This window comes from Cetorhinus maximus, chromosome 9 (assembly GCF_964194155.1).
Source record: "Cetorhinus maximus chromosome 9, sCetMax3.hap1.1, whole genome shotgun sequence".
Classification (NCBI taxonomy): domain Eukaryota; kingdom Metazoa; phylum Chordata; class Chondrichthyes; order Lamniformes; family Cetorhinidae; genus Cetorhinus; species Cetorhinus maximus.
In genome coordinates this window covers 141,310,326-141,382,414 of record NC_135887.1, presented here as the reverse complement: position 1 = coordinate 141,382,414, position 72,089 = coordinate 141,310,326, and positions in this window count along the sequence as shown.

Here is a 72,089-nt window from a genome sequence, read left to right as displayed (position 1 = left end):
GAGATGTCCTGGGACCAGCTCTGAGCTGAGAAAAATTGTGATTTTGAAGCAACCAGCCAGTTTCAAGCCAGAAAAGTCTCTGTTTTCCGAAAGTACCCTGTTTCTAAACTTCCTTTGGATTTCCCCAGCAGTGTGGAAGAAAATGAGAACTTATGTTATTAAAATAGCAGCAGTTTTTACCTTGGGTATTATTACTGGATTTTTATGGTTAAAAATCTATAAGGTATTGCCAAGTAGTTCACTTATGTATTCTGACCAAGTTTGTTTTTTGGGGGGAGGAGGGTGGTGGAATGTTTTGTAAGACTGTTTCAACTGTGCAATTTTAATTTTGCGTGTTTAAGATTTTTTTTTCCTTGTGTTAATAAATCTTTTAATTTTAAAATCCTAGAAGTATTACCGGGATTCTATGCTTCTGGGATCAGTAGTTTTCCCCTCATTTTCAAAATAGAAAAAAACGGTTATGATCAGTCAGACAAGTTTCCCTCTGGGATTTGGCTTGCTCAGCGAATAACATCAGCTGCGGTCATAACACTTATTGTTATTATATATTGTGCATGAATTATAGGTCGGAGAATTTGAAAACATCACTCCTTTCTGTTTGCCATGCCTCAGTAATTCCTTTTGAAGATTTCACGAGCTGTAGCAACACAGATTCAAAACAATGAAAAACGTCATAATTGTATTTTCTTTGGAATGATGATAAACTGCTCCAATCACATGCAACTTAGGAGTGGGCAATAAAAATGGTGGCCTAGTCAGTGATGCCCATGACCTGTGAAAGAATAAAAAAATACATTTACTGCATTCTCACTGAAGAGCATGTTAGTTGAAATGAATGCAAGAAAATCCTAATAAAATAAAGATAATCTCCGGGAAAATAAATACACAGAGCTCGGGAAAGCCTGAAAATGATCTGGGGGTAGTTGTTGCCCATTTCAATTCTCGCTTTGTTGTCTCTCTCAGGAGCATTCGAATCATCATTGACTGAAACCTGAACATTTTTCTTCCAAATATCATCTTTTAAAAAAAGACAGCAGAGGTTAATTATTATTCAAATTATAGACAATGATCAGCAATTGACTAGGTATTTTTGCAAGCTTGTGTGAGTACTCACACGTCATTTTCTCCATTTTCTGTTCTTCAAGAATCTTTCATATATGCTAGCTAAAATATTGAGCTGTTCAGCAAAGCAGTCAGTACACATTGTCAAAATCTGCATTATCCTTTGATATTCTCCAGCTTATATTTGCCAGCTGTAGAGGTTCTTATTTCCTGATGTGCACAAAGTCCCTCTGAAAAGCATTTTCCTCAGCTTCAAAAGACCAGTTTACATAAGAACCCAGCAGAGTAGCTTATGTAACCCAGTGGAGGAACAAGGAGAATCATAATAACTTTTGCTGTTGTTGCCTTTGCTGCACCTTTGACCTGGTGCGAAACAAAAGCAGAGAATGCCAGAAGCACTTAGAGAATCACACAGCATCTGGAGGCTTTGACCCTTTGTCAAGCAGTGCAATCACCCTTAAAACTCAGGATGATGCACAGTTGAAGGGATCAAGTGAAAAATAGGATGAAAAAATTTAGAAGCATGCTTGCCAATAAATTGTGTCGTGTAAATTTAATTGATGGTCCAAAATCACTAGTAACCAATCATTTAAATGCCCACTTTTGTGCGCTACCCTGGCTTCTAATATCCCAAGATAGTTCACTATTCAGGTGCAGAGAATGCATCCAATATTTCAACTCTGAAATAATAACCTTCTTTTAATATTGATGTGTATTCAGTGCGGGAAATCTAGATAAAAAATACACAAACCTTTAATACTCAAAAGTCAATTTCAATTTCAATTTTCTATCCATTCCAAAATCTAATTCCCTTGATGCTCAAAGTTATTGTGTCCAAGATGGTACAACATTTGAGTTAGACTGACAATTCTCTGACAGTTAAAGCCTTAATGTGAAGACTACTGCTGTCTATCAAAGTTATGGGAATGAAGCAGACACTGCCCCATGTGAAACAATGACTGACAGGAGGTTCCCACTACAAAGCATTCTGACTATAAGATGAGTAATAGTTGACCTATGCTTTTAATTAAAGATAATGTTTGGGAGAAAAATGTGCACATTTCAGACAAAGACGATTAGAATGATCCTGAGAGAGATGGCAACAAAGCGAGAACTGGAAACAGGCAACAATTGCTCTCAAATCATTTTCAGGCTTTCCCGAACTCTGTGTATTTATTTTTCTATATATTGTCTTTATTTTATTAAGCTTTCCTTGCATTTATTTCAGTTAGCATGCTGTTGAGTCGGACGGGTTGTACCTGAACTGGAACATGACCAACGTCCTTGTGGGGAGGTTTGCTAGTGCTGTTGCGAGGGTTGGGGGAGTGGGGGGGGAGGGGGTGGGGGGGAGGGGGGGGCGGGGGGGCTGGGGTTGAAGGGGTGTTTAATTAATGTAGTAGGGGGATGGTATACAGAGTGGAGGTAGGGTAGGGGGTGATGCACAGCCAAATAGAGAAGAAAAACCAAGTCAGTCTGAAAGGCAGAGCAAATAGAGACCTGTTAAGGCACAAGGGAATAATGCAAGGCTGTACTGCATCTATTTTAACACAAGGAGACTTACAAGTGAGGCAGATGAATTGAGGGCATTGATTAACAATGGGAATCTGATATTATTGTTACCACAGAGACATGGTTGAGGGAAGGGCAGGACAGGCAGCTCAGTATTCCAGGCTATAGAATCTTCAGGTGTAAATGAGGGAGTGGCATTGCACTATTGATTAAGGAGTCAATTGCTGCATTAAGGAGGGATGGTATCTTAGAACGTTCCTCAAATGAGGCCATATGGATAGAACTTAGAAACAAAAAGGGGGAAATCACTTTACCAGGAGTGTACAACAGGCCTCCAAACAGTCAGGGGAAAATAGAGGAGCAGATATGTAGGCAAATCTCAGAGAAGTATAAAAATAATAGGGTAATAATCATGGGGAATTTCAACTTCCCCAATGTTAACTGGGATAGTCTTAGTGTGAAAGGCTTAGAGGGGACAACAATCTTGAAGTGCACCCAGGAGAGCTTTTTGAGCCAGCACATAGAAATTCCAACAAGAGCAGGGGCGGTACTGGACCTAATCTTAGGGCATGAAGCCAGGCAAATGGCTGAAGTGTCAATGGGGGAGCATTTTGGGGATAGTGACCTCAACTCTGTAAGATTTAAGATAGTTATAGAAAAAGGACAAAAATGGACTGGAAATAAAGCTCCTGAATTGCGGGAAGGCCGATTTCAATGTGATAAGGCAGGATCTGGCCAAAATGCACTGGGAGCAGCTATTTGTAGGAAAGTCTGCATCAGACCAATGGGAGTCATTTAAAAAGGAAATAGTGAGAGTTCAGGGCCAATATGTTCCCGAAAAGATGAAGGGTAGGGCCAACAAGTCCAGGGATCCCTGGATGTCAAGTGATATAGAGGATTGGATAAGGGAAAAAAGAAAGAGGCTTATGGCAGATACAGGGGGTTGAAAACAACTGAATCTACAGAGGAGCATTGAAAGTGTAGGGGGTACTTAAAAAAGTAATTAGGAAAGCAAAGAGGGGGCATGTAAAAACACTGGTGGGCAAGATAAAGGAAAATCCCAAGGCATTTTATAAATATATTAAGGGCAAGAGGATAACCAGGGAAAGAATAGGGCCCATTAGGGACCAAAGTGGCAAAATGTGCATGGAGCTGAAGGTTGTAGGTGAGGTTTTAAATTATTACTTTTCACTGCGTTCACTATGGAGAAGAACAATATAGGTATATAAATCAGGGAGGGCAGTGTGATACACTTGAACAAATTAGTTTGAAAAGGAGGAAGTATTAGCGGTTTTAGTAGGCTTAAAAGTAGATAAATCCCCAGGCCCAGATGAGATGTATCCCAGGCTGCTGTGTGAGGCAACAGAGGAGATTACAGGGGCTCTGAAACTAACTTTCAAATCCTTTCTAGCCACAGGAGAGGTGGCAGAGGACTTAAGGACAGCAAATGTGGTACCATTATTCAAGAAGGTTAGTCGGGATTATTATGACTGACACAGTTGGTAAAGTGGAGTTATTTAAAAACCCCAGAGAGAAACTTTAAACAATTGTTGTTACCTATAATTTTAAGTGTTATGTTTGAGATGCGACACTAAATTCAGGAATCAGACCATCAGTTCTTGAGGTTTTACATTAAACTAATCGAAACATTTTATTAATTTACACAGGTTAAAAATATATATATACACAAGGCTACAAATTACCACTATCATAACTTTTAACAAATTCCCAAACTAATCTCCATTAAGGCAACAGCAACCCATAGACTTAACCAAGCACCAGGCAAAGTGTTTTCACCTTACAAATTCAAAATGAGGTTCTTTTCACTTTGGTTCCCGTGGAGCCAGTTGGAGGCTTACAGCTGCCTTTTGATCTCACATTGCCTCTGCTCTGCACACCCAAAAACTACTGAAGTTATACCGACCACCACTGATTGAATTCAAATTCTCATTGTCTCACCAGCCTCTTTGAACTTCACCTTTAAACAATGAAACCCCTTTCATAGTACCAATTTTATTAGTAATGTAAACATATTGCTTGGTAGCTGCTAGATAGGCGTCAGTTTTCAGCCCCTTCATGAATGCTCTATTCAAAAAATGCAAATGCACGCTATCTCTCTGTTTACATTTCAAAACTAGTACATATCAAAGCACCCAGACTAGCTGGCTTTAATCCAATTAAGACATGCCTACAGACTAAACCTCTAGTTTAAAAGGAAAACATTTTCCAAAATATTATATACATTAATCGCTCCATGACAGGGATAAACCAGGTAATTACAGGCCAGTAAGTCTAACATTAGTGGTAAGGAAACTATTGAAAAAAATTCTGAGTGACAGGGTTAATGTCCACTTGGAGAGGCAGGGATTAATCAGGGATAGTCAGTGTGACTTTGTCAGGGGGAGATCATGTCTAAGAGATTTGATCGAATTATTCGAGGAGGTGCCTAGTTGCGTAGATGAGGGTAGTGCAGTTGAATCTACATGGACTTCAGTAAGGCTTTTGACAAGGTCCCACATGGGAGAATGGTCAAGAAGATAAGATCCCATGGGACCTAGGGCACCTTGGCAAATTAGATCCAAAATTGGCTTCGTGGCAGGGTGCAGAGGGTGATAGTCAAAGGTTGCTTTTGCGAATAGAGGCCTGTGATGAGTGGTGTACTGCAGGGGTCGGTGCTGGGACCATTGCTGTTTGTAGTGTACATCAATGATTTAGACGTGAATATAGGAGGTTTGATCAGTAAGTTTGCAGATGGCATGAAAGTTGCTGATGTTGTAAATAGTGAGAAGGAAAGCCTTAGATTACAGGATGATATGGATGGGCTGGTAACATGGACAGAGCAGTGGCAAATGGAATTTAATCCTGAGAAGTGTGAGGTGATGCATTTTGGGAGGACTACCACAGCAAGGGAATACACAATGAATGGTAGGACCCAAGGAAGCACAGAGGATCAGAGGATGGTGTACATGTCCATGGATCCCTGAAGGCAGCAGCACAGGTAGATAAGGTGGTTAAGAAGACATATGGGACACTGGCCTTTATTAGCCGAGGCATAGAGTATAAGAGCAGGAAGGTTATGTTGGAACAAAAACAAAAATAGCTGGAAAAATTCAGCAGGTCTGACAGCATCTGCGGAGAGGAACACAGTTAACGTTTTGAGTCCATATGACTCTTCATCAGAACTAAGGAAAAATAGAAATGAGATGAAATATAAGCTGGTTGAAGGGGGTGGGACAGGTAGAGCTGGATAGTGGGCCAGTGATAGGTAGAGGCAAAGAAGAGATTGCCAAAGATGTCATAGGCAAAAGGACAAAGGGGTGTTGACGGTGGTGATATTAGCTATGGAATGTGCTGTTTCTGTGCGAAATACATGGAGCTTATAATGTGCTGTAAGCAGCAACTTTAAAATTGACTTTAATGTACATGGGTAAAGATTAGCATTTTTTGTGTGATTTAAGTGATTATCTGATTTAAACATGAGGCAGAATTTTACACTGATCGGGTGGGCGCCCGCCTGACTCGATCTGACATGAAATCGTGTGAGATGTCGTCATGCGCGTGTCCCATCGTCGCCCCCGCGTTCACGCAACACGTCGGTTGGTGGGCACATGCAAAATTTGGAAGTGCGACGGGTGACAATTAAGAGGCCAAGTAAGAGCTTATTAACACTGCAGTTGTCTTTAATTCTACGTTACTTGTCCAACCTTACAATTGGCGGACGGGCAAATCGGCCAGACAGCCTTTACATTTTTCATGAAACCTCATCCAAGGGCAGGGTGAGGTTTCCGTGATGAAATAAAATAAAAATAAAAGTTGGTGGGTGGCATTTTCATCATGCACACGTTCCAGTGCCTGACTGGGATGCTTGGACATTTTTTTTTCTACTTTTCAAAACTTAATTTTTGATTTTCCAGGTCTTCAGCTCCCTGAGGCAGCTCTCTGTCTTCATAAGAAATAGGAACAGGAGTAGACCATTCGGCCCCTCGAGCCTGCTCCGCCATTCAATAAGATCATGGCTGATCTTCTTGTGTTTCGGTTTCCACATTCCCATCTACCCCTGATAACCTTTGATTTCCTTGCCTAACGAGAATCTATCTCCCTCTGCTTTAAAAATATTCAATGACCCCAACTCCAGCACCTTCTGAGGCAGAGAGTTCCAAAGTTGCACAACCCTCTGAGTGAAGCTTTAGGGAGCTTTCTGTCAGTGCTTGCCCACGCCCACGTTGACATCAGCGCCCGCCCTCTTCCCGTCCCCAACCCGGCAGCTGGCTGTTAATTGGCCACCCAGCGTGATATCGCGGTCGAGGGCTGATCACGGTCGGTGGTTTGCTCCCCGGCCAATCCCGGGCCCAATTGTGCCCACCCGCTGACCTATTTTTTCTGCCTATGGGCAGTGGTGGGGGCTGTACCAGCTGTGTGCAAGGCCCACCAGCAGCATGGCATCTTCAACAATCCAAAATCTTCAGGAGTGGAGCGTAGGGTGTAAATTGCAACAGAACATTTGAGGTAAAGAAAGCATGATTACTTCCTGAGTACATTCTAATTAACCTTGTCATCAAATCATGTAGTTCTGTTCAAAAGAATTTTAAAAAAACTTAGTCCCAATTTTTACCATAACTTGCTAATAGAAATTACTCAAATTCGACCTTCCTTAAGCAATAAGTTTGCTCTAAGGAATGATACTTCAATCCCTTTCTGGCCCATTAGAAGTGGTTCACAGAGAATTCAGGTGCTTTAATCACCAGAACTGCAGTACCAGGAAAGGTAAGTAACAGAGTTTGCAACCTTCTGTGCATAAAATTATGGAGGAAACATATTTCCCCATTGAAAATGGATTGTGACATGCAATGGAACAATGAGTTTCCCCCAAAAGCCATCGCTGAGGGTTATCTATGATCCTTGCAGTTACACTATTCACTCATAATTACACAGTTTTTTGCTGCCTTCCAAAAGTCTATTATTTAGATAATATACTGCACTAATCAACAATACAATATATATAAGGTATGTATAATATATATAAGATAATATACTGCATTAATCCACAGTATAATATATTTAAGATATATACGATATCTATAAAATATACTGTGCTAATTGACAATATAAGATATATAAGATCCCTAGGTATGTCCACAACACAGTGTTATACAGTCAGGAGGGAATTGCCCTGGGAGCCCTCAACATCGACTTCAGACACCACGAGGCCACATGGCATCAGGTCAAACATGGGCAAGGAAACCTCCTGCTGATTACCCTGTACCGCCCTCCCTCAGCTGATGAATCAGTGCTCCTCTATATTGAACATCACTTGGAGGAAGCCCTGAGGGTGGCAAGGGTGCAGAATGTTCTCTGGGTAGGGGACTTCAACATCCAATCATGAATGGAATTGCCATTTTTTTAGGATTTTGAAAAATGCTTTTGAATCATTTTGGATAGAGGGCATTTTATATATAGAAAAAAATATATATGCATGTAGAAATAAACCATTTTTAAATAAAACTTTAGACAATAGACTAACTGTATTTAAAAATAATTAAAAGTCAGAAGTTAGAAATCTGAAGGAGAAACAGAAAATGCTGCAAGGTACACACTGCTCAGCCAACATGTGTGAAGATAAAAGACAACAAAATCTTTCAGGTTGAAACCTTTGTCCAAACTCTAACAAAACCTGTTCAGATTTGCTTATTCGTTCTTGGCACGCAAGCGCCGCTGGCTGGGCCAGCATTTATTGCCCATCCCTAGTTGCCCTTGAGTAGGTGGTGGTGAGCTGCCTTCTTGAACCTTGTAGGTACACCCACAGTGCTGTTAGGGAGAGAGTTCCAGGAGTTTGACACAAGGGAGGAAGGGTAATGTATTTCCAAGTCACGATGGAGTGTGACTTGGAGAGGAATATGCAGGCAGTGATGTTCCCAAACGAATGCTCTTCTAGGTAGTAGAGGTTATAGATTTGGAAGGTGCTGTCAGAAGTGTCTTGGTAAGTTGCTGCAATGCATCATGTACATAGTATACATTGCTGCCACTGTGCGTCAGTGACGAAGGTGCTGACTGTTTAAGCTGGTGGATGGGGTGTTGATCAACTTTGTCCTGGATGGTGTTGAGCTTCTTCAGTGTTGTTGCAGCTGCACTAATCCGGGAAAGTGTAGAGAATTCCATCACACTCCTGACTTGTTACTCGCTGCAGGGACTGCCTGTACCCTTTATTTCCCTTGTTACATTTAATCATCTGCTGAACTACTTTATTCCTGCTTGTATTACACACTGGATAAAAGCAGTTGAGAGATGGCTTGATGGGAAACTGCGGTTTGGGTCTCCACTGACCCACTGTAAAAGGGGTCAGTTGGGGAAAGAGCAAACTCCAACGTTAGTCCAGCAAATTGTGAAAACAGACAGCTTGCTGTGTGGGACCTCCCAGAAGCTCAGATGCAGCTGTGTAATGACAAATGAATTTGGGTGCTGAAGCTACCATTTGGCCAGGCACTGTAGCACTCGAATGTTTATGTGCCACACTGACTGGTGCAACCAGAGGGTGATTATGTGGGCATCACGTTTTCACCTAGAGCGTAATGGTCAATGCTGCTGCACTTTAAAATTGCTTTTCAGAAGTCATCATGCATCAAGACTTACTTATACTGAATAAAATATAACTACTATCACCAATAAGGTTTATCACTTCAAATCATTTCAGAGTTTGGAAAAAGGGGATAAAGGGTTTATTGATTCCCTGTAACCCAAATCCCAACATCCAGCCAACATGTTTAAATGGATGATTCAGTTCAGTTTCTGGCCAATGGTAACCCCCCAGGATATCGATGGAGGGGGGATTCAGTGATGGTAATACCAATGCTTGTTAAGGTAAGATGATAGATTCTCTTATGTTGAAGATGGTCATTGCCTGGCACTTTTGGGTCATGAATGTTGCTTCAGATGAAGGATCATACACAAAATAATAAAAATTCATAGGGAATTCAGAAGAAAACTATTTTCTCAAAGAAGCGGGGAGGATGTGGAACTTCCTACCACAAGGGGTGATTGAGCTCGGTGCATTTAAGGGGAAACTGGATAAGCACATGAGCGAGGAAGGAATAAAAGGATATGTCGATGGCATTAGATGATGAGGAATGGGAGGAGACATAGGGCAGCATTTTTTGTTTGGCGGGTGCCCGCAATCGGCTGGCCCAGGAGCGGCGAGGAACGGACCCCCGACTAACCTAGAGGAGGGTTAGAGAACTGAGAAATGAAACTGATGCCTAGTAGTGATCTAACAAATGATGTTACTGCCATGAAAGCAGAAAGTGCAGGGGTAAACCGCAGGTCAGTCAAAATCATTAAAGAGGTGAAAAAAAGACTAACCTTTTACAAAGTACTAAAAGTGTTTGCAGTCCAGATGCAGGCCAATTGGGCCCAACAGGTCTTTGGGCAGAACATTTTGTTCTCCAGCCGCGATTTCACACTGGCTGGCCAATTAACAGCCATCCAGCGTGAGAGGCGTGTTCAAAGGCTCAACGCTGACAGGGTGGGGATGGGAGGAGGGCGAACCCTGAAGTCAGCCCGGGTGCTGGGGAACACTCACTGAAAGGCCCCTGAAGGCAGAGGCCTCAGGGAGCTGAAGAATTTAAATGCCAAAAATAAAGATTGTAAAAACCGGGAAAAAGTGCCCATGCCTCAGAATCAGTTACTGGAGCATATACCAGATGAAAATTCTGTGCAAACATTTTAATTTTTTAAAATTAATATTGGAAACCTCATCCTGCCCTTGGATGAGTTTTCCTCAAAAATGCAAAGGCCATTTGGCCGATTCACCCACCTGCCAACCTGTAACGTTGGACGAGCAACGAGGAATCACCGTTGGTTTATATGTTAATAGCCTTAACAGGCCCCTTAATTGTCAGCGGGCACGGTGCCAACTCTCTCACGTGCCTGCTGACCGAGTGCATGAGGACGTTGGCACGCTCATCCGACGTCACCATGCGCTATTTCACGCTCGAGCGTGTCAGGCGTGTGCCCACTCGCCGGAACAAAAAGTTCTGCCCAAAGACCTGTTGGTCCCAATTGGCCTGCATCTGGACTACAAACACTTTTAGTACTTTGTAAAAGGTTAGTCTTTTTTTCACCTCTTTAATGATTTTGACTGACCTGCGGTTTACCCCTGCACTTTCTGCTTTCATTTGTTAGATCACTACTAGGCATCAGTTTCATTTCTCAGTTCTCTAACCCTCCTCTAGGTTAGTAAAAATGTCAAATTATTTTCAACGTATTCCGCTGCTTGCTTAATTATATTATGCTTAATTAAATAAAGTTCCAAGTGTCTATATGATTGTACAAGCTTTTCAAAGAAATCCAATTTAGTTGAGTGAACACTCTTGTTTAATCATAGAGCCTTTTAAAGTGATAACACAAAGAGAAAGGGCAGAGGTTGGAAATTCGCATAGAGGGCCATTTTGACTTGTATCACACGACAAAAATCGGGTGCTGGAAAATAAGCAGCCCAGAATTGGACGAGATGTAGTGTGGCTTGCTTATACATTATCCCCCTTTTTCAAATCCAGTGATAAATGTTAAAATTACCTCATAGCGTGATGGTAATACAATTGCGTCCCATAAATAATGATAGACAGTACACAGCCACTACATTTACTCTTGCCACAATGACAAAGTATAGGAGAAACAGTAATTCAGCGTCCAGAGAATAGTTGTCAACAAGAATGCTAAACAATTGGTGTGCGTACATGCACAGCACTTTTCGAAAATTAAAATCGAGTTTCCCTAAAACTTAATTTCTTGCCGTGTTGTAGGATAATATATCAGCAGGTAGCAGCAAAGGGGATCTTTTTTCATTAGGTTCAGTTAAGAATATGCAGGTGAAGGTAGTTTTGGTGATGATAGTTGCAATGTAGGGATGGCTGTTGATGCTTTGTGCAAATGGGGTATATGAGAGAATGTTTCAACGATGAATCTAGCAATCCGATCCAATGATGCTTCTAGCTGCAGGTGATGGTCCTCTCCCTCCATCTATTGATTCTTATGTCTGGCTGCATTGAAAAATTGTTCAGTGTTTAATAATGATCCAGGAGAGGTCAATTAATATACAGTATCCTGGGCTTTATTAATAGGGGCATAGTGTGCAAGAGCAGGGAGGTTATGCTGAACTTACATAAGACACTAGTTAGAACTCAGCTGGAATATTGTCTGCAGTTCTGGGCGCCACACTGTAGGAAGGATGTGAATACATTGGAGAGAGTGCAGAAGAGGCTTATCAGAATGGGTCCAGGGATGAGACACTTCAGTTCTGAAGATAGATTGGAGAGGTTGAAACTGTTCTCTTGGGAGGAGAAGGCTAAGAGGAGCTTTGATAGAGATGTTCAAAATTATGAGGGGGCTGGATAGAGCAGATAGGGAGAAACTGTTCTCGCTTGTAAAAGAATCGAGAATGACAGGGCATGGATTTAAAGCGATTTGCAAAAGAAGCAACTGTGATGTGAGAATAAACTTTTTCACGCAGCGAGTGGTTCGAATCTGGAATGTGCTGCCTGGAAGTGTGGTGGAGGTAGGATCAATCAAGGCATTCAGGAGGACATTAGATGATTATTTGAATAGAAATAATGTGCAAGGGTATGAGGAAAAGGTAGGAGAATGGCACTAAGTCATAATGTTCATTTGGAGAGCCAGTGCAGGAACGATGGGCCGAACGGCCTCCTCCTGCATTGTAACAATTCTGTGATTCTGTGATTTTTTAAAAAAAATATTTTTATTAATTTTTATTTTGGGAACCGAGGCCTGCCATCAATGGGCGGAGCAGATGATCGCAAACTTGTTTCACAACGTTGTGAAAGCCATTTTTGGCTTTCTTGCCATGTTGTCTGCTGACATGGCTGAGTATGCCTGAAGCAATGTTGGCATTTATTTCGAGAGGACTAGAATATAAAAGCAGGGATGTGCTGCTGAGGCTTTATAAGGCTCTGGTCAGACCACATTTAGAATATTGCGAGCAATTTTGGGCCCCGTATCTCAGGAAGGATGTGCTGGCCCTGGAGAGGGTCCAGAGGAGCTTGACGAGAACGATCCCAGGAATGAAAGGCTTAACATATGAGGAACGTTTGAGGACTCTGGGTCTATACTCGATGGAGTTTAGAAGGATGAGGGGGGATCTGATTGAAACTTACAGGATACTGAAAGGCCTGGGTAGAGTGGACATGGGGAAGATGTTTCCATTAGTAGGAGAGACTAGGACCCGAGGGCACAGCCTCAGAGTAAAGGGAAGACCTTTTAGAACAGAGATGAGGAGAAACTTCTTTAGCCAGAAAGTGGTGAATCTATGGAATTCATTGCCACAGAAGGCTGTGGAGGCCAGGTCATTGAGTGTATTTAAGACCGAGATAGATAGGTTCTTGATTGGTAAGGGGATCAAAGGTTACGGGGAGAAGGCAGGAGATTAGGGTTGAGAAACCTATCAGCCATGATTGAATGGCAGAGCAGACTCGATGGGCCGATTGGCCTAATTTCTGCTCCTATGTCTTATGGTCTTATGGTCTAAGCCAGTGGGACAGGGACGCTTCCACTGATAGTTTCCATTTTAATCATTAATCCTGAGATGAATGCCACAGCCTCACAACTCCCTGAGGAAAGATGCTTCTCTTGCCCTCTGGCCTAAAACACGTACTTTTAACTTTGTATCTATGGCCCCCTCACCCTACACCTCTCAAATACTGGAAACAGTCTGCTTCTATCCACTCTACCCCCTCCCATCAAAATTATAAATACTTCTCACACATTACCTTGTGGTCCATGCTGTCCTAATCAAAAATGTGCCAATTTTTCATGCCTTTCTTTGTATTTACATTCCTTCAATCTCTCTAAAGTTTCAAGCTGCTCTTTATAACATGAAACCCAATGTTGCACACAGTACTCTGGTTGAAGTCTTAACGTTTCATTCACCCTGACCTCTTGGTTATTACATTCTATACCCTTTGTGATTGGTCCTAAATTAGATTTCTACAGTCATATCAATCTGAGGTGCTGCTTTTTAGATGGTCTGTGCTGTTGCCCATTACTTTGATCTCAGTGTTGAACTATTCTCTGGCCTATATATGTCCTCAAAAATGGATATGTAGAGAAATCTCTTTTACTTCTCTCCACAATTCAAGGGAACAGTGTGTGGAAGGAAGGACGAAGAAGTGGAACATTTTCATAACGGTTAGGCACTAAAACTTATATCATTTTGATTTCTTAGCACAATCGACATTTTGACATGAAAATGCCTGTGTGGGCTGATCCCAACTCTATAAAAACAACAGTTTATTGCAACAATTAATTGCAATTCAAATATAATTTAGATCTGTACTTGGGAAGGCCACCTACATTAGAGATAACAAATAATCTACAGCTTCTTTGAATAAAGTAGTATTTAAAAGCTTTGCTAGCAACCTCTATTGTGCCTTATGTTAACTACATCCCCGTTAGTGATGAAACTGCAATATAGGGCTGGATTTTTAACTACTTAAAGGGAAGGGTTAGGATTGGATGATGTTAAGATTTTAAAAAATTCAAACCCAACCCCCCGACCTGCCCACTTCCAGGCCTAATGGAGATGTGACAAGGGGCAGGCAACCAACCTGCTCTCAGGAAGCGGGTTCACAGTTTAATGGAAGAATTTTTACCTCTACGGGCGGGCAGGAGCCCAACCCGCTCGAGTGTAAAACGACGCACATTGACGTTGGGCGAGTGTCCCGATACCAACGCGAAGTCGCGCGATATTTCGGTCGGCGGGCGCGTGCAGGATTTGGCAGTGTGCCCGTGGACAATTAAAAAGACTGCTAAGGTCATTAACAAAGTCATTGAAATAAATTTTTTGCTGCCTGCCCAACCCCACCGGACAGGCGAAAAGGCCAAGCGGCCTTTGCACTTTTTTGGAAACCTCATCCACGGGCGGGATGAGGTTTCCAACACCAAATAACAATGAAATAAATTTCATTTATAACAGAGTCACATGAGGGGGACATGTTTTATTACTCGGGTTTCACGCTGGGAGGGCCCTAATTGGCCCACAAGCATGAAAATCACGGTCCGGCCCTGATTGCAGGCGGTGGTCAGCTTCCTGACCGACCCCGCCCACCCCTACCGAACCCACCCGACATGGGCAAAATTCTGCCCCATGTGTCTCAATGAATGTGTCAATTTATTATATAGTTCTAGAAATGGCAGTTGCTGGGGTGAAGTGCTTCACCTGTGGGATGTGGGAAATCTGTGACGCTTCAAGTGTCCCGGACAACTACATCTGCAGGAAGTGTCCCCAATTGCAGCTCCTCACAGACCCGCATGGATCGGCTGGAGCAGCAGCTGGATGCACTTAGGAGCATTCAGGTGGCGGAAAGCGTCATTGACAGCAGTTTGGCAGACGTGGTCACACCCAAGGTACAGACAGATAGCTGGGTGACCGCTAGAAGGGACAGGCAGTCAGTGCAGAAATCCCCTGAGGCTGTCCCCCTCTCTAACAGGTATACCGTTTTGGATACTGTTGGGGGGATGGCCTATCAGGGGAAAACAACAGCAGTAGCCAGAGCAGTGGCACCACGGCTGTCTCTGTTGTTCAGCAGGGGTGGTCAAAGCACAGAAGAGCAATTGTCATAGGGGACTCTATAGTCAGGGGCTCAGATAGGCACTTCTGTGGTCATGAAAGAGACACCAGGATGGTATGTTGCCTCCCTGGTGCCAGGGTCCAGGATGTCTCTGATCGGGTACGGGACATTCTGAAGGGGGAGGGAGAACAGCCAGAGGTCGTGGTACACATTGATACTAACAACATAGGCAGGAAGAGTGATGAGGTCCTGCAGCGGGAGTTCAGGGAGTTAGGCAGAAAGTTAAAAAACAGGACCTCTAGGGTTGTAATCTCAGGATTACTCCCTGTGCCATGTGCCAGTGAGGCTAGAAATAGGAAGATTGTGCAGCTAAACACGTGGCTGAACAGATGGTGTAGAAGGGAGGGTTTCCGATATCTGGATCATTGGGATTTCTTCCGGGGCAGGTGGGACCTGTACAAGAAGGACAGGTTGCATCTAAACTGGAGGGGCACCAATATCCTGGCTGCAAGGTTTGCTAGTGTCATTCGGGAGGGTTTAAACTAGTATGGCAGGGGGTGGGAACCAGAGCAATAGATCAGCAGGTGAAATAAATGACTGGGAACCAGTGAATATGGCCAGTAGGACTAAGAGGAAGAGCAGGCAGGGAGAAATTACTGAACACAGTGGAACTGGTGGTCTGAAATGTATTTGTTTCAATGCGAGAAGTATAACAGGCAAGGCAGATGAGCTTAGAGCTTGGATTAGTACGTGAGACTATGATGTTATTACTATTACAGAGACTTAGTTGAAGGATGGACAGGATTGGCAGATAAACGTTCCAGGATTTAGATGTTTCAGGCAGGATAGAGAGGGATGTAGAAGAGGCGGGGGAGTTGCACTGCTGGTTAAGGAGAATATCACAGCTGTACGACAGGAGGACGCCTCGGAGGGCTCATGCAGCGAGGCAATATGGGTAGAGCTCCGGAATAGGAAGGGTGCAGTCACAATGTTGGGGGTTTACTATAGGCCTCCCAATTGCCGGCGGGAGATTGGGGAACAGTTATGTAGGCAGATTTCTAAAAGATGTAAAAGCAATAGGGTTGTTGTGGTGGGTGATTTTAACTTTCCCTGTATTGACTGGGAATCGCTTAGTGCTAGGGGTTTGGATGGTGCAGAATTTGAAAGGTACATCCAGGAGGGCTTCCTGAGACAATATGTAGATAGTCCAACTAGGGAAGGGGCAATACTGGACCTGGTATTAGGGAATGCACCCGGCCAGGTGGTCGAAGTTTCAGTAGGGAAGCATTTCGGGAAAAGTAGCCATAATTCAGTAAGTTTCAAGGTACTGGTGGATAAGGATAACAGGAGTCCTCGGGTTAAGGTGCTTAATTGGGGGAAGGCTAATTATATCAATATTGGGCAGGAACTGAGGAATCTAGACTGCAGGCGGATGTTTGAGGGCAAATCAACAACTGACATGTGGGGGGCTTTCAAACGTCAGTTGATAAGAATTCAGGACCGGCATGTTCCTGCTAGGATGAAGGATAAGCATGGCAAGTTTCAGGAACCTTGGATAATGAAGGATATTGTGAGATTAGTCAAAAAGGAAAGGGAAGCATTCATAAGGGCTAGAAGGCTGGGAACAGATGAAGCCCGTGGAGAATATAAAGAAAGTAGGAAGAAACTTAAGCAAGGAGTAAGGAGGGCTAAAAAGGGTCATGAAAAGTTATTGGCAACTAGGATTAAGGAAAATCCCAAGGCCTTTTATACATATGTAAAAAGCAAGAGGGTAGCCAGGGAAAGGTTAGGTCCACTCAGGGACAGAGGTGGGAATCTGTGTGTGGAGCCAGAAGAAATGGCAGAGATACTAAATGAATACTTCTCATCAGTATTCGCCAAAGAGAAGGACTTAGCGGTTGATTTGTCTAGGGAAGAGTGTGTAGACAGCCTGGATCATGTTGAGGTCAAAAAAGAGGTGTTATGCGTCTTGAAGAATATTAAGGTAGATAAGTCCCCAGGGCCAGATGGGATCTACCCCAGAGTACTGAGGGAGGCAAGGGAGGAGATTGCTGGGGCCTTGACAGAAATCTTTGTATCCTCACTGGCTACGGGTGAAGTCCCAGAAGACTGGAGAATGGCCAATGTTGTTCCATTGTTTAAGAAGGGTAGCAGGGATAATCCAGGAAATTACAGGCCGGTGAGCCTTACGTCAGTGGTAGGGAAATTATTGGAGAAGATTCTTTGTGACAGGATTTACTACCATTTGGAAGCAAATAGGCATATTAGTGAGAGGTAGCATGGTTTTGTGAAGGGGAGGTCGTGTCTCACTAACTTGATCGAGTTTTTCGAGGAAGCGACAAAGATGATCGACGATAGAAGGTCAGTGGTTGTTATCTAGATGGATTTCAGTAAGGCCTTTGACAAGGTCCCTCATGGCAGACTGGTACAGAAGATAAAGTCGCACGGGATCAGAGGTGAGCTGTCAAGGTGGATACAGAATTGGCTTGGTCATAGAAGACAGAGGGTAGCAGTGGAAGGGTGCTTTTCTGAATGGAGAGCTGTGACTAGTGGAGCTCCGCAGGGATCAGTGCTGGGACCTTTGCTGTTTGTAGTATACGTCAATGATTTGGAGGAAAATGTAACCGGGCTAATTAGTAAGTTTGCAGACAACACTAAGGTTGGAGGAGTTGCAGATAGTGAAGAGGATTGTCAAAGGATACAACGGGATATAGATCGGTTGGAGAAATGGCAGATGGAGTTTAATCCGGACAAATACGAGGTAATGCAATTTGGAAGGTCTAATACAGGTCGGAATTATACAGCAAATGACAGAACCCTTAAGTGCATCGACAGGCAGAGGGATCTGGGTGTACAGGTCCTCAGGTCACTGAAAGTGGCAATGCAGGTGGATAAGGTAGTCAGGAAGACATATGGCATGCTTGCCTTCATTGGCAGGGTACTGAGTATAAAAGCTGGGAAGTCATGCTGCAGCTGTATAGAATCTTGGTTAGGCCACACTTGGAATATTGCGTGCAATTCTGGTCACCACATTACCAGAAGGATATGAAGGCATTGGAGATGGTGCAGAGGAGGTTTACCAGGATGCTGCCTGGTCTGGAGGTTATTAGCTATGAGGAGAGGTTGGAGAAACTCGGATTGTTCTCACTAGAGCAACGGAGATTGAGGGGCGACTTGATAGAAGTTTACAAAATTATGAGTGGCATGGACAGAGTAGATAGTCAGAAGATTTTTTCCCAGGGTGGAAGAGTCAATTACTAGGGGACATAGATTTAAGGGGAGAGGAGAAAACTTAAGAGGAAATGTACGGGGCAAGTTTTTTATGCAGAGGGTAGTGAGTGTCTGGAATTCGCTGCCAGAGGAGGTGGTGGAAGCAGGTACGATAGTGGTGTTTAAGAGGCAGCTTGACAAATACATGAATAGGATGGGAATAGAGGGATACGGACCCCGGAAGTGCAAAATATTTTAGTTTGACAGGCAATATGATCGGCGCAGGCTTGGACGGCCGAAGGGCCTGTTCCTGTGCTGTACTTTTCTTTGTTCTTTCTTCTTTGTTCTTTGAAGCTGATAGCTTCTGATGTACACCGTTTAACTGTGGTCTGCTGGGCTCCCCAAAGCTTGGGAAACCTGGGATCTGAGAGGAGGTGAGGACAACTTCTGGGGAAAGCATATTTAGAGCACCCTTGGTAGACCATAATGTGTGGGAGTGCTTCCTCCCAGTCACCCCAAGCTACCTCCTCCATCAGATTCACTCCCTGTACAAAGGCCCCTGGGGTCCTTTCACAGGGCACTCCCCTGGGGTTGAGGGTTGGACCATCAACAGTTTTGGATAGCCCCTGCCCTGACTGGACTGGCCCTGGGTTTGGACACCCCACCCCATCAAGACTGAGATCAGGACAATTTCTTCACTCAGAGGGTGGTGAACCATTGGAACTCTCTACCTCAGAGGGCTGTGGAAGCTCAATCATTGAGCATGTTCAAGACAGAACTCGATAGATTTCAGGAGGCTAATGACATCAGGAGGTGTCATATGGAGATAGTGGAGAAAAGTGGTGTGGAGATAGATGATCAGCCATAATCTGATGAATAGCAGAGTAGGCTTGATTGGCCAAATGGCCTACTTCTGCTTCTATGTTCCTATCCCCCGGGATCGGGGAATGGACCACAGCACCCCACCCCCAGCATGGGATACACCTCTCCTAGGGTTGGGGATTAGACCTAAATGATCTTGCAGCCTCTTTCCAGGCCCTACCTGCCCAACTTGAAGACAAGGCTGGAAGTCAGGCTGTAGTAATTATAGCCTTAAGGAATGTAGTGACTGTAGCTTCAAGATTTATTGTGTTATATAGTATCATGTGACAATACGAATGAATCAGCTCTTAGCACGGGGAACCTTAGAGTGTGAGTTCTTCTTCTAGCTATGGAGCTTGATGGAAGCATGTAACTGCTGCTGGAGCCTGTAAATAAAGTTTGATGTTTCCATTGAGAAACCTGTCTGGAAAATCAAGTCCATAAGAAACTGGTGACAAGGATAAATTGGGTCTGATGTTGTCCCTCACCCAGCGACTGTGAGTATATTGTTTAAACAGAAGACAGGGAAGATATATTTACTGGATATGCCACATTTTGGCAAGACTGGCCCCCTTGAGCCATCCACAGAGGATTGGTGTCGGTATGTAGAATATCTCGGTTTCTATTTCTAGGCAAACAAAATAATGGGGCAGGAAAATAGGAGAGCAATTCTCCTAAATTAACCTACACGGGTTAAACCTACGATTTAATCTGAAGTTTGACAGCCCCAAATGCCCCTGATTCCAAAACCTTCAGTGAATTGGTGGACCTCATTAAGAGACACTTTTAACCCAAGCCCTCAGTCACCATGCAGAGGTTCAAGTTTAATTCGAGGGTTAGAGCCCTGGGAGAGGCGATTGTTACCTGCGTGGTGAAATTGAAGCAACTGACTGAACACTGTGATTTCAGCGAGACCCTAAGCGACATACTCAGAGATCATTTGGTCTGCAGTGTGCAAGATGATGCCATTCAACAACAATTATTAGTTGAAGTAAGCCTCGATTTTAAAAAAGCATTGGAAAAAGCGCTCATGATGGAATGCGCAGGCTGTACAAGGCGCACAAAATGGCACCATTTTCCAATTGGGGCAGGAATGGACAGCCGGATGTGATGTGAAAAGCCGACACTCCACCGCAAAGCAGGAGACAGTCCCCACTACCCAAGAATTTAAAATAACTGCAGGAAACAACTGCAAACCTGAAAATGAATTGCTACCGATGTGGAAGCAATCGTTTTCCTGAAACTTGCTGTTTTAGAGAGGCGGAGAGCTATTTTTTCCATAAAAGAGGCCACATGCTGAAGTATTGTAAAACAAGAATGAGACAGGCTCCCAGGCCACAAACTGTATAATCGATGTACATAATGTGGAAGAACCAGAAACCACCAATTCTGACACAAACACAAAAATAGCTGGAAATACTCAGCAGGTCTGACAGCATCTGCGGAGAGGAACACAGTTAACGTTTCGAGTCCGTATGACTCTTCAACAGAACTAAGGAAAAGTAGAAATGAGGTGAAATATAAGCTGGTTGAGGGGGGTGGGACCAATTCTGATATTTACACACTATTTACTGTAAAAGTGGGGAAGACAGAGCCGATCACTGTTACTCCGCAGGTAAATGGAAAACATTTAATGATGGAGGTGGACACTGGCGTCTGAACCACTGTAATGGGAGAGCACACCTTCAAATATTTAAACAAGGGTATTCAACAACTGAATCTGGAACAGACTTCAGCCAAATTGATAACTTATACTGGCAAAGTATCCAAACGAAGGGTATTACCACTGTACCTGTTTATTATAAGCACCAAACAGCACAGACCCCAGTGATGGTAGTAGAAGGCGAAGGATCAGCCTTCTAGGTCATGATTGGTTGAAATAAATTAAACTAAACTGGTCTGAAAATTCCCAGCTATGAGTAGGAGGACTTCCAGGGCTGCTAAGGAAATATGACCGGGATTTTCGAGACAAACTGGGGAGAATCAAAGGCCTGCAGGTTAAGATCTACATTGACTCAGAAGCAACTTCTCGTTTCTTTAAAGCCAGGCCGGTGCCATGTGCTCTGAGAGAGAGAAGGTTGACACTGAATTGAAACACTTAGAGAGGCTGGGGGTAATACAGCTGGTTTAATTCTCAGATTGGGCAGCACCAATAGTCCCTGTCTTAAAACCGGGTCAGACCATCCGGATCTGTGGGGTCTATAAGCTAACAGTAAACAAAGCTGCCAAGTTGGACAAGTAACCCATCCCCAAGATTGAGGATCTCTATGCTAAATTAGCAGGAGGAACAACTTATGCTAAACTAGATATAAGTCACGTGTATCAGCAGCTGGAACTGGATGACACCTCCATAGAGTTTGTGACCATAAACACCCACAAAGGACTATATCAATGCATGCCTCTGCCCATCAGTGTTTCTTCGGCCTCCATGATTTTCCTAAGGACGATGGACAATTGGCTACAAGGACTATCTCTCAAGTTGCGGTCTAGCCGGATGACGTCCTAATAACAGGGTTCATGGGAGCGGAACACTTGGCTAATTTGGAGGAAGTGTTGAAACGATTTTTGGAAGCAGGGGTGTGCTTAAAAAAAGAAAAGTGTACCTTTCAGGCGAGCAAAGTCGTCTATCTGGGCCACCGGGTGGATGCCCAAGGGTTACACGCAGGAGAAGAAAAATTTGAAGCTATTAAGGAGACACCTTTTCCGAAAAATGTCTCAGAACTTAAGACATTCTTAGGCGTGGTTAATTATTATGGTCAATCCCTGCCCAATTTATCAATGGTACTAGCCCCTCCACACAAATTATTAAGTAAAAGCCAGCGTTGGGTTTGGAAGTCACCCCACAAAGAAGACTTTATGGAAGTTAAAACAGTTCTTGCATTCTTCAAACTTGTTAGTACGACCTGACAAAGGAGCTGGTACTAACCTGCGGCGTGTCCCCCTATGGCGTGGGAGCGGATCTTTCACACAAGATGAACGATGGTTCAGAAAGGCCAATAAACTAGACATCCAAGGCCCTTTCCACAGTCGAGAAAGGGTATTTGCAAATCGGGAAAGAAGGATTATTGATTATTTTCGGAGTTAAAAATTTCCATCAATACATACATGGCCAACACTTTACAAGTGTCTGACCACAAACCGCTCTTGGGTTTGTTCAGTGAGGAAAAAGCTATCCCTCCCATAGATTCTGCATGGATTCAAAGATGGGCTCTATCTTTTTCCACATATGAGTGCATTTTTGTGCACAGACCTGGGATACAGCCAATGCTGATGTCCTAAGTCACCTTCCTTTGCTGGAGAGCAATGAACATGCCTCAATTCACCAAGAGATCATATTAGCGATGAATTTCCTGGATTCCTCGGCAGTCTGCACAAGGCAGATAAGAAACTAGACAAACCGTGATCCAGCCCTGTCTAGAGTGAGAGACCGAGTGTTGAAAGGATGGTCCCACTAACCAGTCCCTGTCAAATTGAAACCATTCTTCACCCGGTTATGGGGAGCGCGAGTAGTTGTTCCTTCACAAGGAAAGAAACCACTCTTAGTAGAGTTGCACAGCGCACATCCGGGAATCTCAAGATTAAAGTTGATTGTGCAAAGTTACATTTGGTGACCGGTGATATCGAGAAGGTGGTTAAACGCTGTATACAATGCCACCAACTACAGAAGTTACCTGTTGTGGTCTCACTACACCTGTGGGGATGGCCTGGTAGGCCTTGGGTGAGACTGCACAAACATTACATTGGTCCTTTTATAGGCATCGTGGCCAGAATTTTGATGTCGGTGGCAGGGGCGGGTCTGACACGACAACTCGTAAAATGATGCACGGTGACGTCAGGTGTGCATCCCAATGTGACCACGTGCCATCGCAATATTTCGGTGGGCAGGCACGCTATGAGCATTAATTAATGGGCCACTTAAGGCCCTTGAAGCATTAATTGACCGAGATTTTTTGGAGCCCATGCGATCCTCAGAGCGTCTCATGGGCTCAACAGGCAGGTGGGGAGGCCACATTTTTAAAAACCTTATCCACAGGCAGGATAAGAGGGGTGAGTGGGCTCACGAGGGCTATTTGTTAGTTATTTACTTTTTAAACTTACTGCTACTTGCTTGTATGAACAGTAGAACTTCAAATCTCTTCAGAGCTGCTTGTACAGGAATAACAGGCTTCAGGTCAGGACTCTGGAGTAAACATCATTCTTGGGGCATTGCAGGTTTCAGGCAGCATTCCCTTAGCCTGGGAATGGGAGTTGTGCTCTCCACTGGAGGAACATCCCCTGAGGAGGAAGAGGGGTCCAGAATGGGGGGGAGGCCAGGAATCCATATTCAGCCTCCAGGGGAGCCACGTTTGGGAGGAGGGGCGCAGGCACAAGGGGCGCAGGGCCAAGAGGAAGTGCAAGGCGGAAGGGGCTGCAGAAGACGCCACTATCCTGCTGCCAGGGTTTACAGACGGCGATGCAGCTACCTCAATATGCCTGAGGTGCAGTGCCGAAGGAGGCTCCGACTATCAAGGGAGACAGTCAGCTATATCTGTCAGATGACTGGGCCTGAGATCTCCCCTAACTGTGTGGGTGGACACCCTATGCCAGTGGGTTTGAAGGTCACAGCTGCCCTCCACTTCTTGCCTCCAGCTCTTTCCATGGATCGGTGGGTGAGCTTTGCGGAGTCTCCCAGTCAGCTGTCCACACTTGTGTCAAACTGGTGACAGACGCTCTGTTCTGGGACGAGGCCAGCCAGACACAGCGAGCCAGAGGCTTCGCGGCCATTGCTGGCTTCTCCCGTGTCCAGGGTGCTATAGACTGTACACATGTGGCCATCAAGGCGCCAGCAGGTGAGCCCGGTGCCTTCATCAACAGGAAGGGCTTCCACTCCATGAACGTGCAGATAGTGTGTGACCACAGGATGCTGATTCTACAAGTCTGTGCAAGGTACCCTGGCAGCTCCCACGACACTTACCATTGGTGGATGGGCACCTAGCTGAGATACTGGGTGCCCAATCCATCTCCCACACTGGCACTGACCAGCTGAGGTCATTGCCGCTGTGAGGGCTTGCAGGTCCGAGCGCAACCCCTGGAAGCCCTGATTGTTCTCTGGAGAAGCCTCTCCATGAGAGTCGCCGCTCTCTCCATGGAGGGGGCATTGCACTCGGCCATGAGGGTCAATGCATTGCCGATGCTCCACATGGACTCCTCCATCACAGACACCATGGCACGCATTCCCTCATGTATCTCCGCCAGTTCCTCCCGCATACCCTGCTGTACATCCAGGGACTCAGGGACGACTCCAGACGCTCATCATCAGCCACCGACTGAGCATGTTCATGGTCCCCTGCAGTCCTCTGACTACTGGTGCCATGGGCACTCTCTGTCTCCGCCTGTACCTCAAGCGAGTGTGAAGTGCCCTCACCACAGTGCCTCGGGACACCAACCAACGTTCTTATCCCCACCAAGGTGCTGGTATCTGTGCTGGTACCTGCCTGGCTGAGAGGGTGTGACGCTGGTGCTTGTATCTCTTCAGGGCCCTCAGGTGTCAGGGGTGGGCCCTCTGCCTCCTCGGTCTGGGTGTGCTCCAGTGAGGCTGAAAGGAAGAACGAGGACATTTGATTAGTTGAAGATGTGACACTGTTAATGTTCATGCCTGGACCCCAGATCAGGATACGCTCCTCCTTCCATAATCAATGGAAAACCCATGTTGGATGCTGAATTCACTAAAGTGGAATGGTTGCAATGACAGACATTGTGACCTCAGGGCACGGCACCCTTACCTCCCACTGGCACCCCAGCCTCACTGCTGCTGGTAGACCTGGGCGCATGGCACCTCTCCAGCTCTAGAGCCTCCTGCTCATATCTGGTGAGAATGAGCAATTGTGACTGGCCTCTGCCAGTCTGCATCCGTTCAGAGTTATTGTGTCTGGTCTTCTCCTGAAAGGAGAGAGGAGCATTGATTAATCCACCCTGTACCTGGATTCCCATCGCATCCCTGCCACCCCCACCTGAGTGAGACATTGCAGGGCTCATGTGAATCATGACCCTGGAGCTGCCGTACACTCACTCCAAGCAGCCAGAGCTGACCCCCAGGCCCAGATGCTGCCTCCATCACATTTACCACCCACACTGTATCACCTTCCTAAGCAAGGAGCACTGCCACCTACAATGCCAAGGGCAGCAGATGGATGGCTGCCCCACCACCTGGAAGTTCCCCTCCCAGTCAGTCAGCATCCTGACTTTGAAATGTTTCTGGGTACAGATCCTTGAGGTCACCCCCCAAAACAGTCCTGTGGGTGTAAGTGCACCACATGCAGTGGATACAGAAGCCAGCTCAGCATCACCCTCTCAGGGTCAACTAGGCATGGGCAATATCTGCTGGCCCACCCGGCGAAGGCCACATGCCATGAATGATTCAATGTAGCCACGACACTCAGGCTTGTGGGGGGTGGGGGTGGGGAGGGGTCAGCCTAACTGCTGTGCTCAGTGACCAATGCCAACACCGTGTTCACCCTTCCCGATCGCAACTGATCATTCAAGCGCTTGCGGCACTGAACCCGGGTGCGTTGCACCACATCGTGTGCGCTGACCCTTTCTGTCACCTCCTCCCAGGCACGTTTCATCATGTTGGAGGGGTGGCCTCCTCCTCCCATCCCTCGGCACAAGGACTTCACTTCGTGCTGCCCCCTCCTCGAGGAGGGCAGCGAGACACTCATCCGAGAATCGAGGGGCACAGGGCCCCGCCGACCTGCCCTCCTGCCTGGCCCGATCTCAGAGAGCGCTCTCGGGAACCCGTCTGTTCGCCACCGGTGGCAGCGTTTGGAAGGCTGTCTGAGTGGTCGTTGGAGTTCCGCCGCTACCCGTGCCCTCCCGCTGCTCTTAGGAGCCGCAATTCACGCTGCGTGGGCCTTAACTGGCCCGCCTGCATAAAATGGCGATACGGAGCTAATCGCTGGTGGCAATCGGCTCTGCGCCCGCCCGCGCCCTCTCCCGCCCTACATGCTGAAAATTCTCCCCCGTGTCCCTACTAATAATTGACGTACATTCCAAATGGTCAGGCGTGTACAAGATTAGGCCGCCAATGGCAGGTGCGACTATAGAAAAGTTACGCCAAAGCTTTTCTATACATGAGTTGCCAGAAATAATTGTTTCAGACAATGGCACTGCATTTACTAGCGCTAAATTTCAAAGATTTGCAAGCCTAACTGGTATCAAACAAGTAAAGACATATCATCTGTTGCCTAACGGGTTAGTCCAGAGAGCAATCCAGACTTTTAAAGCTGAGATGAAAAATTTACCAGGAGGATCATAGGAGACTAAACTTTCATGTTTCCCGTTTCACTATAGAACAATCCCCCCCACACTCCTACAGGTTTAACACCATTAGAGTTACTTATGAAGTGACACCTTCGAACGAGATTAAGCCTGGTACTTCCCAATTTGGAGGGGAAGCTGGAGAAAAGCCAAGGGCATCAAAAAGTGACTCATGGTTTGCACAGTCGTGAGAGAGAATTTACTGTTGGTGAAGCAGTATATGTATGAAATTTCTGTGGTGGATGAAGTTGGTTAACCCTGGTATGATAGTTTCGGTGACCGGACCCTTGCCGTACCACATAGGAGTGGAAAGCCGGATCACCCGCAAACACGTGGATCATTTGAGAAGAAGGGAGATACCCCAACAAAATGGTGTTCCACCTGTACCCATTGTACAGCCTGTGGTCCCTGTTGAAAGTGTTCAACAAAGGATAGGCATACTATATGTCTCTGTCGGAGTGGATAACAATGAACTGCCTGGGCCTAAAGACATATCTGATGTTGCTGCGGGTCCAGATAATATGGATCCTGTAAGAGATTCGAAAGTCATGGAGCTTTGACATTCCACCTGGATTGGGAAACCACCTGAGAGACTGAGCTTATAATTCCATGACACGTGTATATATTTGTAATGTCATGCAGGTAGATGTTCTTGTAAATACAAACGATACAAAAAATTTAAAGGGAGGAATGTTGTAATTGTAGATTTAAGGAATGTAGTGACTGTAGTTTAAGACTTATTGTATTGTATTGTATCATGTGATAGTGTGAACAAATCAGCTCTAAGTGCGGGGAACCTTTGAGTGAAAGTTCTTCTTCTAGTTGTGGAGCTTAATGGAAGCATGTAACTGCTGCTATAGTCTGTAAATAAAGTTTGCTGTTTCTAATGAGAAACCTGTCTGGAAAATCAAGTCCAGAACAATGGCTGACTTCCAGGCAAGGACAAAAGATACACACAAGTGAATCCAGCCCTCGTCTACGTAACCCACACTTGCTAATATCCAAGTCCTGACCTCATCCCCTTTGTCAGTTTATAGCTACATTAGAAATAAGAGTAGGATTTTTTTTTGGAAGCAAGTAACAGGATGTTAATTTTGTTCCATATTTTTGGCACAAGTTGCATTTATGCCATTATAGTATGGTGAATGAATGAACTGGTGTGTAACACATTTCCACTTTAGTCGTTCATTTGTAGCCACTGATGGTTAATTGCTTCTGAGCTTATTTAAGTTACATTTTTCATGGCATTAAGCACAAGAACAGAATATATAATACAGCTGCACTGAGGCACACAAATACAATGCAGAGCAGCTAATGTGTTGTTGCTTGCACAATGCACATGCACAGCACACACTCATTCTTATCATGAATTCAGATTCAACGAACAGTTGAAGTATGATTTGTACAACCTAAATTTGGAGTGTCATAGCCTGAGTTATTTTTCTTTGCCTGTGCCATTGAAGGTGACTGCAGCATTCACCTTCTATTCCACTGGCATTCGTTGAGACCCCTGCTGATGCCATTGCAGGTATCAGTCAATCATCGATGTCAAAAGTATATATCTCAGGTCATTGCAGCATTGCTCAGGAGAGTTGCTTAATTCATCTGCTTCATGTCAACCCCACAACACCAACTTGGAGAAAGGAAGAGCATATTTTGCTATTGTAGAGGTTTCCCACAGTCTGTAAAGTATTCACTGCATCCATGGCCCTCTCTGCGCACACACATCTAAACTGGCTGTTTAAAAAAGCAAGAGAGCTTTCTCTTCACCTGAGATTCACAATATCATTACTGACACAGTTGTTGGTTTTCTCAAGAGTTCTTGATATGCACCGATATCATGTATAAGTATAATAACTAGTTTTTGCTGGCCTGTGCCAGCATTTGCTTTTTACAGATATTCATAGCTTCTCCCTTTTTGAACAGGTAATGAAAGTTATTGTTCCACAGCATTCACTCATTCATCCAGCTGCAAACCCACACAGACTCTAGTCAAAGAGCAGTACAATCAAGCACATCAAACAACACAATTCATGGTCGACAGTTTTTAGGATGTTTTGCCATTGCATTCCTGTTCAGAATTCTTCAGGCGATTGGATGTTATAGTCACAGTGCCGTTGCTTGTGTCCATTCTATTTTTGATAACCTTGATAGTTTTTTTTGTAGAGGTTAGTGAGAGCAGAAGGAATTCTTACCAAAGTGTTGTAGCCCTCAAGGTCAACGTGACTCCTTAACTTTATTTCGAACATTTTTATTGAGAATTACTTCACAGGAGGAAATGGGAATGATTGTTTGCCACATTGGCCTTTGCTCTGGTGCCACTCTGGGCAGTACACTTGCTAACACTGAATAAGGCAATTATCTTCTGCTGTGTCCTTCCCGTCTGGATAAACACTGTATCACACTAGAGCAGAGCTTGTGGTGATATAGTTTTCTGTGCTACCATTTTTGTTCCTCTAACTATTTGCTCCTTTCAAAATTATTTCTGTTGTACTTACACTGCCACTTTTGCCTAGATGTTAAATGGTTTATGTTGATTTCTTATTTACATAATTTACCTTTTAATGGTGGTGGACAGCAGTTCCTTAAAGGGCAGCTGTTTAGGCCCACATGGAGATCATGTTAACTGAACTGAAGTGGTGCTTACATTTAGGAAAAATCAATTTAGCAAAGGTAGGACACAACAGGCATTAAGCCCCTTATTTGCATGTGTTAAAAGGCCTAACACCTGTTGAAGGCACAGGATGTGGATACCTCTGATGCTTCTACCAATATGGCAGACAGGCACACTTCAGGCTGATACACACACACCTCCATCTTGAAAGCATTGTGCTTGCTTTCCTGAATTCCTAGGCTATACGGTCTCATTGTCGAAAGTGGACTTGTTAACTGTTCTGCACGGACTGAGAAGCTTTCACAGTATCACAGTATCTTTACAGTGCAGAAGGAGGCCATTCAGCCCATCGAGTCCACACTGGCTTTCTGAAAGAGCATTCCACTTAGTCCCATTCCCCTGCCTTATCCCCATAAGCTTACAGATTCTCTCTTTTCAGGTAGCAATCCGATTCCCTTTTGAAAGCCTCAATTGAACCTGCCTCCATCACCCACTCAGGAAGTTTGTTCCAGACTCCAACCACCCACTGGATGAAAAACATTTTCCTCACATCACATTTACTCGTTTTTCCAATTATTTTGAATCCGTGCCCACTAGTTCTTGATGTTCTCTTGAGTGGGAACAGTTTCTCACTATTTACTCTGCCCATGCCCCTCAGGATCTTGAACACCTCTATCAAGTCTCCTCTCGGCCTCCAAGGAAAACAATCCCAACCTCCAATCTATCCTCTGTCATGAAGAGATTAATGTCTATAATGTTATTGGAAATTATTTTTAAATTGGACTTGTAGGAGGGTCTGTATCTATGTGTGTTTCTATGTGCATGTCTATATATGGCTTAATTGGATTAAAGCCAGTGTCTGGGTGCTTTGATGTTAATTAGATAAATGTAAGTTAAAAGGTAAAGAGGACATTTGCATTTGTTGAATAAACCATTCAAAAGAATGGGTAAAATCTTCCACTTAGCTAGGAGACACCAAGCAATGTGTTTATATTATTAATAAAATTGGTGAAATGAAAGGATTATTGTTGGGAAAGGTAAAATTAAAAACCTAGTAATACAGTGGAAAACTTACATTCAAAGGGAAAGCTAGGTGTAAACCGACAGAACCTTGTTTGTGTGAGTCAGAGGCATATAAAGATCTAGCCAGCATGTAAGCCTAGGACTGTGTCTGCAAAGGAACCTCATTTCAAATTTTTAAGGTCAAATGTGCTTTGCCTGGTGTCTGTTTAAAGTCTATGGGTTATTGTTACCTTGGTGAAGATTTACCTGGGAGTGATTAATTCAGGGATTTGTTTAAAAAATATTATGGTAGTAATTTGTAGACATGTGTATGTGTTTAATTTCTTGTTAAATTTAATAAATGTTTAATTTAGTTTTATATTAAAAAAACTCTTGAGGCTTGGTGGTCTTATTCCTGAATTCAGAGCTGCATCTCAAACGTACCAATTGAAAATATAGGTTATGACAGTTGTTCAAGTTTCCCTCTGGAATTTAAAGAACTCAGCCTTTACCAACTGCTGCGTCATAATACCTCATAGCTACAGTTCTTAACCCTGGAATCATTCTTGTAAATCTTCTCTGTGCTCTCTCCAATGCCTTCACATTCTTCCTCAAGTATGGCACCCAGAACTGGATGCAGTGCTCCAGGTGAGACCTAAATAGTGTCTTATACATGTTCAACATGACCTTACTCTTGTATTAAATTCCCCTATTAATAAAACCTAAGATACTATGTGCCTTATTAACTGCTGTCTCAACAAGCCCTGCCATCTTCAATGACCTATGTACGTATACACTGAGGTCCCTCTGTTCCTGCACCTCCTTTAGAGGCTCTTCTTCTATTTTATACTGTCTCACTAAATCTTTCTTGCCAAAATTAATCACCTCACACTTCTCTGCAGTGAACTCCATCTGCCACTTCCTTCCCAATCCACCAACATGTCTATGTTCTTTTGAAGTTCAAGACTATCCCCATCACAGCTGACAACATTTCCAATCTTCGTTTCATCTGGAAATTTTGAAATCATGCCCTGCACACCACAGTCTAGGTCACTAATATATATCAGGAAGAGCAAGGGTCCCAATGCTGACCCCTGGGTAACTCCACTACAAACCTTCCTCCAATCTGAAAAACAACCATTTATCATTGCTCTCTGTTTCCTGTAAATCAGCCAATTTTATATCCAAGTGTCTACTTTCCCTTTTATTCCATGACCTAGAATTTTGCTTACAAGCCTGTTGTGTGGCACTGTAACAAATGCCTTTTGAAAATCCACATACACCACATCAGTAGCATTCCTGTTATCAAACTTTTCTGTTACCTCCTCAAAAAACTCCAGCAAGTTAGTTAAACATGATTTTTCCTTGATGAACCCATATTGGCTTTCCTTCGTTATCCTGCACTTGTCTAAGTGATTATTGATTTTATCCCGTACTATAGCTTCCAGGTGCTTCTCTACCACTGAGGTCAAACTGACTGGTCTGTAGTTGCCAGCTTTATCCTTGCACCCCTTTTTGAACAAGGGTATAACATTCACAATTCTCCAGTCCTCTGGCACCTCCCCTGTGTCTAAGGAAGGCCGGATAGTGCCTCTATTATTACCACTCTCACATGGGTCATCACAATAAGGTAAGCCCAGTACATTGAAATGTACTTTGCTTTTCTTACAGGTGCACGAGGGTTACGATGTGAAGATAAACCATGAAAATAAAACAACTGCTAATTGTTTTCTTTTCTTTCAATTGTTAAAATTGTTCTGTGTGTTAAACAAAGTAGATTTCAATGCACTGAGCTACCGTGTTGTGATGACCTATGTACTAGAATAAAGCCTGTCTTTCCTTTTGCACAATGTCCTTTTAAGAGCAAAATGCGCTGGGGAATATTTCGAAAGAAGGTTAATTAGTTTCCTGATTATGGCATCTTAAGTTCCAAGAAATGTTTATGTAGCCTGGATTTGCCATGGGGATGAACAGCTAGGAAGCAAAGTGTAAATAGAAAGCTAATTGCAATGGGTTTGTGCTTCAGCCTTTTTTTTCTGTGTGATAGCTCAGAACACTGGGAATTCTTGCAAGGAGAAAACAAGCGCTTTTTTTGAATGGAGCAGTTTTCTGTTCAGCAGTCTTTAAACAGGTCTTGGTGTTCAAACAGGAGAATAGAGCAAATGTTACAGTGTGTGTTATAAAGTTAGAAATGACAGAACACATAAGGCAGCAATAGTGAAGGATTGTGGATTGGATAAGACCTATTGCTGCTTTTGAAGTGGTACCAGAGACCCCCAGACTACTTAAAGGGATGGAGAATGGAGTCTCCAGGAATTCTCTACCATCAGGAGTGCCATGACAAATATGAGAGAGGGTTCATAGAGGTGCACCTTGTTGTAACCATAACTGGGGACTTCAAATTGAATACCGCTATTGGTGAATGAGAATCAAGGGCCAAAACAGTTGGATGGGAAGTGTGAGATCCTGCATAGCAGAGGCCGAGTTGGAACACTGTGAGATTATGCGTAGTAATATATTTTTGTAGGAAGTAACATAAGCACTTGTAACTACGTGAGCTGTACCTTTGCTGTATCAACTATTTAAAGCACAATTTTCCTTTTTATCTTAAATACCTTTCACCTGTTAATTAATGTTTGAGTTATGTTGATTTTAGTTGGTTTGCTACAGTCAAAGTTTTTAAAAGTGAAATCTTGTCCAGTGGTTATCTTTCTGTTGGCATTGCAGGGATTCCTTTCTCTTCAAAATGTTATCGTACTCTATGGGGATTGTGAATGTAATGTAATGTGAAGCCTTCCCTGCCTAGGCTGGGATGTCAGCGTGACTGGCCTCAGTGCATTGCAGGGCGAGACGTGCCACAGTGACACAGCCTGAATAATGCCCGGGTGGGCAGGGGGTGGGGAGCAGGAAAGGACCCTCAGGGTGACAGAGCAATAATGAGGTAATTTTTCCTTGTCAGGAGGAGAACAGTCATAACGTCGCGGAGTGCCACAGAATGGGTGGAGGAGCCAAACCTGTGCTTCCTCACAAAGCATGAAAGCGACTCACTGGAACTGGAACACCTCCGGCGTACTCGCTCCTCCGGGCGCGGTGAGGCGGGGGTCTTGGATGAGGGTAAGAGTGCAGGTGACAGATGCGTGTGTGGTTGGAACTGGAAACATAACAGGCTCCTCTCATCAGAAGCTGAACTGTCGTAGCCAGAGAGCCCATTGAAGCTCCAATGCAGATGGCACCATGCAGCTGGTCTCCACTGCCTCCTCAGCCCGCCTGGCATGCATAGTGACTGTGATGATTGAATATACTGATCTTTTGCTTCCTCCCATAGATGCACCATCAGTAGGAGCCACCGGTGACCCTGAAGACCCCCATTGAGCTCCCGAGGAAGACATCACACGTGCACAGTGTCGTACCATCTCTGAACCAGGAACCAGCGCAGATACTCACGCGTTGGTGGGCATTAGTTATTCACCTCCAAGAGTAATGCACAATGGTGAGGGCACATCACATTTGCATGAGGAGCTGGCAGAGGCAGAGTGGTTCCAGGGAGCCGACAGTGGGAGCACAGCTGGAGACCAGGATCATGCTGCGTCCGAGGCAGATGATGGGCCTCTGGATTCATCCATCAGGCGGCAGATGCTGGATGTCCAGCGAGGTGCATGGAGAGAACTGGCGGAAACCCATGAAGGTCTGCATGCTATGGTCTCCATCATGGAGGAGTCCATGTGGAGTATGAGTTCTGCGTTGACCCTTAACACCGAGCGCACAGCCTCCTCCATTGAAACAGTGGCAACTCTCATGAAGTGGCAGCTTCAGGAGCAGACTCAGGGGTTCCTGGGGTTGCACTCAGACCTGCAAACCCTCACACAGTCAGTGACCTCAGGTCACAGCCAGTGGGAGAGGTGGATAAGGTACCTCATCTCCCTGCTAAGTCACCGTCCATCAATGGTGAGCAGGGAGGTTCAAACACATCTCACACTGGCAGACAAAGTGCCTGTCACCTCTATGGGCTTCTCTCAGGGCGCTCTGGTTGAGGGCACCAGCTCTTCCACCCCTCTGCCAGTGGCTGCAACGATTGAGAAGTGCCCACCTATGGGGATGGATGCACCCTCTCAGCCAGAGCTCGCTCAGTCTCTGGTGGACAGAGGGTGACCGCCAAGTATGGCATTGTGTGGCATTGTGTGGTGTTGTGTGGTGTTGTGTGGTGTTGTGTGGTGTTGTGAGGTGTTGTGTGGTGTTGTGTGGTGTTGTGTGGTGTTGTGTGGTGTTGTGTGGTGTTGTGTGGCGTTGTGAGGTGTTGTGTGGTGTTGTGTGGTGTTGTGTGGTGTTGTGTGGTGTTGTGTGGTGTTGTGTGGTGTTGTGTGGTGTTGTGTGGTGTTGTGAGGTGTTGTGTGGTGTTGTGTGGTGTTGTGTGGTGTTGTGTGGTGTTGTGTGGTGTTGTGTGGTGTTGTGTGGTGTTGTGTGGCGTTGTGAGGTGTTGTGTGGCGTTGTGTGGTGTTGTGTGGTGTTGTGTGGTGTTGTGTGGTGTTGTGTGGTGTTGTGTAGTGTTGTGTGGTGTTGTGTAGTGTTGTGTGGCGTTGTGAGGTGTTGTGTGGTGTTGTGTGGTGTTGTGTGGTGTTGTGTGGTGTTGTGTAGTGTTGTGTGGTGTTGTGTGGTGTTGTGTGGTGTTGTGTGGTGTTATGTGGTGTTGTGTGGTGTTGTGTGGTGTTGTGTGGCGTTGTGAGGTGTTGTGTGGTGTTGTGTGGTGTTGTGTGGTGTTGTGTGGCATTGTGAGGTGTTGTGTGGTGTTGTGTGGCGTTGTGAGGCGTTGTGTGGTGTTGTGTGGTGTTGTGTGGTGTTGTGTGGTGTTGTGTGGTGTTGTGTGGTGTTGTGTGGTGTTGTGTAGTGTTGTGAGGTGTTGTGTGGTGTTGTGTGGTGTTGTGTGGTGTTGTGTGGTGTTGTGTGGCGTTGTGAGGTGTTGTGTGGTGTTGTGTGGTGTTGTGTGGTGCTGGTTTACTGGGTTGGGTTCCCATTTATTGATTATTAGCAAAGGAGAAAGTGCCATTGGCTTGACAAGGCATTGAGGCCTTGGATGCCTTGCAGAAGATTCTCTGGATCAAAAGCATCCCTGGTGAACCTACCTCCATGAGGGTTCCTGTCCTCTGCCTCGAGGTCCTCACCCTGCGCCTCCCCAGGCTCTTCCTCGGAGCCATCACTTGCGTCATCCTCCATGGCCATTGGGGATGCCTCACGTTCCTCAGCCTCCAGTGGGCCAGGTTGTGCAGGTGCAGCACGTGACAACTATGAGGGAGACAGGCTCTGGAGGATACTGCAATGTCCCCGCTGACCGGCTCAGGCATCTTAAGCACATCTTCAGCAGCCCGATGGTCCTCTCCACCCCCCTCCTTGTGGAGGTATGAATTCTGTTGTAACTCTCCTCGGCCTCAGTTCTTGGGTGATGGAGTTGGGTCATCAGCCACCTCTTCAAGGGATAGTCCTTGTCACCCAGGAGCCATCCATCCACTTGTGCAGGAGCCAGGAACACCCTTGGTACCAGTGAGTGCCACAAGATGTAAGCATTGTGTGAGCTCCCAGGGTAACAGGCATTAACTTGGAGAATCTGTGCCCTGTGGTCACAGATAATCTGATCATTCTGTTTACGAAAGCTCCAGGCTCACCCGCTGGCGCCTCGATGGCCGCGTGAGTGCGATCTATTCCACCCTGGACGCGGGGGAACCCAGCCATCGCAGCGAAACCTCGTGCCCTCTTCGCCTGGCTCACTTTGTCTGTCTGGAAGTGGGTGAACGTGCGGACGTGCCTAAAGATAGCATCAGTCACGAGCTTGATGCAACTATGTGCAGCTGGTTGAGAAACGCCGCACAGATCCCCCACTGAGCCCTGAAAAGAACCGGAGGTATAGAAGCTGGGGGCCACTGTGGCCCATCAAAGCCACTGGCATGGGGTGACCGTCCAGGCAATTGGGGGTATTTTCCAGACCTACCATGTGACATATTGCTGTCACTGTGTCCCTGGAAAGGCAGAGCCTCCTGTGGCACTGGACCTTGGACATCTGGAGATGGTTGGAGCGGACCGCTGCCTGAACACACTAGCCGCTGGATGGTGGCATCTTCAGTGTGCCCCCCCGCCTTGGCCCCCCTGTTGGCCCTGTACCAACTGAGCCCGTGCCTCTCCTCTTATAGGTCGGTCCCTGGGATGCTGCCCGCACCCACCTAGCCTCCTCTCCCTCCTGCCCCTCTCTTCCTCTTCAGAGGAAGTTCCACTGGTGGAATACACTATCCCCACTAGATGGGCTGCAGAGGAGCGTGACTTGAAAATGAAGGGGGTCTGTGCTGAAATACTCAGGGGAATCTTCCGGGGAAGATGAGGACCTGAGATGCTGAAAGGCAGACTTGACAATCAAACGAGATGCCAAGAAACTCTGGGACAGCTCTGGACTCACACAGCAACGGACTGGCAATGACAGAGAAAGTGCTGCTGCTCCCGGGGGCTTTTAACCCACCTGTGGATGAGGAAATGATAAAAACGTGAATCCCGCCCACCCATTTTGCCTGTATGATGAGCTAAAAATCGCACGGGCAACGTAAAATCGAGGCCAATAGGCTTTTTAATGACCTTAATTGGCCCTTTAATTGTCGGCGGGTGCTGCTCCGATTCCCGCGTGCGCAATGATGTCTGGACGCACGCCTGACATCTTTTTGCGCAATTTTACGTGTGTTCGGGTTGGGCACGCAAGATTCAGGCCGTTGCTTGTGTTGCTTGGCTATAGTTGCAGTCATTGTTGTTAACAATAAGTTGCTATATGCAGATGTGCTGCTGCTCTTTCTATCATCCCCAATTAACTTGCACATTTGTGGAGAAACATTTCGTACCAATGTGCCTTGTCTAAATTTTAGTATCCGACTGGGGTGGAGATCTGATGTTTGCTGATGTTGGGGACTGATGGCCAAGCCTTTGCAAGCAAATGGAGAAAATTCAATTATTTTATCAATCTGTGGGCGATGATGCAGCTATTTTCCATGGTTAGTCCAGGTCAAATAGATTGTTCCAGTTTGAGTGTATCTGATTCTTGCCGAGTTACTCGCGTCTCTGTCTTATCCAGACAGTGCAAATGAGAGCATGGAGCTGCAGGACACAGTCAGCATTCGCTTCACAAACATCATCACAGCAGCAACAGTCCTTCCCCCGAAAGAAAACGACCAGGGATCAAAAAGCAGATTCTTCTGTGTCCAGAAACGGCTACCCTCTCCCAGCACTGTCACCCCTCAGCCTGCCAAACACAATACACCCTCTCCCAGCACTGTCGCCCCTCAGACTGCCAAGCACAATACACCCTCTCCCACCCCTCAGCCTGCCAAGCACAATATACCCTCTCCCAGCACTGTCACCCCTCAGCCTGCCAAGCACAATACACCCTCTCCCAGCACTGCCATCCCTCAGCCTGCCAAGCACAACACACCCTCTCCCAGCACTGTCACCCCTCAGCCTGCCAAGCACAATACACCCTCTCCCACCCCATCAGCCTGCCAAACACAACACACCCTCTCCCACCCCTCACCCTGCCAAGCACAATACACCCTCTCCCACCCCATCAGCCTGCCAAACACAATACACCCTCTCCCACCCCTCAGTCTGCCAAACACAATACACCCTCTCCCACCCCATCAGCCTGCCAAACACAACACACCCTCTCCCACCCCTCAGTCTGCCAAGCACAACACACCCTCTCCCAGCACTGTCACCCCTCAGCCTGCCAAACACAACACACTCTCTCCCACCCCTCAGCCTGCCAAACACAATACACCCTCTCCCACCCCTCAGTCTGCCAAGCACAACACACTCTCTCCCACCCCTCAGACTGCCAAGCACAACACACCCTCTCCCACCCCTCAGTCTGCCAAGCACAATACACCCTCTCCCACCCCTCAGTCTGCCAAGCACAACACACTCTCTCCCACCCCTCAGACTGCCAAGCACAACACACCCTCTCCCACCCCTCAGTCTGCCAAGCACAATACACACTCTCCCACCCCTCACCCTGCCAAGCACAACACACCCTCTCCCACCCCTCAGTCTGCCAAGTACAACACACTCTCTCCCACCCCTCAGCCTGCCAAACACAATACACCCTCTCCCCTCCCTCAGCCTGCCAAACACAATACACCCTCTCCCCTCCCTCAGCCTGCCAAACACAATACACCCTCTCCCCTCCCTCAGCCTGCCAAACACAATACACCCTCTCCCACCCCTCAGCCTGCCAAACACAATACACCCTCTCCCACCCCTCAGTCTGCCAAGCACAATACACCCTCTCCCCTCCCTCAGCCTGCCAAACACAATACACCCTCTCCCACCCCACAGCCTGCCAAACACAATACACCCTCTCCCACCCCTCAGTCTGCCAAGCACAATACACCCTCTCCCCTCCCTCAGCCTGCCAAACACAATACACCCTCTCCCACCCCACAGCCTGCCAAACACAATACACCCTCTCCCACCCCTCAGTCTGCCAAGCACAATACGCCCTCTCCCCTCCCTCAGCCTGCCAAACACAACACACCCTCTCCCACCCCTCAGCCTGCCAAACACAATACACCCTCTCCCACCCCTCAGCCTGCCAAGCACAACACACCCTCTCCCACCCCTCAGCCTGCCAAACACAACACACCCTCTCCCACCCTCAGCCTGCCAATCACAACACACACTCTCCCAGCACTGTCACCCCTCAGTCTGCCAAGCCCAATACACACTTGCATATTTAAACACATAAAATAAATCACAGTTATGTCATATTCTTGTGAATAATGGCCACATGAAATTAATGTAATTAAATTAAGAAGTTAGGCAAATGTTACCATATTTATAATTCCTGGAACCGATAAAAGTAACATTCAAAGGCATCTTAACAACCTGTGCTAAGCACTGCTGCCTAGTTGGTTGCCAGAGATATAATCAGCTCTGACAGGATTAAATATGACTGGTAAAGGCGTGCTTTGAATATTAGGAGCTTCCTTTCTTTAATTACATTTATTCCTGACCTACATCGCGTCCGTTTTCGGGGAATTTGTTTTTTAGGAAATTAAATGTGTCTGTGCTGTGTGATCGGCAGTAAATTTTTATCACCCACACAATGAGTTCAGCCAAGGTCTGTCTTCGTGTTTGTGTTTCACTATGTGCGGAACATGATAATCTCAAAACTCTGAGAGGCAGGAGGTTCAATAAGGTCCATTAACTGGTGCAAGGATCATAATGCAGTGTGCAAATGTAGTGCTGCCTGCTCAGTCCCATGACGTGGCGTGCAGCCCAGCACGAAACACACTGCTGACTGGACACGTGTTCACCAGTGGGCCAAGTGGCTAACTCAAGTTATAGCCTGCCTGCACTCACTGAACACAGCTTGCCCTGGTTAGTGGGGTGGGGGGGGTGTATTCAGGCTGCGGCAGCTGGTGGATTTATTTGTGGAAGTCTTTCAGACAAGGAATACAACTACTAATGGAGAGAGAGAGGGCTCTCATGTTCTCTGACACCCTCTTGGAGGCCTTAGTCTAGGAGGCGGAAAGTAGAAGAGGAGCAGAAACTCCTCCAGGCTCCATGCTCCAATGGGAATGGGAGTAGGTAGCCACAGGGGTCAGTGCAAGAACTCTGGCCCTGAGGATCTGGCTACAGAACTAGAAAAAGTACAAAGACCTCACACAGGTTGTCGAGATCAGTAAATACATCTTCAGATGCCGCACCCTGACCAGTGTGCCACCCATCTCACACACTGCTCAAATACCATGGCATGAAATGTGAGCTGCAGATGCCTGACCAGGGGGCAGGGGTGGGGGGTTGGGAGGGGGTGGGGGCGGGGGTGGGGGTGGGGGTGGTGGGGAGGGGGTGGGGGTGGGGGTGGGGAGGGAAGCGGCCACACGTTAGAGAGCGGTAAAGGCAAAATACTGCGGATGCTGGAAATCTGAAACAAAAACAAAATATGTTGGAAAAACCCAGCAGGTCTGACAGCATCTGCAGAGAGAAAGACAGAGTTAACGTTTCGAGTCCATATGACTCTTCTTCAGAGCACATTAGGGAAGCCTTGTATAAAGTGACAATTCCTCTGCACCTAAGACAGTCCAGATGCAGCCACATTGATGTGATTGGAGTCGTGTCTCTAGCTTATCTGCCCACTCCAGCAAAGCAGAGGCATGAAAGTGCCACCAAATGCTCCAGAGCTTTTCACCCCTTGGGCACAGACTGCAAACTAATGAGCATTTAAGTGGATGGCAGAAAAGTTGGATGACTGGGCACGTTGTACAATCTCCTCACTAAATCTGACCATGGAGCAGTGACTGGTGGAGGTGCTCACAGCCCATTGCAATGTCACCATCCCGGTTTGGACAGTCCCACCCATGGTTTAAGCTAACAGTGCAGCCTTGCAGTGTGTGTTAGGAGAATGCCTGTGCCTGAGCTGAGAGCACAGCCTGCAGTCCAATGGGTAAAGCTGCTGCCAATCGGTCAGGTAGAGTGGGGCTGAGGAAGGTGGGGTTTCAGGCAGCCATGCAGCGCATTAAACTCTGGGCATCCAAGTGGTGGCCATCACTCTCCAGGATGTGTTAAGGGGCCTTCAGACTTAACCAAGAGAGGCCCTTAGTACACTCATGCTAACCCACACGTCTCTCTCTTTCATCCTGTGGGAGGAGTACATCAGGATCATGGAGTCTGGTGAACTTGCTGAATGCCTTGTAGCGTACGGAGAGCAGAGATGACGCAGAAGAGTACGACTGAGGCTCCTGGCTGTGCAGAGGGAGGAGCAGCACCCTCTGGAAGAAGGGGCAGCTGGGGCTCCAGCACATGCTGCTGAAGAGCCCCAGCGAGCCATCATTAGTTGGCGCCTCGCTAGACCCAGGGTCTTTAAATGCCGCCTTTCATTCCTGCAGATGACCAAGAACTAGTGTCACTGAATCTACACGTGTCTAGGGAACTGATCCACCATATCTGCCAGCTGCAGATATCTGCAGGATTTGGTGTCACAGGAACACGGAGGGCATCCACTGCTCGAGTCTGTGAAAGTGACAGCAGCGCTCAATTTCTACACCTGTGGCTCCTTTCAGGGCTCCACAGGTGACCTCGGTGGGATATCACAAGCCTCCACCTACAAATGCACCTTTCGTGAGGGCACACAGCTTTGTGCATTTCACCCAGGACCAAGAGAGCCAGGATGCTAGAGCGATTGGATTTGCCCAGATCTCAGGTTTCCCACAGGTGCAGGGTGCCATCGACTGCACTCACATGGTGATCAGATCTTGGTCACAACAAGAGGTCAACTTTGTCAACCACAAGGGATTCCATTCGCTGAATGTGCAGCTGGTGTGCGACCACCACAAACGCATCCTGCAGGTGTGCGCACGGTTTCCAGGGAGTGTGCATGACTCCTACATCCTCAGTGGGTCGCAGATCCCTGACGCTTTCCAGGGTCCACAGCAACTGCAGAGGTGACTCCTCGGGAACCAGGGCTACCCACAATACAGTGTGGCTGTTGACACCCATGCGGCGGCCTCAGACTGCAGCAGAGCGACACTATAATGAGGCTCATGCTGCAACTCACAACCTGGTGGAGCTGACCATCGGGATGCTGAAGATGAGGTTCCGGTGCCTGGATTGGTCTGGTGGAGCCCTGCAATATAGTTCACAGAGGGTGTCACATATCATCATCATCTGCAGTGCCCTTTACAACCTGGTGCTGCAATGGGGAGAGGAGCTGGCTGAGGAGGAGATGGAGGAGCTGCACGTCTCCTCCAATGAGGAGGATGTTGATGGTGCTGAGGGTGAGGAGGTCCTCAAAGGAGACGATGATGGTGATGAGGCCCTCGCACTGGCCAGATGAGGCAGGCATGCTTGGGAGGCCCTCATAGCTACTAGATTTTGATTATGACTTGCAGTGGGGAGACCCCATAGATCCACACATCACACCTGTGAACATTCAACTCCAGTCTGGCTTATGGCAGTGCGAATACCCTCTGTGAGAATGCTCCTGTCATAGAGGTGCAGTGGAGGCCCTAATAGTCGCTCGATCGCAGGAGGATGATGACAACATGCAGTGAGGACACTCCATCGATCATCACATAGCCTCTGAGAATGTCTGACTCCTGTCTGGCTGAAACCAGTTCGTTTGTGCTCTCTATGATCAGGATCGTATCATAGAGATGCAGCCATGAAACTTTAAATGCACCTGATCCTTTGTCAGCCTTCAGCACCTGAGCCCTTCAGGAGCACAGCATCACTAGTCACAGATGCTGAAGAGATGGGGGCCAGCCCCACCTTAAAGGTGCTGAGATCACACAGAGAGGATGAGAAAACTCTGTGGCGCCTGCCCACAACATTCTGGCAGCAAAGACAAGCGCCATCAAGGTGCAGGCATCAGTAATGTGTCCAGGGAGTGTGAGGCTGGGCCATCACTTTGGTCTGAAGGCTGCAAAAAGCAGAGGGAAGAGGCCCTGGACTGAGACACCTGCCTTTATCTTGTGCAGAAAGGTTTCACATCTGAGTGACAAGAACACTGCTCATCAGAACAAGCAGGGAGACAGTCCTGGGAGTTATTAATACCCATGCCCAGGATGTGCAACTACATCTTCTTAACCTTCCTAACACTTCCACTGCATCTTGGTGCCCCCCGGACATACACAGTGGAGGTGGAGGCAGCCTGCTGACTGCTACGCCCTGTCTGTGATGACCTTGGCAAGCGTCTTCTGGAGGGCTGAGACCTGGAGGGCCCCGCCCTGCTTTTGGGGTCCTGCTGTGTGGCAGTGGCACCCTCCTCGGCCTGTGGAGCTGGAGCTGCTGAGGTCACAGGAAGAGGGAATTCGGATGGGCCGGACACTCCCAGAGTCACCTGGATGGATGGCCCTGGGGGGCACATCTGCTGATCCTCCCCCCTATGGATGGAGAAGGGGGCAGCAGCAGTGAGATTGAGCTTATATTTATTTTGAGATTTGCACTGAATTCAGAAGTGATGAGTCCAGCAAGACTTTTGGAGATTTTTTTAAAAACTAAATTAAAATATTTATTAACCAAAGAAAAGATTTCAAGCACTTACAAAGGGCTACAATTTACTATTATAATAACTCATAAAATTCCTAACTAACCTGACTCCCAATTATAGCCCTTTAAGGCAACAGTCCAAAAATAGATTTTAGATTTTAAACAGATCCAGCAAATTAACATAATACCCTGGATAGTGGAATTCCAAATGACTTTCTCCAGCTTCAGTTTCAGTAGACAGCAGACTTATGTGCAAATACTGGAATCTTCATTAAGACTTTGGTTAGGCCACACTTGGAATATTGCGTGCAATTCTGGTCACTACATTACCAGAAGGATATGGAGGCTTTGGAGAGGGTGCAGAGGAGGTTTACCAGGATGCTGCCTGGTCTGGAGGTTATTAGCTATGAGGGGAGGCTGAAGAAACTCGGATTGTTCTCACTAGAGCGATGGAGATTGAGGGGCGACTTGATAGAAGTTTACAAAATTATGAGTGGCATGGACAGAGTAGATAGTCAGAAGCTTTTTCCCAGGGTGGAAGAGTCAATTACTAGGGGACATAGATTTAAGGTGAGAGGAGAAAACTATAGAGGAGATGTTCGGGGCAAGTTTTTTACGCAGAGGGTAGTGAGTGTCTGGAATTCACTGCCAGAGGAGGTGGTGGAAACAGGTACGATAGTGGTGTTTAAGAGGCAGCTTGACAAATACATGAATAGGATGGGAATAGAGGGATACGGACCCCGGAAGTGCAAAATGTTTTAGTTTGACAGGCAATATGATCGGTGCAGACTTGGAGGGCCGAAGGGCCTGTTCCTGTGCTCTACTTATCTTTGTTCTTTGTTCTTTGTACTTCACGCATTTCTGTTAGATCTCACAATGCCCTCTCCTGATACATAGCATCATTCTCCTCTATATATGTTTCTCCCTTTCAATATGTAAATTCTACTGTTTCATATGTCTTTGAAACTGTATCTCCCTCATAATATAAAAACTATCATGTTGTCACTATATACTGTCAGTAACCTTTGGGAAAAATAAACACATTCCTTAGTCTTGCTTATCTGGCTATTTATAAACGGACTGACATCCTTTTGAAATCCAAATCTCCCTTCACTTATTTAAACATACAAATTCCCTTCACACCTTACATGTGTATCCATGTTTACGGTCTTTCAATCTGAGGAGTGCAGCGGACATCCCTTCCTGAAGTTCCTGAGCTTGCCTTTGCAGCTCCAGCAACTGAGACATGACCGAATCCAGAGGCTTATCATCTGAATCGGACTCAGCAAATTTCTGGCCTCCGGCTGTCCTCCGAGTGCCGGGGACCTGGGAAGTCCCTGCCTCTGCCTGCTGTGGATCAGACAGCGCGATGTGCTCACCAGATTGTGATCCCGAGGCTATTCTAAAGCTAGGTCCCACCGCGATGTGTGTCTCTCCGCTGGTAAGGAGTGGGGATGAGTGCTGTGACAGGACTTCAGAGAGGGTTTCAGCTGATTCCTCTTCTGAGTTTCCCTTTGGGCTTGATTGGAAGCCCTGGGTCATGGACACTCTTGGCTGTTTCTTAGATGTGCCTGCGAAAGCAAGGAGAGATAATTAGTGCATGGCAGTGGCCTGTGTAACAGGACACATCGCTCATAGCATAGTTGTCTGGTGGATGTTGCACTGCTGGATCGTCACTTGGTAGAGCACTGCTGGCCTCACCATCAGCACAGGAATGGTCCAGATTCTCATCGGCCAGCTGGATAGCTCTGTTTTCAAAGTCCATGAGGACCTTGATTTCAGGCATTCCTCCATCGGTCTGCGACCTCTCCCTCTTGTTGTGTGCCAGTTTGTCCTGCCTGAATAGAGATGGAGAGAGTGTAAGCAGGATGCCTGTCAGGCCAGATGATAAGCATGCCTGGCCTGTGTGGGTGATGAGTGGTCCCATGGATGGGATGAGGACAATGAAGATGTGTGTGTAAGACAGTGAGTGGTGATGTCCCTTGAACTGGTAGTGAGTGAGGGCCCTGTGGATGTGTGTTGGGTTTGTGAATGCGTGAGTTGAGAGTGATGAGAAGAGTGACTTACCCTGGCGGAACGGAGGAGATCATTCATCCTCTTGTGGCACTGGGTGGCTGTTCTCTTTTGCAGGGTGTTGGCGCTGACCACCGCTGCCACTGCCTCCCAAGCCTGGTTGGTGATGTTGCTGCCCATCCAGCAGCTAGAGTGGGGTAGAGGACATCTCATGGTGGAGGACTTCCACTGTGTCCAAAAGGCACTCAAGTGATGCAGCATTGAACCTGTGGGGGCTGCAGTCTTCTTGCCTTTTGGGGCAATGTCTTCCATGCAGCTACCGTGGGCTGGAAACACTGAGAAAGATGTGCATGGCTGCACGTTAAATATGGCGCCCGGTGTGAGGAAGCAGTGGGATGACAGTGTGGTGGGTGAATGAGAGCCCACTCGCCATGGAAACAGCGTGTTTCCCAGGAATGCATAATTAATGCGGCAGGTTTTGGACAGTACATTGTGAGAAGCCGCCATTGCGGCCAGTGGGTAAAAGGTTGTTTTACCTGCCCGCTATTGCAAATCTGGGACAATTCCTCCCTATGTCAACATTCATGATTAGATTAGATACGGGATTCCAAAAAAGGGGACAAATGGATATGGAAAGAGAGCGGCAAGTGGGATTAGGACCATTTGCCTACACGGAGGTAAAACCCCTACATGGACTGATTGGTCTGAACGTCCTTTTTCCATGTTGTAACTTTTATGTATTTTTATGCACAAGTTCAGCTGATAGATAAGAGGAAATTGAAAACCTAGAAATGGATAGGGAAGATCAGAAATAAGATCAAAAACATAAATAAAATACATTGAAGATATTTAGCTATAACTGTTAAAATTAGTCATTTGTTTTTAACCCAATAAAAAATTACATTTATGCAGGCAAATTGTAAGCAGAAGCCTGTTTTTAAAAAGCAATTTATGTTGTTTTTATTTAATTTGGTAACTCTGGCTTTTTAAAAATTCTTTTGTGCGACGTGTGCATCTCTGGCTAGGCGAGCGTTTATTGCCCATCCCTAATTGCCCTTGATGGTTTAATAAATTGTTAATGGTGCACAGAAGCAGTGAAGAGCCAAATGGTTTTTTTTCGCATCAGCAGTGACTCAGTTGGCAGCACCTCTCACCTCTGAGCAGGAAAGTTGTGGGTTCACGGCCCACTCCAGAGACAAGAGTGGAAAAAAGCCTAGATGTGGCAAAAGCATGACTGTTATAGCATCTATGACATTAATTTTAATGCGCTGCTGCATGTGTTAAGTTGAAAACTGTGTCAAAAGAGCACTAAAAATATAATAGCAATGTACTAAGTTTTGAGAGGCAGAGGCAGAATTTTGAAATGCTAGCAACTTAAACTTTAAACTACAGAAATGTAACATTCCCCTTTTATACCCATCACCCATCTCACTCTCCACGCAATTCTAGTCCTTATAACAAGCAGTCCATAGTTACTCCCAGCTTCCAGTGGGCTCCTGTATTACCGTCCCCTTGGCACTTCCTCAGTTTTCAGAGAGTTCCTTAAATCCACCACCATCAGTAAAGCCTGTTCCGATGATTTGTCTTCCCCCCCCACCCCCCGGCCATGTCAAGACAAATCTCCTGGAATCCTTAGATTACTGCAGGGTGTGTCTCTTCAATGAGAGACCATCTCTCCCTCTCGTATCCAGCTGTGGTAGCTCAAAAATCCAAGCAGCCTCTTCCCTCCACTGACCACAAAGAAACTGTTATCTGGCTGAGGTATTTACTGATTTGCAGCGAAGCCTGTATCCTGATCTTAAGAATGTCTCCCTCTGCCTTCTCCCCCATGGCAGTGAAACACATTAACCTCGTATCTGGGTAGAAATGTTAATAAGCTCCTTGGCAGCCCAACTTTCTTTTATCTTACAAGTAAATGAGCAGTTTACAGCACAATGGTTTACATCCCAGTACCTTCAACATCTTTTGGGACACTCAGAGTCTACTCATTGTAAACTCAGAGGCTGCTCCCATTGTCTCCAAAGGCAGAAATGTTCACTCGGCTGGTGGGCGTGTGCCCGGTCCGGTCGAGCGTGAAATGACGCACGTTGACGTTGGCCGAGCGTGACGCCATCAAAGAGCAGTGGCACGATAGTTGCTGGAGTTGCCAGCTCACTCGCCGACAATTAAAAGGCCTGTCAGGGCCATTAAATAATCAATTAACTTAAATTAAATGCCGTTTGCATTTTTTTGGAAACCTCATCCACAGGTGGGATGAGGTTTCCAAAAACAAATAAAAATAAACTAAATACTTTATTTTGGAATTAATAACATGTCCCTGCTCTTGTGACAGAGTCACATGATGGGATATGTTTTATGACATTTTTATTTTCTATATTTTCTTATTTTTAACAACGCTTCTCCTCCCTGGTGTAGCTCAGTGCCTCAGGGAGATGATGACGCCGTCACTCGCGCACACACGTGAAGATTGCACTCGGCCCACTCACCCGCCTCCCCCACCCACACACACACAGGCAGCGCTGAGCGCAGCCGCTCACATATCACACTGGGCAGGCCTTAACTGGCCCATCAGCCTGAAATCGGAGTCCAGCGCCGATCGTGGGCAGCGGTCAGCGGTCAGCTTCACCTCCGCCCCCACTGAGTCCGGCCACCACGGGCAGAACTCTGCCCCAGGTGTAAATACCTTGCACCTTCTTCCCAATAAAACAACCTAAGCCTTCCTTTGATCATTAACAATCAAACCACTCAGGCTTACTGTCAGGGCAGATGCCAGAACAGGTCACATGACCAGCTTCATTTACCCTGCATTTAAAGGTACAGTCCCAAAACATGATAATCTTGAGATGGTAACATTGGAACCTTCTTCCCTGCAAACGAGAGGAGAAGGTTATCCAGCTTTTATGAAGCAAGTGTGATTGGAGATCAGAGTCTGTGAGCAGCAGGAATGTGGTTCTAGGAGCATGGATACAGTGCTGTGATAGGTTTAGTCATTACTAGGAGCACCAAAATCATACTCAGATAGCAGCTATTACTCTCTCACCCTCGAGCAGTCTCCTGCACAACGCTCCTCTGACCCACACACCTTACTACCACACACACTTCTTTCTCTCCAGCCCCTACTCAAATTTCCACCTCAACAGACACTGCTCACACTCACCCTCATCCTATTGCCTTCTCATACCCATTCTTCAATCACCCTCCTTCCACCCTTAGCACTCACTCCACTCCTTAAATCTTTTCTTTCTCTCATTGCAGGAGAAGAAGAAAGCCCACAATCCGGGCTGGTGAGGCGTTGGGGGGGGTGGGGGGTGGGGGGGGGTCGGGGTTGGGGGGGGGAGGGGTGAGGGGGTGGCGGGGGGTGGGGGTGGGTTGGTGGGGGGGTAGGGGTAGCGGGGGGTGGGGGTGGGGTGGCGGGTGTGTTGGGTGGAGGCAGAGAACCAGGGTTGAACTGAGTGCCTTGATATCAGCAGGGCAGCATACACGCTGGGCATTGGCGATGGAGAGATGACGCGCCTTCAGGACCTGCTGAGAGCGGAACTGCCACTTGACACTTAACAGTCACTCTCACTGAATTTATGTCCCTATTAATTGACCTGTCATGATACACACTGTGCTGAGTTTGTACCTTTTCCACTGTTGGTAACAACTCATGTCTTTCATCTCCCAGACGTCCTTCACAGGCCATCACAAAGATGGCGAGGGACCAGCTGAGGAGTTCTCAGCAGTGAGAAGGATTCTGAGGTGCAAAGTCAACTGCTTCAGGCACCCATTCCAGCAGCACAGATATACCCATCTCGGTGGGTACTGGCGTAGTGATCGCTAGGCTGTCATGTGGTGAGGAGTACATCATTTGTGAGTAGGAGGAGCTGTTGGAGACAGGGACAGCAGTGGAGAGTCACTGTTGGAGGGTGCAGGACACCATCTCCAGGGTGGGTGCCATCATATCCCAGGCCTTTGTACTCATGTCCATCTCCATGGAAAGAGTGCTTAGAGAATCAGATACAGCTGACCGTCATGTACATGCTGGCTCAGACCAGTGGCCTGCACATTCTGACTGCCACTTTACAGAGGATGGAGCAAAGACTCACCTTGCTGGTTCAACGCATCAGTGACATGCAGTCAAGTGCTCTCCACCTCTTGGAAACAGGAAAGTGTAGGTGGGTCCTGAGAGGGAAGATGGAGACAGGACACATGGTAGTGGGGACTCTTTTCAATGTGCCTCCAGTTCTCAGCCTTTTCCTCTCATTCCCTGTCTAACAGAGCGACGCAAACTGTCTCCTGCCTCAATTAACCAGTCTGCCCCATGCAGGTACAGGAGAAGCAATCTTCAGCAGGGCCCTCACAGGTTCCAAAACAAGAGGACATCTGCCACTGGCATCTTTTATGACAGAACAGGCGGACTGTCCACACAGCTGAAGCCACAGAGGTAAGAAATATGTGGGACTATTAGAAAGCAGAAGAGAAGGATGCTCTAGTTGGATAAGGGAATTCAATTGGGTTATTATAAAAATGTTAATTCATTACTAATGATCTTTATTTCAATGAATGGATGACTTTATGTGAGCTCCACATTCACAATGGACACATCTGGCTCCTCCTCCTCAGAGCGACTGTTCCATAGGTTGCTCTTGTGCTACACTGAAGGCTGATTGGGTTGACATGTAGCTGAGTGTACTCACAACCACTTGAAACCACAACCGCTTGGTTGCTTTTGACTCTCAAAGTGGTGGTTTCAGGATGGCTGAAGTAATCGTGTCAACACACAGGCCTTCCACTGTGACTAACCACAAGCTTACTGATTCCAGTCTTCCCTGAACCTTCCCATTAAACTCCACACTGTCCACTCGTCTCTTGCATCCTGGTGAGATGGCGAGATAATGGGGCCCTTGTGCTGTCCATTAAAGGCAGGATGTAGGGTGAAGGATAGAGTTAATTGTGTTTTTGAATATTTAATTTGTTTCTGAACAACTGCACAGGGGTTTCCTTCTTGTCTGCAAACCCATCTGCATGAACCCCAGGAGTAGATGAGATGATGCTATGTTCCCCACCCAACACCACTTTTTGTGGAGTTCACCCCGAGCCAGTCCATACACCCACCTCCCCTTGCCCATTAACATGCCCCCTGAGTGATCTTTATTATCTTGTGATGTGCCTGGGAGGTATTTTGCCCTTTGATTTAGCCGAGCCCCAAGTATCATTGATGGGAAGTGATTTTTTGTTTCTTTCATGGGATGTGGGCTTTGCTGGCTGGGCCAGCATTTATGGCCCATTCCAAGTTGCCCTTGAAAAGGTGGTGGTGAGCTGCCTTCTTGAACTGCTGCAGTCCATGTGGTGTAGGTACACCCACACTGCTGTTAGGGAGGGAGTTCCAGGATTTTGACCCAGCGACAGTGAAGGAACGGTGATATATTTCCAAGTCAGGATGATGAGTGACTTGGAGGGGAGTTTCCAGCTGGTGATGTTCCCATCTATCTGCTGCCCTTGTCCTTCTAGATGGTAGTGGTCGTGGGTTTGGAAGGTGCTGTCGAAGGAACCTTGGTGAATTCCTACAGTGCATCTTGTAGATGGTACACGCTGCTGCTACTGTGTGTCGGTGGTGGAAAGAGTGAATGTTTGTGGAAGGGGTGCCAATCAAGCGGGCTGCTTTATCCTGGATGGTGTCAAGCTTATTAAGTGTTGTGGGAGCTGCACTCATCCAGGCAAGTGGGGAGTATTCCATCACACTCCTGACTTATGCCTTGTAGATGGTGGTCAGGCTCTGGGGAGTCAGGAGGTGAGTTACTCATCACACGATTCCTAGCCTCTGACCTGCTCTGGTAGCCACAGTATTTATATGGCTACCAGAGCAGTTTTTTTGCTTTTATATTTATATGGCTAGTCCAGTTCAGTTTCTGGTCAATCGTAAGCAGAAAGTGAAATGTGTCTGCTGTTAACATTGTGAATTTATAGCTGTGGTATATTTTATATCTCGTAGCTATACAGAGACACATTCATGTGTGTGCAACAGATTTTAATCACGGTGCTGTAAAATGTCAGTTCCAAGCTTATAGGTCTCCCATGTCACGTCTCCAAGTTGTTTACTTTTCTCTGAGTCCGCACCCAAGTTTTACTAGGTGCTTTAAAATGTCTGTTCCATGCTTACAGCTCTCACATCCTTCCAGCCACTTCTACAGCAGCAATAGCTGTTAGTCTTTCAAACTGACCTGTAAACTCACAACAAATCTTCCACATAAGGCATTATATTAGGACAGGAAGTATTTGTACCAAAACGTGTAAAAGCTGCTAACTTTATATATATGAGTATACATGTTTTTAAAAAGAATTGATAAAACACAGATTAAAAAGCTGTGCATGAATTATATAATTAACCAAGATGCTTATCAGCTTTTTCAGTATTTTATTTTGGAACTGAACTGAAGAGAAAATTAAGACCTAACAAGTAGGTTTACTTTTTTGTTTGACACCAACAAAATGTCTAGGTTTGACGTGAATGTGGTTTCTTTTACTTTAGCAGTGGGAATATTTTAAATGTCTTTGGAATGCCTTGCTTGCAGTTCTGAAAGTGACTCAAATTTCAGCAACACGGGAAATGGGGAGACCAATCAGCCTCTCAAGTCTGTTCCACCATTCAGTTCAATCATGACTGTTTGGTATCTCAACTGCATTTATCCATCTTTGAACAACAGCTCTTGATGCCCTTGTCTAATAAAAATCTGTCACTATTAGTTCTGAAAATTTCAATTGTTCGGATAGCCTTTTGGGTTGGGAATTTTAGATTTCCAATACCCATTGGTTTCACTAGATCCCTAGATTCTGGAAAAGTCCCAGTGGATTGGAAAATTGCTAGTGTAAAACCATGATTCGTGAATGAGGGAGACAGAAAGCAGGAGACTATAAGCCAGTTAGTCTAAGATCTGTCATTGGGAAAATGCTGGAACCCATTATTTAGAAGGTAATAGCAGGATTTTTTGAAAAGCATAATACAATCAGGCAGAGTCAACATGGCTTCATGAAAGGGAAAGCATGTTTAACTAATTTATTCAAATTCTTTGAGGAATTAACAAGCAACATGGATAAAGGGGAACCTATAGATGTGATGTGTTTGGATTTCGAAAAGGCATTTGACAATGTGTCACATCAAAGGTCACTTCACAAAATAAGAGCTCATGGTTTAGGGGGTAGCATATTGGCATGGTTAGAGGATTGGTTAGCTAACAGGAAGCGGAGAGTAGAGATAGATGTGTTATTTCTAGGCTAGCGGGCTGTTACTAGTGGAGAGCCACAGGGATCAGTGCTGGGGCCTTAACTATTTACAAGCCAGGTCAATGACTTGAATGAAGGAACTGAAGGTATGGTAGCTAAATTTGCTGATGGCACAAAGATAGGGAGGAAAGTTGTCAAGAAGGCATATAGAGTCTACAGAGGGAATTAGATAGGTTAAGTGAGTGGGCAAAAAATTAGTAGATGGAGTATAATGTGGGAAAATGTGAGGTTCTCCACCTTGGCAGGAAGAATAGAACAACAGAATATTATTAGAACGAAAGGAGGATGCAGACCTCTATGGTACAGAGGGATCTGGGTGTCCCAGTGCATGAATCACTCAAATTTAGTATGCAGATGCAGCAAGTGATTAGGAGACAAATGGAATGTTGGTATTTATTGCAGGAGTAATCAAGTATAAAAGTAGGGAAGTTTTACTACAGTTTACAGGGCATTGGTGCAAACACATCTGGAGTACTGTGTATGGTTCTGGTCTCCTTATTTGAAAAAGAATATAATTGCATTCAAAGCAGTTCAGAGAAGGTTCAGTCCACTGATTCCTGGGATGAAGGGATTATGTTATGAGGAAAGGCTGAGCAGGTTGGGCCCGTATCCATTGGAGTTTAGAAGAACGAGAGGTGATTATATTTAAAGATGTAAGATATATGTGAGATCCTGAGGGGACTTGACAGGGTGGATGCTGAGAGGATGTTTCCCCTTGTGGGTGGTCTAAAACCAGGGGACACAGTTTAAAAACTAGGGGTCTCCCATTTAAGACTGAAGTAAAGAGACATTTTTCTCTCAGAGGGTCAATTAGTCTGTGGAATTCTTTTCCCCAGGGACCAGTGAAGGCTGAGTCATTTATAGTCAAAGCAGAGTTAGATAGATTCTTGATCAGCAAGGGAATGAAGGGTTATGGGGGATAAAGAGGAACGTGGAGTTGAGACCACAATCAGATCAGTCATATTCTTATCGAATGGCAGAGCAGGCTCGAGGGGCCAATGGCCTACTCCTGCTTCTAATTCTTGTGTTCACTCTTAAATGACCAGCTTCAATTTTGCCCTTTGGGGAAAGGTGGGGAGGTGGTAGATTGATTCCTAGGTTGATTATCTACCTATCAAACCACATCATGAACACTCATTCCATGACCAGCAAGTCCTGGAGTGGAGCTTGAGCCTGGTGCTTCTAGCCCAGAGGGAGGGACACTACCACTATGCCAACACTGCTCCAGCAATCCTTACAGTAAAAACGTTCCTTAGACCCTTCACAATATATTTTCACATGTTTAAGTTTCACTTGTTGCTGATTTCCCCCTGGGATTACATCTTTAGGTAAATACTCTGTACAGATTGAGTCTGAAATTCAAATCACAAGTCAAAGCGAAAGATTAAAAAACGTAAGGGTGCTCAAGAATGTAGAAGGAGAGTCACATGGACTTGAAATGTTAACTCTGTCTCTTGTGAAATGACTTGTAAATGAAATGACTTCCTTTTATTTGTGTGGGACTCAAACATGTAGGAATTGATTTTGTACCAAAGGAGGTAGATTACCTTTGACAAAGTATTGTATTTTAACGTGGTATACATTGTGCAGTTTGTATTTTAACCTGGTATACATTGTGCAGTTTGTATTTTAACGCGGTATACATTGTGCAGTTTGTATTTTAACGCGGTATACATTGTGCAGTTTGTGTTTTAACGTGGTATACATTGTGCAGTTTGTATTTTAACCTGGTATACATTGTGCAGTTTGTATTTTAACCTGGTATACATTGTGCAGTTTGTATTTTAACCTGGTATACATTGTGCAGTTTGTATTTTAACCTGGTATACATTGTGCAGTTTGTATTTTAACCTGGTATACATTGTGCAGTTTGTGTTTTAATGTGGTATACATTGTGCAGCTTGTATTTTAATGTGGTATACATTGTGCAGTTTGTATTTTAATGTGGTATACATTGTGCAGTTTGTATTTTAACGTGGTATACATTGTGCAGTTTGTATTTTAAGGTGACATACTTTGTGCAGTTTTATTTTTCTTGTTTGTGCTCTGTTCTAAACGGGTTCTTTGTATTGATTTTTCTTCTCTGTGTTGCTGCATATGTAAACAAGGCATTTTAACACAGAACATAATTATCAGTCAGCTAGAGTTGTTATGTGTCCCTGCGTGGTTTAATGGTCTTCTGGTGCTGCCTAATTATTTACAGCACTTTACATTGGATTAGAAAAAAGAACTAAGTATATAAAATATACAATTTGCATTTATTTCAGCTTCACACCAGGAGATTGTGTTCTACTGATACAGACATGCTTGTATTGTAGAAAGTAAGGCATTAACCTGGATTTCTGAACTGATAAACATGGGCTATTTTCTATAGGTATTTCTGTATTAAGAGGTAGAACTGTACAACAATTGTACTTTTGCCAAAAATGGTAAGCAACATGCTCGACTTCTGTGCTCCTGGCATAATTCAGAATCCTGCTGTAGCAATCAAAGGCATCAAGCTGCAGTGCTAAAAGGGTCTGACTAACTCACAACTGGTTTTCTAAAGAAACCTTCTCAGCTTCCTGACATCCCCATGGCTGTATCATAAAAAGAATGTGTCGTGGGAGTGAGAAGGAAATGTTGCAGTACCTGACGATTAGTGAATATAATAAAGGAGCAGACAAGGTATTGACTTCATTGCTGTCAAATGGACTAGGCTTTGGGAGTGAGGTTACCTCAGAGACCAAAGAGAGGGTGGCATCACTGTCACCAATCAATTCCCCAGTGTCTTGTGCCTGTGTACCTATCCTAGCACTTGCGAAACAAAACAGGGGGCGATTCCTATCTGTTATTGTAAAGGTGATAAATAATGTCGAGAATATCAATTTCTCCAGCAGCTCCCATAATTCTCATCCATTTTCAAATGTTGCATTAGGCAAGGAATTCTGGAAAGAAAATTGGACATTAATCCAGGATCACTGTCTCTGTGTTTTGTGTCTCCGTCTTAAATTTAATTAACGCTATTGTGTTTTTGGAAGCTGGAAGAACCTATGATCTGAAACTATTTCACAAGTGCCAAATCTCTCCATTCAGGCACAAAAAGGATATAATGGTAAAAACAAAAAACTGCAGATGCTGGAAATCCAAAACAAAAACAGAAATACCTGGAAAAACTCAGCAGGTCAGGCAGCATCGGCGGAGAAGAGCAAAGTTGACGTTTCGAGTCCTCATGACCCTTCAGCAGAACTAAGTAGAAAAAGGAAAGGGGTGAAATATGATGGATAGGATATCGTGGGACGTGTGGTGCCACAAGGAGCATTCTGTCTTCACAAAATTAGTTTTCAATGCTTTGGGTGGCAGATGAGAGTACCAACCCGAAAACATTTTGTTTCCTGCCGTATTCTGTAGTACAAAGCAATGATGAACTATCAGCAGGGAGCAAGGAGTAATTGATGTTGGAGGTTGATGTGAAGATGAAGTGGAGAAAGCAGATCATGTGAATTCAAGGGTTATACATAATGTCAACATCTGTAAACAAACAGTAGATCCACACTGATAGGCAAATGTAATATTGGGTTGTATTTTCTGTACACCAGGTGCTTTTGTGTCTCCGAAACTGAGAACAACACAGAGTGTGTGCTAATTTATATAGCCACTGTTCTACCCTCCACAACTACAGCATCCGATTAAGGTCTAAATATGGAGATTCCTGGCAAGATAGTCCGAGCTGTTTTGGTAACAAATGGAACAGAGCATAACAGTCACTCAAAGGACTATTCAGTGACTGCTGCTGCAATCAGCACCACTCATTACAGAAGAGTTATCATCTATTTTACACTGCCTGCTGCCTTTAAAAAAAGAAAAGGAGTAATTTCAATTGTTATTGCTGATTGTTGGAAATATTGCTTTTGTCTTGAAATAGTGGCAAAAGAGTAATTGCCTCATTTGGGTCATAATCACGTTGTTGTCCGTGGAAGCTCGCTGTGGGCAACTTGGCTGCCAAGTTCCCTACACACCAACAGTGGGCTATACTTCAAAACAAAAATACTTCATTGGCTGTCAACACTTTGGAATGTCCTGTCATCATGAAATTTGCTCTCAAAATGCAAGTCTGTTTTTTTCTGCCCTGACACCAAAACAGACGCAGCTGATAGTTTGTTTTACCAATTCAATTCATTTATTGGACAGAATATGTTTGTAGCACTTAAACTCAGGTTTCACACAAGTTTGGGAGGTTCTTACCAAGGTATCACCATAATTGCATCAACCTAGATCCATCATCCCATGGATTTGTTGTATATCTTAGTATGGTTGAAATAGTTTTTGAACAGACACGTTTCACTTGGGTGGAGTAGATTTGGGAAGACATTAGTCATATTGAAGAAAGAACCCTAATGGTTGTTTATGAATGAATGGACACAGTAAGGTCCCACTGAGATAAATGAGTTAAATCTGTTTTGGTGGTATTGATGGTGGGATATAAGACCATAAGATATAGGAACAGAAATTAGGCCATTCGGCCCATCAAGTCTGCTCCGCCATTCAATCATGGCTGATAAGTTTCTCAACCCCATTCTCCCGCCTTCTCCCCATAACCTTTGATCTCCTTACCAATCAAGAACCTATCTATCTCGGTATTAAATACACTCAATGACCTGGCATCCACAGCCTTCTGTGGCAATGAATTCCATAGATTCACCACTCTCTGGCTAAAGAAGTTTCTCCTCATTTCTGTTCTAAAAGGTCTTCCTTTTACTCTGAGGCTGTGCCCTCAGGTCCTAGTCTCTCCTACTAATGGAAACATCTTCCCCATGTCCACTCTATCCAGGCCTTTCAGTATTCTGTAAGTTTCAATCAGATCCCCCCTCATCTTTCTAAACTCCAACGAGTATACACCCAGAGTCCTCAAACGTTCCTCATCTGTTAAGCCTTTCATTCCTGCGATCATTCTTGTGAACCTCCTCTGGACCCTCTCCAGGGCCAGCACATCCTTCCTGAGATACGGGGCCCAAAATTGCTCACAATATTCTAAATGTGGTCTGACCAGAGCCTTATAAAGCCTCAGCAGCACATCCCTGCTTTTATATTCTAGTCCTCTCGAAATAAATGCCAACATTGCATTTGCCTTCCTAACTACCGACTCAACCTGCAAGTTAACCTTAATAGAATCCTGGACTAGGACTCCCAAGTCCCTTTGCACTCCAGATTTCTGAATTCTCTCCCCATTTAGAAAATAGTCTATGCCTCTATTCTTCCTACCAAAGTGCATTACCTCACATTTCCCCACGTTGTATTCCATCTGCCACTTCTTTGCCCATTCTCCTAACCTGTCCAAATCCTTCTGCAGCCTCCCCGCCTCCTCAATACTACCTGTCCCTCCACCTATCTTTGTATCATCTGCAAACTTAGCCAGAATGCCCTCAGTTCCTTCATCTAGATCATTAATGTCTAAAGTGAAATGTTGTGGTCCCAACACTGACCACTGCGGAACTCCACTAATCACCGGCCTGAGAAGGATCCCCTTATCCCCACTCTCTGTCTCCTGCCAGACAGCCAATCTTCTATCCATGCTAGTACCTTGCCTCTAACACCATGGGCTATTTTCTTACTGAGCAGCCTCCTGTGCGGCACCTTCTCAAAGGCCTTCTGGAATTCCAAGTAGATAACACCCATTGGTTCTCCTTTGTCTAACCTACTCGTTACCTCCTCAAAGAATTCTAACAAATTTGTCAGGCATGACCTCCCCTTGATGAAACCATGCTGACTTTGTCCTATTTTACCATGCACTTCCAAATATTCTGAAATCTCATCCTTAATAATGGACTCTAAAATCTTACCAATGACCGAGGTCAGACTAATCGGCCTGTAGTTTCCCGTCTTTTGCCTCACTCCCTTCTTAAACAGGGAGGTTACATTAGCAATTTTCCAGTCCTCTGGGACCCTCCCTGACTCGAGTGATTCCTGAAAGATCACACCAACGCCTCCACTATCTCTTCAGCTATCTCCTTCAGCACTCTGGGGTGTAATCCATCTGGTCCAGGTGATTTATCCACCTTCAGACCTTTCAGTTTTCCTAGCACCTTCTCCTTGGTAATGGCCACCATACTCAACTCTGCCCCCCGACTCTCTTGAACTTTGGGGATGTTAGTCGTGTCTTCCACCGTGAAGACTGACGCAAAGTACCTATTCAGTTCCTCCGCCATTTCTTTGTTCCACACTACTACTTCTCCAGCGTCATTTTCCAGCAGCCCAATGTCCACTTTTGCCTCTCTCTTACCCTTTATATATCTAAAAAAACTCTTGCAATCCTCTTTTATATTACTGTCTAGTTTACACTCATATTTAATCTTCTCCCTCCTTATTTATTTTTTAGTTGTCCTCTGTTAGTCTTTGTAGGCTTCCCAATCCCCTGGTTTCCCACTGCTCTTCGCCACATTGTATGCTTTCTCTTTAGCTTTTATGCTGTCCGTGACTTCCCTTGTCAGCCATGGTTGCCTCGTCCTCCCTTTAGTATGCAGATACAGATCAGCTGGGCCACCAAGAGGACATCCTGCATTTTTTCAGAAAAGTGACTGAGGATCTTTTACATTTACCTCAACGGGCAGCTGGCTCCTGCATAAGTAGTAGCTCAAATAACTTCTTCAGCATAAAAGACTTGCATTTATTGAGCACCTTTCATGATCTTGGGATGTCCCAAAACACTTCATAGCCAATGAAGAACTGTTGAATTGGAGAAAACACAGTGGTCATTTTGCACACAGCACAGTCCAACAAATAATAAAATTTCAATGACAAGATAATCTGATTGGCCAGGACACTCAAGAGAACTACCCTATTCTTCTTCGAAATATTGCCATGGGATCTTTTACATCCATAGCTTTGGTTTAACAGCTCATCTGAAAGATAGCATTGCCAGTAGTGTTTCAACCCTTCAAACTGCAATAGATTTTGTCAAGTCTCTGTATTGGGGCTTGAATCCACAGCTTCTGATACAGTTTGGAGTGATACCCACTGAGCTATGGCTGAAACCTACACTGATGTTTCGATACATCGTTTAGTTTGGAGTGTTTTGGATACGGTGAAGGATTTTGTGCAAATTAAGCCCCTAGAAAACTTCATAGTAAATTGACCGTCAGCCTCATGACAGCTTGCAGCCAACATTTATTGCTTTTAGTTGACTTTCATTCCATTAGAACATGGGAAATAAGAGCAGATGTAGGCCATTCGGTCCATAGAGCTTGCTTTACCATTCAGATCATGGCAGATAATCTACGCCTCTACCATTTTTCTCCACTACCTCCATATCCCTTGATGTCACTAGTATCCAGAAATCTATTGATTTATATCTTGAGCATGCTCACTGATTGAGCTTCCACACTCTGGGATAGAGAATTCCAAAGATTCACCACTGAGTGAAGAAATTGCTCCTCATCTCAGTCCTAAATGGCCTGCCCCTTATTTTGAGACTGTGTTCCCTGGTTCTAGACTCAGTAGCCAGGAGAAGCATCCAATCTACATCCACACTGTCGCACCTATTACAAAACTATCATATTTTTCATAATATAACTGCAAAGTTGAAATTATAAAAAGAGTTTTAGGTGTAAAAGGGCATTTGAAATGCTAATGAGTGAGCTAGGGTAAAGTAAGCAGATAGGGTGTGAAAGAAATTTGCATTTTTAGATCAGGGGGAAAGTTGTTGGAGTTTCAAAGAGACGTGATAAGGTTTTTATGACTGGCAAGGTAATTAGGACAAGGTTATTACATTGATTTTCCCAAAAGTGCTGACTGTAATGACAACATGAAAGATTATTACATTATGGAAAAATTAAGTTGCAAAAACATGGGGGAACAATACGATTTACAGATCAAAGAAGAATAAATATATTTAAAGAAGGATGGAAGGCTGTATGAGGGGTTATGGTCATGTGAGATCTGAGAGATACACTTTGTGAAATAACTTGAAGAAAGACTCTAGCCACTTTGCAGAAGTCTATTGTTCCAGTAGCCAAAGTTATGTTAAAAGCCTTTGGCGTTCCACTGTCATGTGGATGCTTGTTGGATTGTTTCTATAAATTTAAACTCATTTTGGACTGTTGCCTTAAAGGGGGTGTGTAGTCGAGTGTCTGGTTAATTAGGAATCTTGGGAATTGTTATAATATTAAGTAACTTTGTAACTATAAACTTATGTATGTGTTTATTCTTTTCTTTTGTTAACAAATGATTTAATTTAGTTTTTTAAATCTCTAAAGGTGTTAAGGGCCCATTGCTTCTTATTTCGATGCACAAACTTTCTCATAATAAATAAAAATTGTAAAAACCATTGTGTTAGCGTGGCCAAATTTCCCTTGTGGATTTGGTCAGCCTGGCACATACGACCTGCCGTATCATAACAAGATTGAGGGCTCTTTGTGGGATATTTGAAATTCCTGGATTGGTTGGAGTTGGTGAATCTTAAGGCTATGAGTATGAGAACATTGAATTCAGGAGTTGGTTTTGAGGTGAGACTGCAAATATGGCTTTAACTATTGCTTTTCTTAGAGTAGAAGATATAACCCTGATTTGTTTACAAAAATAACTAAGGGGAAGTTAACAGAATTGGCGGATGAGTTGCAGATAGGTTAAAATGCAGCGGCAAAGAAAGCAGACATAATTGAAGTTATGGCGCAGTATTTGAAATTGGGAGGGGTACCTGAAGCTAATGAGTCAGTTGAATTGGCTAAGATTCAATTGCAAATGGAAAAAAAAAATTAATTAGAGACAAAAGAAAAAGAAAGAGAAGGGGGAATTGGAATTGAAAAGACGGGAAGAAAAGGAAAGAGAATGACCATTTCAAAGGGAAGTGAAAAGTTAGCAATGCGGGGAATAGAAAAGGAAAGAGAAAGACAATATCAGCTTAAAAAGCTGGAAGGTAAAAAAAGAGATCTCAGGTGCTGAGGAAGGTCCTGAAGTGGAAATGACCGCTTTCAACCTAAAACCCAGTGGGGAGATGTTTAAATTTGTGCAGGCACTTCCAAAGTTTGAGGAAAGGGATGTAGAGGCATTCTTTATTTCATTTGAGGAGATAGTTAAGCAGATGAAATGGCCACAGGAGAACTGGACATTGCCTTTACAGTCTAGGTTGGTAGGTAGAGCTCATGAAGTATATGCATTGCTGTCAGAAGAAGTATCGGTGGATTATGATACAGTAAAAAGGCTATTTTGAGTGCATATGAGTTGGTTCCTGAGGCACATGGGCAGAAATTTAGGAATATAAGGAAACAGCCTGGTCAAAATTCAATTGAGTTTGAGAGAGTAAAGCAAAGTAATTTTTACCGGTGGATACAGGCATTAAAGGTAGAGATGACATATGCCTCTCTTAGAGAAGTTATTCTTTTAAGAATTTAAAGATTCAGCTCCTTCAGTAGTTAGAACTCATGTGGCAGGAGAAAGCATTAAAACAGCAAAGCAAGCAGCAGAGATAGCTGATGATTATCAGTTAGTCCATAGACCTAAACCTATTTTCACCTTCCTTTCAAATCCAGGAATGATAGAAAGTGGGAAGGTGAAAAGAAGGTGTGTAATCAGGGAAGAGAAGGAGCAGATGGAAATTTTCGGGAAGCTTCGCCCCAGCCTAGAAAGGAAGGTGCTGAGGGCAGCAGCGACACTTGAAAATGTAAGAGTTTTCATTGTAATAAGGTTGGGCACACAAAGTCAATGTGTTGGTGGTTACAGGAAAAATCTGTTGCAGTAGTTGGAATGCAGAAAAGTTCTGGAAATAAGAGTACTGTGGGTTTAGAGAAGCAGGAAAAATCAACGGTTTGTGTACAGGTGAAGCAGGAGGAATCAGTGGTTGGTAAAGAAGTGGGAATGTGTTCACAATTTACCAAAGGGAAGAGCAGGTTACAGGAATGTTTAAAGCTTTTGTATGTGAAATCTTGGAGCAGGCAAACATATCAAAATTTTAAGGGATACAGAGGCTAGTCAAACCTTAATGTTATGGGGCAGTGCTATTGGTTGTCCAGAGGAAGTATTGCAGGAAAGAGTGGTAATAAGTGGAATTCATGGAGGTGCTAAACCTATTCCATTGTGGAAGGTAAATTTTAAAAGTAAGCTAAAAACAGGTGAAAACATCTTACTGCAGTTTTGCAGGGCCTTGGTGAGACCACACCTGGAGTATTGTTTGCAGTTTTGGTCTCTTTACCTAAGAAAGGATATACTTGCCATAGAGGGTCTGCATCGAAGGTTCACCAGACAGATTCCTGGGATGGCAGGATTGTCGTATGAGGAGAGATTGGGCCGACTGGGCCTGTATTCACTGGAGTTTAGAAGAATGAGAGGGGATCTCATTGAAACATATAAAATTCTGACAGGGATAGACAGACTGGATACAGGGATGATGTTTCCTTTGGCTGGGGGGGGTCTAGAACAAGGGGTTACAGTCTCAGGATCCGGGTAGACCATTTAGTACTGAGGTGAGGAGAAACTTCTTCAATCAGAAGGTAGTGAACCTCCTGTGGAATTTTCTACCACAGAGGCTGTGGAGACCAACTCGTTGAATATATTTAAGAAGGAAATAGATAGATTTCTGGGCTGTAAAGGCATCAAGGTGCATGGGGAGAGTGAAAGAATACGGCGTTAAGATGAAGGATCAGCCATGGTCATATTAAATGTAATGGAGTAGGCTCGAAGGGCTGAATGACCTACCCCTGCTCCTATTTTCTATGTTGCTATGGGCTGAATTTTTCACTGATCAGGCGGGCGTGTGCCCAACCTGATTGGGCATAAAATCGCGCAAGATGATGTCGGGTGAACAAAGAGAATTGTAGAAGATTTGACTAATTTTTTTACAAGATATGAGTCACCGAAAGAAATACAGTTGGGTCAGGGCTCGAATTTCATGTCACAGCTGTTTGAGGAAGTAATGAACAGCCTGGGGATAAAGCAGTTTAAATCATTAGCTTATCATCCTGAATCACAAGGGTCTTTAGAGAAATGGCATCAAACTTTAAAAACTATGATGAGGGCGTAGAGTCAAGACTATCCACAGGACTGGGATTGGGGACTCCATTCTTGTTATTTGCTATTAGGGATGCTCCTAATGCATCAACAGGATTTAGTCCTTTTGAATTAGTTTATGGTCATGAAGAAAGGGGACCACCTAAGCTGATTCCGGAGAAACTAACGGGTCAGAATTCGAAAACTACTCTCCTGGGTTATGTGACAAACTTCAGAGAAAGATTGAAAGAAAGATTCAGAGAACAGATCATGTGAGTTAGCTAAGGAACATTTAAAGATATCACAGCAGGTGCTGAAGGCAAAGGCGGAAAAGAGGGCCAAAGCTCATACTTTTGTTGCTGGGAAAAAGGCGTTAGTTTTGTTACCAATGTCAGGTGAAACATTAAAGGCAAGGTTTAGTGGATTGAAAAGAAACTGAGTTAAATAAATTATTTAATAAATATTCCAGATAGAAGAAAGAAGCAAAGGGTGTGTCATAATAATATGCTTAAAAAGTACTTTGACAGGGAGGATAACCAAAAGGAGGTATTAGTAGTGGTAGATAAGGAAAAAAAGATAGAAATGAAAGATTCTAAAATTGACTTTCCTCTAATCAAATTAGAGAATGAGGAGGTACTTAAAAATTTAAATGTAATATTGAGTTAACTTCCAGACAAGTGTCAAACTGATTTGGAAAAGCTATTACAGTCACACAAAGATATTTGTTGGAATAAGCTGGGGAGGACAAATTTAGCTGCACATGATGTAGATGTGGGTGATTCAGTTTCAATAAGGCAACATCCGTGTAATTCAGTAAGATTGTCTCAAGTACAGAAAGAAATCAAAGTCATGCTTCAGAATGACATCATAGAGTCTAGTTGCAGTAACTGGAGTTCACCTTCTGTGATGGTATCAAAGCGTGATGGAACATAAAGACTGTGTGTCGATTATTGAAAAGTAAGTGCAGTGATGAAAGTGGGTTCACATTATATTCCATGATTGGAAGGTTGTATTGAGAAAGTGGGATAATCAGAGTTTAGCACAAAGCTGCAAGGACATTGGAAAGTACCGTTGTCGTAGAGAAAAAAGAGCTATCAGCTCTTGTGATGCTAGATGGACTATATTAGTTTAAAGTTATTCCATTTGGTATGAAAAATGCATCAGCAGCATTTCAAAGATTTACAAACAAAGTAATTACAGGACTGAGCAATTGTGCTGTTTATATTGACGACTTAGTAGTTTTCAGCATTTACAACATCGGAAAGAACTCGACTGCAAGAAACTAATTTGATGGTGAACTTGGCTAAGAGTGAATTTGCAAAAGCAAATGCAAGTTACATATCTAGGCCATACCTTTGGACCTGGTCAGGTAGCTCCAAGAGATGTAAAGTAAAGTAAAAGCTATCATGAATTTCCCAGTGCCTACAACAAAATGGGAAGTTTTGAGATTTCTGAGCATGAGTGGATTTTACCAGAAATTTGTACCAAAGTTTAGCTGTGTGGTTGCTCCATTGACTGAAATACTAAAAGGGAACAAGAAATTTTGATGGACACAGGAGTGTCAAAATGCATTTGACAGTTTAAAAACTGTATGGATTATGACACCAGTTTGGCAGTACCTAATTAGGCCAAGCAGTTTAAGTTGGCAGTGGATGCAAGTGATTTGGGTATTGGTGCTGTGTGGTCACAAGAAGATGAAACTGGAATTGAGAAGCCAATAGGATATTTTTCACAGATGCTGAATGTACATCAGAGAAGATACTCAACCATTGAAAAAGAGGCTCTAGGTTTGGTGTTAGATTTGCAGCATTTTGAAGTTTATGTTGCAAGCAATTCGGCAGAAACAATTATTTATACGGTCCACAATCCTTTAGAATTTCTGGACAAATTTTAAGACTGGAGTACAAGATTGTTCAGATGGAGTTTATTACTGCAAGCATTTAATTCACAGATTATACACCTGGATGAGAAAATCTAATGGTAGATGCATTGTCAAGAGTTTAAAAGTTCAAAGGAAATTAGACATTTGTAACATGGATACTGGACTGAAGTGACCTTTGGTGACCCAAAGGATTTGTATATATTGTTATGTTAATGCATGCACCTGGTAGTGTAATAGGCATGTATATAGATAAATATAGTGAGCAATGTAAGATTGGTTGAGAAAATGAAGCCATCCTTTAAAATTATGGTGGTTCATTTTTCCATAAGGATGGAGGTGTCATGGAACTATCATATTTTTCATAATATTATTGTGGGATATTGTAAAGTAGGCTCAAGCATTTGTGTGTGTGTGTGTGTGTATAGGTCTATGTGAGGCTGATTTAATTAAATTAGTGAGAGGTAGACTGCAAAGTTGAAATTATCAAAAGGGTTAGGTGTAAAAGGGCATTTGAGAATGCTAATGAGTGAGCTAGGGTAAAGTCAGCAGATAGGATGTGAATGAAATTTGCATTTTTAGGTCAGGGGAAAAGTTGTTGGAGTTTTTATGGTTTTTACGACTGGAAAGAGAAATAGGACAAGGTTATTACATTGATTTTTTTCCCAAAAGTGCTGACCATAATGACAATACGAAAGATTATTATATTATGGAGAAAGTAAATTCTGAAGACAAGGGGGAACAATGGGATTTACAGATTAAAGAGGAAGAAATATATTTAAAGAAGGATGGAAGGTTGTATGAGGGGTTGTGGTCATATGAGATCTGAGATGTATACTTTGTGAGATGACTTGGGGAAAAGACTCTAGCCACTTTGCAGAAGTCTATTGTTCCACTAACCAAAGTTGTGTTAAAAGCCTTTGGAATTCCACTGTCGTGTGGATGCTTGTGGCAACCTTGCTGGATTGTCTCCACAAATTTAAAATCTATTTTAGACTGTTGCCTTCAATATGATGTATTGTGGGAGTCAGGTTAATTAGGAATTTTGGGAATTGTTATAATATTAAGTAACTGTATAATTTTAATCTTATGTCTGTTCTTTTCTTTTGTTAATAGATGTTTTGATTTCATTTTTAAAAATCTCTAAAGGTGTTAGTGCACCCATTACTTCTGAATTCAGTGTAAAAACCTTATCGTCATAAATATAAATTGCTAAATGGTTATGTTAGCGTGGTCAAGTTTCCCTGGTGGATTTGGTGCACCTGGCAAATACCACCTGCCGTATCATAACACGCCCTCTAAGAATTGTATACGTTTCAATGAGATCACCTCTCATTCTGCAAAGTGCTAGAGAATACAGACCCGGTTTGCTCACTCTCTCCTCATAAGGACAATCTCACGACCCAGTTCTGTGGAAGGGTCATGTGGACTCGAAACGTCGACTCTTTTCTTCTCCACCGATGCTGCCAGACCTGCTGAGTTTTTCCAGGTAATTCTGTTTTTGTTTTGGATTTCCAGCATCTGCAGTAGTTTTTTGTTTTTATCCCTTTGAAGACTCCTGCATTCTCCTCAGAACTCATGTTGCCACCCAGTTTGTTTCCTATTTTTATATAGACTTTCCTTCTCAGATGTTTATTGATTTCTTTTCTTGTTCTATTCCTTTAATTATTTCAATTTTTTTATATTCACCTTTTTTTCTGCATCGCTATCTTTGGGAAGTTAATTTTTGCATTGGTCCATCGTCGCTCCTCCACAGCAATCATAAGCTCTTACTCCCGCCCTCCTTTGCTGTATTCTATAGTCCAACAGGCGAATTTAACCCTACTTACCCAGACACCAGTTTAGTGGACAGGTTCCCCTCGCTACCCTGATTGAGATTAGAAAGTACTCATTATAAGTCAGTGGAGGTGACACAACTGAGGTGGTCAACCCTTTCTTCTTTGTGTTGCAGAAGTCATCATGGCGTTGGCATATGTCACAAAATTTTATGAAAGCAATTTGACAGCTATTTCCAATGGCACTGAATTGTGTTGAAAGCATCTAGAGTGGTTAGAACATAGATTGGTTTAATAGTTTCAACATTTTGCATCCTCTTAACCACATGGCTAAAAGGGCAGACAGCAGAACAAACACCATAAGAATTCAGGTTCTGAGCAGCATTGCGTGCAAAATTGTGCATGCTTTTAGGAAATAGAGATAAGTTAAGTAAGTTATATTTGTATTCGTGGGTATTAGGAATGAGTTTTAGCTTTGAAGTTCAAGTTTGATTTGTATTTCTGTATCTGTGTGTTAAGAGAGGTCAAATGGGGTTTTAGTTTCACTTTAAAAGGCTGCTTGCATTTCCAATGAGAAGTTTATGACCCCTATAAAGTAAAAGTAAACACAAGACTAGATAGAATAGTGCTGTTGCCTAGCAACAGGGGGCCAGATAGGCAGGTTCCTCCCACAGACATACACACAGAAATAAAGAAACAGCAGTTTTAAGTTCAGTTGAAGCCAGGACCCCAGAGACTGGGCACTGGGAGAGGGAACAGCAGTTTTCCCAAAGAACAGAAAAGGTCCAAGGCAAAAAAAAAAATGCCCAAAAATCCAGGAGACTTTGTAGACAAAGGAAGGACAGGAACCTGGGAAAAGGTCCTGTTAAGTGAAGTTAAGAGTGAGGGGCAGAGAGAAAGGCTCCAAGCTTCAGATTTAAAGTGAGAACAGCAAGAAGCAGGGAATTCAAAGAGACAACTGAAAGTCTGTAATTCTTTGCTACGGGCATGTGAAGCAGTGGTGTACTGTTAAGGCTGAGTTGGTGAGAGAGAGTGCATGGAAGACAGCTTGAGTGCATGTGGTGACCCAGGGAAGAGGGACATCAGGAGGAGAGTTTGAAACCCTGGAAGTGAGCCCTTGTGGAAGGTGTTCAAGAGAAAATGTCAGTTTGGGACAAGATTCCAAGGTGAGGTTTTGGAGAGTGGAGATTGGAAACCCTCGTGTGAAGGATTCAATGAGACCGGTTGGCTCACGGTGTGACAAGCGTCTGGGTGGAGTTCAGGAGAGACCCATAGCATCTGTTTGAGGTGGCATCTGTCACTTGAGGTTAGAGTGTGATGTGTCTGACCATAGGGTACCATAGGTTTACATGGACTAGGTATTTACTGTGTGCATTAAAGTATAAGATAGCTTTTGTGATTTGTGTTATCCATATAAATCCTTATATACCTGTAACAGTACAATTGTAGGTGAAGTAGTATTGTAATATAGTTAATCGTTTCTTGTTGAATAACTGTTTTATTCTTTTGTTAAAAGTTCATCAGCTGACTCCTGTGACTCTGTTCAGTACTGAATCTTCACATATCTACACAAACAAATAAAAGTTAGGAGCAAAAGCAAAATAATGCACATGCTGGAAATCTGAAATAGAAACAGAAAATGCTGGTAAAACTCAGCAGGTCCAGAGACATGTATGGAGACAGAAACAGAGTTAAAGTTTCGAGTCCGTATGACCCTTCTTCAGAGCTGAAGAGAAGTGGAAATGTGATGAAATTTATATTGTCTAAGGTGGGGAGGTGGTGGAGCAGGTGGAGCTGGATAGAAGGCCAGCGATAGGTGGGAACAAAAGAGAGATTGACAAAGAAGTCATGAGCTAAAGGAAAAGGGAGTATTAATGGTACTGGTAAGGGCTAAAAGTGTGATAGTGGCATAAAGGTAAGAAAGCAGATGTGATAATAACAGAACAAGAGTAGCATTGTGTGAAAGAACAACATGGAACATGTAACAGATGGGCCTTTTGGGCTGGGGTGGGGGAGGGGGCAGTGGTGGGGAAAAAAGGATAGGAAATGGGATAGAAGGGGGGATAACAAAGGGGGATAAAACCATGGATAAATGAATAAAATAAAAATAAAAGTGGATAAAAATTAAAATGAATGTAGAAAAGGGATTTTAAAAAAGGGGTGAGGATAGTGGAGGGGGAGAGTCCATGGTCTGAAGTTGTTGAACTCAATATTCAGTCCGGAAGGCTGTAAAGTGCCTAGTCGGAAGATGAGGTGCTGTTGCTCCAGTTTGCGTTGAGCTTCACTGGAACATTGCAGCAGGCCAAGGACAGACATGTGGGCAAGAGAGCAGGGTGGAGTGTTGAAATGGCAAGCGACAGAGAGGTCTGGGTCATGCTTGCCGACAGACCGAAGGTGTTCTGCAAAGCGGTCACCCAGTCTGTGTTTGGTCTCTGAAATGCAGAGGAGACCGCATTGGGAGCAGCGAATGCAGTAGACTAAATTGAGGGAAGTGCAAGTGAAGCACTGCTTCACCTGAAAGGAGTGTTTGGGCCCTTGGGTGGTGAGGAGGGAAGAGGTAAAAGGGCAGGTGTTGTACCTTCTGTGATTGAATGAGAAGGTGCCATGGGAAGGGGATGAGGCATTAGGGGTGATGGAGGAGTGGACCAGGGTGTCCCAGAGGGAATGCTGAATAGGGGGAATGAGGGGAAGAGTGTTTGGTGGTGGCATCATGCTGGAGTTGGTGGAAATGGAGGAGGATGATCCTTTGAATGTAGAGGCTGGTGGGGTGAAAAGTGAGGGCAAGGAGGACCCTATCACGGTTCATGGAGGGAGAGGAAGGTGTGATGATTATGTTTCAGTTTTGTGTTCACACTTAAAGTAATTCATTAGCAAACTACTGCAGGTGCTGGAAATCTGAATTAAAAACAGAAAATGCTGGGAATACATGGCAGGTCAGGCAACCTCTGTGGAGCGAGAAACTGAGTGAACATTTCAGGTCAATGACCTTCCATCAGAACTGGAGAAAGGTAGAGACGTACCAGCTTTTAAACAGGTACCGAGGCAAGGAAAGGGGGAGTGAGAAAGAGCAAAAGGAAAAGTGTGTGACAGAGTGGAAAGCAAGAGTGATTAAATGATAAAAGAGATGAAGGCAGAAGGAGGTAGTAATATGAAAAGGAGCTGTAAATGACAACAGCTGAAACACTTCTTGTTCCTGCTGTGTGAAAGATTAAGAAGGATGGTTTTAAACTGAAATTGTTGAGCTCAATGTTAAGTTTGTCAGGTATAAAGTGCCTAATCAAAAGGTGAGTTATTGTTCCTCAAGCTTCCAATGAGCTTCATTGGAACAGTGTAGAGGCCCAAGGGCGGAGATGTCAAGACTAGGACTGAGGTTTGGAATTAAAATAGCAAGCGAACAGAAGCTTGGGGTCATCTCTGCAGGCTAAACACAGGTGTTCAGCAAAGCAGTTGCCCAACCAGCATTCGGTCACCCCCATGCAGAGGAGACCATGTCATGTGCATGAACACTAAAGTGAAAGAGTTAGTGACCTTTTGGCACTAACACGCTGAGAATGTATTTGGGGCACAATGCTCCGGGAAGTTTACACTTTAGGTTTATACCAAGAAGCAGCATTTCTGAGATGGTTCTCCACATATAGTTTGCATTTATTCTTCCAAAATGAATCTCAATGGCAGAATGCATTCACATCTTGACAAGGTTACAGGTTTTTAATTTGTGCCAAGTCACTGGGAACTAATACCTTTTCGTATTTGAGGTAGTAATTTTATCTTCAAGTTCAGATGATCTCATTAACTCCACAACCAGAAGCAGGGAGCTGTGAAGTCATTTTCTTTATGTTTTGGTAGATAAATGTAGAAATAGCAACCTCATCACCATTATTTCCAAGATACCATTAGGAACACTGATGTTCTAATTCCCTTGGAGTGTCACAAAGAACTATTGTGTGCCACATTGAAAGAACTTGCCTTTTCTGACCCTTTCTGTGTTGTTGCTGGTGGGGGTGCAGAATAAAATATCTTGCTGTGACTGTGTGCTGGTGCAGCTATATGGCTTTTGCATCACCTCTTGAAGTAATTAGCACAATGAAATAGGTTAAGGAGAAGAAAAACTCTTTCTGCATAAAATACTACTGGAAAGGAGTAATCTTTTTCACTGACAACTATGCAGAACACATTGCCAGCGATTGTAAGTTACAGCCTTTCTTTCAGGGCTGTGAGTTATGAAAGTGTTTCCTCTGAATTTAAGAGCAGTTGGATTACTGCCACCGGGGATCAAGACTTCCCCACTTATTGGGGGTCCATTTGGAGTTTTGGAAGACAGGAGATTGAGAATTTGAGTATTGGGAATTATTGGGTGATGGAAACAGGGGCATTGGGACATTGAAATGTAAGAGATTTATGGCATGGAGGGAAACCGTTCAATTTATTGTTCCTGTGCCCAACCGAAAAAGAGAGAGCCAGCCTAATCCCACTTTCCGACTCTTGAGGCTGGATTTTCAAATGGCTGCAGGGTCCAGACTGATGCAAGCGTGATTGAAAAATCGTGGTCCCGGAGTTCGCCTCAGGATCTTGATGCCTTTGGGACTGATCGGAATTTTCAAAAGGCTGGCAGGAGAGAACCCACTCACCACACTCACCACCGACTCATGGCCCCTTAAACTCTTCAATGAGTTTGCGTGTTTGCGATTGCAATTTTTAATTTTTAATTCGCTGAACCTGAATAATCTGGTGCACGTTAGTGCACAGCTGTCAGGTTCACTGCAGGTCAGAAACTTTCCCTCCCTTTATTTCAAGTTGACCTTTCCTGGATCACTTTGTGCCTGTTCCACTGCGTCACCGAGCCTACATATTCCCTTCAACCATGTAGAGGCTGCTGGCCATCTAAGAAGCTGCCTGCTCTAAGCACCCCCAATGTGGCCACCACCCATCTTTGCTGCTGATGCCAGGCAGGCAGCTTCTGCCCCCTGGAGGCCACTCAGTGCCACTAACTGGGCACCAAGCTTGCCCCCTCAAGTGCGACGCAGCTCAGGTACTGGTTTGGAACTTGAAATTCATCTGGGCATTGG